This window comes from Tripterygium wilfordii, chromosome 21 (assembly GCF_013401445.1).
Source record: "Tripterygium wilfordii isolate XIE 37 chromosome 21, ASM1340144v1, whole genome shotgun sequence".
Taxonomy (NCBI): Eukaryota; Viridiplantae; Streptophyta; class Magnoliopsida; order Celastrales; family Celastraceae; genus Tripterygium; species Tripterygium wilfordii.
The window spans coordinates 15,456,722-15,517,352 of record NC_052252.1 but is presented as its reverse complement, the minus strand read 5'-3'; the positions used below and the strand labels follow the sequence as shown (position 1 = coordinate 15,517,352).

Genomic DNA, 60,631 nt, shown 5'->3' with positions numbered 1-60,631 from the left:
CTATGAAGGTTGTTTCACAGCGTTGATTGTTTTTTGGCGTGGGACTCATGCGGTCCTATACGAAAAAGCAACAAACTTTTTTTAAAAACAGATGTGGATCTCGTGTGTTTTTATTTACTATTTACATAAAGTTTATATTTTAAAACATATTTAATATAAAATTAAAGTTTGTACATCTAAAATTGTATATATTATTTATATGTAATAAATAATATATAAATTGGTTTATTTGTACTTTTAGAAAATTTAATTTAATTTCAAAAATAATTATAATTAAAAATGCAAACAATTATATTTTACATTGTATTATACATTTAAATATTGTATATTTATATTATAAGTTTAAATATAAAAATTTATATGTAATTTAAATATTCTATATAGTATAAATATATTTAAATAAAACAATTAAAAAACAAATAAAATATATTTTGCACAATTTAACTGCTAACCACAATTAACAACTTTGTCAAATACCTCAGAGCTTATTTCACATATGTAAATTCAACTTTTTTTTCACAACTTAACAGCTAGCGTTGAAAATTAATACAACCGCTCTGCCAAACACACATGTTGAACAGATCATATATATGCTTCGACTTGTATTACCATTCCATCAACCACCTCGGAACTCGCACATGTCCAATCACTTGTAAGACATTAATTCCATGCGTGCTTTCATGACGTCTTCTGACAATCGTTCCTAACACCAAGAGTAAGTGAGATCTTCCTCGATTCGTAGTTGGGGGATACCTTCTATAAAAATCAACTCCCTTTTCTCGGGAAAGGATAGGGGAGGAAAAAGAGGACATAGAGAAAATATTCTCTCTGATAGCCAAGCTCAATTTCTTTCGCCGTGCTTTCTACCGTAGTCATCTTGCATCCAATCACGTTATTTACCAAACATTCAATCGTACTATCTTAACCATCAGAGCTCTTTTGGCCGATATCCCTGGTCAAAGTACTTGTGACTCTCTTTCTTTAGAATCCACAAAAGGAGTTTTTTTCCAAAATAGCACTCATGGATATAATATTTTCCAATATAACACTGGAATGAAATTATTTCCCAATATAGCACTACACGCCATTGTGAATGGCGTGTTCTTTTTAAAATTTTGACGATCACGCCATCAGAGATGGCGTGATCAATTTTGCAGAATGAACAAAATATATTAATATGTAATTAATATATTTGTAATATATTTTGTTCATTCACGCCACTCCAACTGGTGTGAATGAACAAAATTACAAACACACACGTCTAAAAAATATCAAACCAACCTGTCACAAATACAAAACAACAATTCATATCCAGCAAAATACATACATATACTAATCCTTTGATCTAAAATAAACAAACCATCATCATAACACAGTAAAAATAAACACATAAATTGTCATATGATTCAAGTAAAGACAAATATCATATAGTCTTGTGCCTACTCCATGAGGCGGGAGTAGTGGATGGACCAACCTCATCATGCGTCAACTGGGATGGATGCATAGTAAAGTCAGTTGCATGGGGAATGTGACCACGTCGGTGTGATGGACCTCCAGGATATCTACCCTCATGGTGGGGTGTAGCTTCAACATCATGGCTTATAGCCTCTTCAAATCGATGTCCCTCACCAACCTCGTCTAGAATGTCACGGCAATTGCCCAACCAATTATTTGCAATGGCAACAGTAGAATCATTAATTGCATCACGCATTGCAGCAACAACTTTTTTTGCTCCCTCCAATGCCAAAGCAGCCTGCGTTAAGGTTTATTACATTACAATATAATTTAAGTTACATAAAAAGAAAATGAAAATGTTTGCGTATTTACCACTCGTCGTAGCCGACTCCCCCATGGCGCATACTCCAAATCTGTTTGTGGCCTATCTATAGATGGAGCACTAATAACCCGTCGGGTGATAGAGTAATACCAGTGCATATGCTCGTCAACGCTCCTGCGAGGGAATCGCTCCTGTGCGATATGAGATAGTCTATCATCCCAATATGCCAACCATGTAGCGTTCTTGACCACCCAATCAACATTATCCTTCCCTCTCCTATTCAGATCATGTAAACTTTCGTTTGTATCCACGGGAGTCGGTATATGCTGTGATATACCAAATTGTCTCATAACACGATCTGGAAATTGGAACTCCACAATCTCAAAGCAAATCAATGGCACTACAGCTCTCCATATTCTATTACCATTAATACATATTACTAGTGCATCTGCCAATCTCCCAGCTGTATAAGGCATCCACTGTACCTGATTCGGTTCTTGCTGATCCAGCTCATCTCTAGCAAATAGAAGGACTTGCCTTGGATTTCTTCTATATGTACGTCTTCCACGCCAATAGTAATTTGCAGACATTAGAAAAAAATAAATATTATTTAGTTTATAAGCATAAATATATACAAATAAATTTATGCAAATTACCTAACACCAAGTAGACGGGGTGGCTCGTCTGGACCAAATGTAGGTGGAGCCCCTGTATGCATCTGTGGCCGACATACGTGCAACCTCTCCCATGACCATAACTAAAAAAAATTTATTATAAAATTTAAAAAAAACATATATATCTTCAAACATGACAATGTAATGGTATTGTAAGCATTATAGATTTTAAGCGGTATAAAAAATATTATATTTAATGTTACCTGAAGTAATATGATACAACCACCTATCGTACGAGTAGTACTCATACATCCTCTGCACAAGTTGTGATATAAGCATGCAAGTACTGCTCCTCCCCAACTATACGAACTAGTCTCCTGAAGGTTTGATAGAAGCGGTAGAAAAATGAGTGGAATACTATCACCCCTAGTCGATGGGAAAAGAATGCTCCCCAATATTGCTAAGATATAAGCCCTGGCATACTGTTGCAGAACAACCTCAGGTGCATCCTCTGCTGGAGGATTGTGTTCACCAAAGTTCACCACCAACCAGGATAACAATAAAGAAGCCCCATCCTGTTCTTCATTCGTCGCCACTCTACCAAGTAATTGCATCATCACATCATCCCAATCATATATACTGCTACCAGTGATAGCTGGTCCATCGACCCTCAAACCCAATAAAACTGCAACATCCTCTAGTGTTATAGTCATCTCTCCAATACGGAAGTGAAAGGTATGGGTTTCACGTCTCTATCTCTCAACTAATGCAGTTAGTAATCCATTATCAAGTTTGATGTTACCTATCTGGGTGATACCATAGAAACCTGCCTGGGCCTAAATCTGAGTGGCCCTCCTGTAATCTATTGATTACATACATTTTTTAGCTTAAACTATGTAATATTTTAGAAATAAATTTTTTTATATATTGTTTACCTACCTGTCGACGCCACACGTCTTCCAAACGATGGTTTGCCTGCATGTGAAGAACAGATTGATCATCTTGTCCAGGATGAGCCTCCCTCGTAACGCGGACACCAGGTACTCTAGCATGTCTCGATGATCCTCCACCCCGTGTCCGCGCCATCCGTCAACTCCTTGAACCTACACGTATAAATATGTTCATAAGAACGAAACATAATCAATATATATGAAAGACATAAAATGTGCATTTTAACATAAATACAAAAACACTTTACTTTGTCCCCTTTTTTTGTGGAATTGTTTGTTATGTCCTCGTTGTCCACACACGCTACATTTTGTTTGTAGTATGACCTTCCCGCACATCCATATCATTCCTAAGCCTAGTTGACTTGGGACGACCTTCCCTTTTCCTTCGTTGTGCAGGATCAGCGACAACCATCGGTCCTAAATACTCAGTCCAACCTGTCTCATCAAGTATCGGATTAAAAACTGGAGCATATGTGCTCTCATATGCCCCAATCGTAAAATATGTCTCCATAAATATACTCCAATCAATTCTATTAGCTGAACAACATGATAGAAGATGGCTACATGGACGATGATAAAGAAGCCACATATTGCATGAACAATATTGTTCTTCATGTTGTTGTCCAAGACATACAACGTAAGAACGATTTGAACTTTGATTGTTTTCCGCACCACGTCTTCTCGTACTAACTTGAAATGTAGGAGGATTATGATTGTACATCCGTACGTGTTCCCGCTTAGACTTCTCCGTCTCAACACTAATATGTCCAAAAACTTGCGGTGGCCATTCCACCCCTCTCAATCTAAAATCTTCTGCTTCAATCCTCCTCTTAACAAAATATTTGTTGCACCTGTAAAATGTTAGCTGCACAAGCGCCTAATAGGCAAAAATATCCCACCCTTGAGAACACTATTGAATATTTCAGACATATTCGTTGTCATGTTACCGTATCTATGGCCATCATCGTATGCTTTACTCCACTTTTCTTTTCCGGCGGCATTTAGATACTCCCACGCAGCAAGGTTCAACTCCTTTACCCGCGACATCCAAAAGTCAAAATTTTCTTTAGTTTCTTTGTTAGCCATTGTGACAACTGCCTGCTTCAAATCTTTATCTTTAAAATGGGTGTTGAAATTACTCACAAAATGTCTTGAACAGTACCTGTGATAAGCAAATGGTTCTGGCCAACAATCACGCATTGCTGCCAAAATACCAGCATATCAATCAGACAATACACAAATGCCTCTTCGATCGGTAACATAAGAACAAATGCATGCTATGAACCATCCCCAATTATTAGCACTTTCTTCGTCCACAATCGCAAAACATAACGGGAAAAGACCATTATCTGCATCAAACCCAACTACGATCAATAATTTTCCTTTGTATTTCCCGTACAAATGAGTGCCATCAATACTTATCAAAGGACGACAATACTGAAAGCCAATTATAGAAGGCCAGAATGCCCAGAATACACGACCAAACGTAGCTCGATTGCTAACTAGTTCCTTATAGTTAAAATTCACAACCGACCCTGGATTTGAAACTTGTATAGCTTGCAACAATCTAGGGAGAACATTGTATGAAGCTTCAAATGTCCCAAATAATTTCTCAATAACTTTTTGTTTTGCCTTCCATGCTTTCTTGTACGACACCTGGTACTGCAACTGAGAACTAGCAAAGGCTTGAATAGCTGCTATATTTATCTTCAAATCTGCTCTAACCATAGGTAGCACTTCCTCTGCGATATACTCTGAATCCAACTGGCGATGACCCTGATGCAGGGACGCATTTGTGTATGTATGCCGACCTTTAATTACTGTTATCTTCCATAAATTGAGTTTTTCCTTCTTCATAGCCCTAAGATACCAATTGCAAATTGGCTCTTTCACGCATTTCAATTGTATGACATCTGTATTTGAGCGTTGTGTCTTGTACTGGTAGTTATTCTGAATGTGCCACATCTTCACAGCCCGAAGTAATTTTTTTTGTTCTCAAATACTTCATTCACTGCCATTGTATCAAATTTATCTGAGTTGTGCATATCCCAATCTCGACAAACTGCATGATCTGACTGGCTTATATCGCCAAATTCAGGTACGCGATCAGCTAAATTTAGGCACCTCTCCTCTTCCGCGATGGGTGGGTCAATATTCACCCCCACATTTCCATCAACCTCTTCGTCATCGCTATAATTGGACTCAATTTCCTGTTCTTCTTCTACCAACTCAGAATCATTATTAGCAATTGCGCCCTCGAACTGACTATCGTCTTCATTATGACACATTTCTGGGATTAGATTTAGGTTCACGTATGGTGAGAATTGTTGTATGAACTACGCACGTCTGTTTGAGTTTCATCAATCCATGGCATGGATGGATTGTAATTTGCGTCATTATCAGAATCATCCTCAAACTGAAAGTTTGCATTTCGATTCCAACGTGACGTCATTATATTCTCCAATCTACATTAGAATATAATAATTGTGTCATTTTACAAACAACCATATTATTTCCTCCAGCATTTTAACACCTACGATATCAGTTCTATATATGATAATATGAACATATCCCATCTACCAAAATTTCACATTCATAACTACAAACATATAACCAATAGGAAATCATTAAAATTATAAAAAATCAATAAAAAATTTCATAACTGTCCACATCTACCTACACCATATCATATCTCAAACAACAACATAAATATCATATATTTAACATAAATATCATATATTTTATAGAAAAAAAAAATTTAAACACATCTGTACCTCTTGATAGTAGGCCACGGGTGTGGACTTCGGCCGGCGTCGTCATGGGTTGGCGAGGCTGCAGGCGGTTGGTGGCTGCTTCACCGGTCGGAGGGTCTGTCGTGGGCCGCTGGTGGTGGTTGTATCACCAAAAGCTCTCTGGTTTTTTGGTGGGGTACGGGTGGGGACGAGAGACGGGGGAGAGGGAGAGATAAGGTGAAAACGTGTGTGGCTGGGGATTCTTGCACGAGATTTTAGATAAGATTTAGGGTAGTCACGCCGTTACTAACTGCGTGACTTAATTTTTTTAAAAAAATTTAATGGTCACGCCAACGAGGACTAGTTAAAATACAATAGTCACGCCAACTAGGTTGGCGTGACTGATCTTTTGTAACTGTTCACGCCAACCAGGTTGGCGTGATCTCTGATGGCGTGATTGTCAAAATTTTACAAAGAACACGCCATTGTGAATGGCGTGTAGTGCTATATTGGGAAATAATTTCATCCCAGTGTTATATTGGGAAATAATATATCTGTCAGTGCTATTTTGGAAAAAAACTCTCCACAAAACTGTTGGTGGCCCACTTGGCCACCTATACAAATTTTTGATTGTGAAATCGACACTGAACTTAATGATTGTTCCGAAAAGGCAAAAACTTAGAACAACTATAATGGCGTAGTTTTAATGGGGAATGGAGTGTATATATTATCTCATTTAATGGGCCATGGATAGAAAAAAAAGTCTTCCAATGGTAACATTTTGTTGTCCCAAACTTGCAAGCATGGAACATAGTTGGTCTCCATGTTGACTCCAAACATGGGTCTCACTTAAGCCACACTTACAACCACACCTAAAATAATATTGAGCCCCTACCTCTATTACACCAAAAACTAAGCAAGCAAATTTACATCATTGTACCAATACATGTAAACTGTAACATTTAATTCCTATTCCTAGCCACCTCAGCAAAACACGTCTCATTGTTTTCCCCTATTGTGTTTGCTCTTACATTGCAATTTGATGTAATGTGAGCGCGGAGAGGCAAGACGAGTTCTACCAATGGTCCATAGGCCCATAGGCAGAGTTGGAGATAGACAAAACCATAAATAAGTAGCAAACAACAAAAAGAGAAGAAGTTTATCAAAAAAAAAACAAGAAGAGAATAATAATGGGTAAATTGTATTTTTACACACTGAAAGATTGTGTTCGTTTCAATTTGCACACACCGAAGATCAAAACATTTCAATTTGGTAACGCAAAGATCAAAATGTGTCAAACAAGTCATTCAGTCAGATTTTTCAGGTTTTGGGCGGTCAACCTACCTATGTGACAACTTGACCAAACTAGGTGGAAAATAATTTTGTTTTATCAAAAACAGAAGCCAATTAGAGCCACACATGTGTAATAAGTTAAAATTTAATTTATATATTATCCACTCAAAAAAATAGAAGTATAAATTAATTAATCAATCAATATTATAAACCAAAGAATTAAAAAATTTCTTTTCACCTTTCCTAAACCAAACTCTGAAGGGCTAGGTTTATCCTTGAGAAAGATTTTGTGTGCTCCACCGTCACTGCACGGTGGATCCCAACAACGACCATCACTCCCAGCAACAGCAACCAGCTTATCCAATCGGAGTAGCTTCTTGCCCTACCATGACACGTCGACACCTCCATCGGTATAGAAATCGTGCTTCGCCATCTCCAAGGGCTTTGATTTGGGTTTCCTTTAGAGAGTTGATGTTGCTTCGGTTTTGGGTTTCTTTGATTTTGGGTTTCCTTGAGAGATTATGTTGCTTCGATTTGGGTTTCTTGAGAGAGATTCTATGTGATTACGGCTAGTAGGAACTGGACTTCCTCTTGCCCAACTTTGGTGAAATTGAACTTGCTGTCATCAAAGGGATGAAGGACCTCAGCTCATTCGGTCCTCTTGCCCAAGATTGCCTACGCTTGTGTCATTGGGTTTCATCCTTTGTTTGAATTCTTGGATTCTTGAGTTTGATTATTGACTGGGTTTGATTCAAGTAGTTCACATATTTCTCTTATCTGTGTTTGATTTTGCATAGGAAAAGGAAATCGGGGAATAGATTAAAGAGCAAGATAGATGAAACAACATGTCTGCGCGTGTGTTTTTTTTAAAGAAAAATTCATTATTTCCACATGGAAAATCATTATTAACGTGAAATGCCACATACGCAGGTTGGTTGCTCAAGACTTGAAAAATATGATCGAGTCACTTATTTGACACATTTTATTCTTTTAATTACCAAAATAAAACGTTTTGATCTTTTATGTGCAAATTGAAACAAACATCATCTTTTAGTATGTAAAAGTGCAATTTACCCCAATAATAATAGCAGGGCTCTCTATGCTACATTGCTACCCTTAAGACACTATAACCCATTTTTCTTATATTATTTAAAATTTTGAATGGTTAACCTTTTTTTTTTTTTTTTGTACGTTACTATGTTAGATTTTGGTTGCCCCATATTTAGAGAGTATTTTAATAACAATAAAGATATCTAGCCATCTAGGATTCGGCCCTTTCTCGCATATATTCTTGTCTGATTAACTACACTAACCCAAGCATACTCTTCCTTGGGATGATCCTGGGGCCTGGAGATATATATACTTAAAAGTCTTAAACTTCCATTTTCAGTTGCATTATGTGCCGTTTTAGGGGTTCAAAAATTATTTAGAAGTGAATATATTAAACAATTATGGACCCAAGAAGACAAATTTTCCACGTACAACAAAGAAAGAATGAAGGGAAAGAACCGACCCTGCTTCTTGACATTTTCACACAAACACCTGTCATTACTACTCCTTTTCCTGACTTGCTTCGCTTCCTCCCACTCATTTTTTAGTTTTCTATCCAATAATTCGAGGAAACCCCAATTATTCCTTTCCTCCTACACTCACTACTATTCCTCGGATGCAGAGTGCAGACAACACGTTTTACATAAAGAACCCAATAACGCCTGCCTCCAACAAACACTTCCAAAACAAAGCCGACTCCGACCGGATGGGGTTCTCCGCTTTGATATGAGCTCTGTTTTCTTTCTTTCTTGAGTTGCTCACGCTCTCATTGTTTCACCATCTCAAGCGTTTTTGTTCCTCATTGATCTCCGCCATCTCTGACCCTCACCGCGTCATGCCTGCCTTTCTTTTCTCAAACACACAAATTTTGAGGGGAAGAGTAGTCTGTTAAATTCAATTCAAAACAAAACCCAGAAGTCGATTGTAAAAATACCCTGTTCTGGTTGTGCTACAATGAATTATATATACATTTGTTTGTTTACAATTGGTGGGTTGTGTTGTTTCATATTTTTTGAGAAACAAAAGAGAAAATTATCATCCTCGTTATGTCAAAACCTTTGATTCAAAGGAAAATTGAATCGGAAAACAAAGGTGGGCATAGAACCGGTGAAGGGCAGAGATGGTAGAGATCAATGAGGAATTGAAATGCAGTAGAGATGATGAAGAGAAAATACAATCAGAGCCTGAGCAACTCAAAAAGGAAACAGAGCTTGTATCAACGCAGAGTGCCACCACCCACTTAAGTGCGTCTAAATCTGAATGCTCAGAATCTTAAAAGGAAGAGCTGAAAGCAATTCTGATTCCGTGATTCAACTTGTAGAGTCTCTCTGGTTAGTTTCATCTCCCTCTCCTTTTACTCTTCTTTCACATACTTTGACTGGTTCTGTGTGCAGATATTATGTTGTTGAATGTTTTGGTGGCGAAGAGAATTTTTTGATTCAGGGTTCCACCAGTTTCTGTCGCATTGGAAGACTATCAATTCCTCGCTCAAACCAGCATCAGATCCGGCAACCCAATTCGACGAAACCAGTGGCGGCTGCAGCGTTGACTTGGCGGGCTGAAGTCGTGGGGGAGACACACTTGGGCTGCAATTTGAGTTGGTTTTTCTGTCTGTTTTGCTGTGTTCTTTCTCTGTGTCTCTCACAATCAAAGACCGATTCTCTGCATCAATTCACTGATCCATTCAAGTCTTTCTCTTAATCAAAACTTCCTATCCTTCAATTCTTCAGAGAAAAAAATTTAGAAAACTTTTGTAGTATCTTTGATTATAATTGTTTTTCTGATTATTAGTTTCAAGATTTGTCGACAACGAGTTAGAATTAATGGGTTTCAAGAAATAGTACTTTCTCTTTACCAATGAATTTTTATGACAAAAATTTGTTATCTTCAATTGGTAAATGTGAATCATGGTGAAATCATTGAAATACAACTCTTCAACATTATATTCTACTTCTTTGGAAAAATGAAAATGAGTTTCAGAGACACATTCTCTACTGATTAATAGGTGTTTATTTGAGAAATGTTTTATTGTTCAATTCAACCCTATGCACAATATTGCACATTATTTTGCTCAAAGTTAGAAGTTTCATGTACTCAGATGAGGTTGTGGGTAGATTGGTTGGGAGAAGAAGTTCGAAGATTGAGAAATTGGTTAGACGGATTCCTCTGGAGGATGGTTGGATTAAGGTCAATACTGATGGTGCTGTTCGAATTACGCTGAACCGAGCCACAACTGGGGGTATAGTTCGAGACAGTTTTGGGAATTGGATAGTAGGATTTGCCATGAATATAGGTCGCTGCTCTGTCCCTTGTGCGGAGTTATGGGGAGTTCTTATTGGGTTGAAATATGCTTGGGATCTGAGGTACAAAAGGGTCATCACAGAGGTGGACTCCAAGCTGGTAAAGGATTTTCTTACTAGCTCTTCCATCCCTATGAATACATTGATGCATTTAGTGGACCGTATGTGGACTCTCATGAACAAATCAGAATGGCAGGTGATAATTAAGCATGTCTTTCGCTTCCTTCTTCCTCGTGTAATGATCTTATTATGGCTGACATTGTAGAGGTTTCCTACCCAAGAATGGTTATTGAATAAAGTTTTTCCTCCTTCTGATTAAAAAAAAATATTTGCTAAAGGAAAATAGTTTTTTATTTTTTAGCTATGGGAACAAAGAAGAAAATTCTTGTAATGCACTAATGCTAGATGTCCAAACCACACTGTCTGAGATTCAGATCAGCTGAAAATGGTGTCTTTCACAAAGGTGAAAGATGAGCACTCTGAGGCAAGTCTTTGTGCTGTTCTTCACAAATAAGTTGAATCAAGCATCCGTATCCTGTATCCTGCAGGTTTCTAATAGAAACATATTAATTGATGTGAGTTTCTAATAGATACATTTGGAGAGATTTGAAACTTCAAACAATGGAATGAGCAACAGAAGATTTTAGGCAGGCAGAGAGTGAAAATCACTGCAGTGCATTCACAAAGTTCACTTCAACAACATCAGAAGAAAGAAAAGCCATTAAGATGTTATGCATTATTGTCCATAATAGTCAAATTATGTGACATCGTGTGAAATGAACCTCTGGATTCTCGGATACAACCAAAAAAATGTGTTAATTCCGGCTTAGATTCTCTTTCAAAAATCTTGTTAAATCATGAATTTTTTTTTGAAAATGACATATTAGAATTTAGAAGTTCGAAATTAGTGTTTAGGGTTAAAGCTTAGGATTTAGGGTTTAGGGTTTAGAATTTAGTATTTAGAATTTTTTTGTCAAAATTTATTATATTCTGACATTATGACTATCAAAATACTTAATTATACATTTTAATTCATTATTTAACATAGTTTTGAAGGAGAATTTGAGCCGAAATTAGAACCCAAAATTGGAGCCCCCAATCCCTATAAGTAGAGCATGATATCTAGAAATCATTAACTCACCATCCTTCGGGTGTGTTAAACTCCCAAAATTATATTTTATGAGTTTTTCCAATAGAAAATATATTAATTTATGTATTTTGCCCCCTCTGAAATTTTTAAATGCACCCTTAATATAAATTTGTTCCCTCTAAACGTAGCCTCTAAAACAATCATTGGGTGTGTACCGGCTAAATCCATCAGTCTCGCACAGTACCCTTGGACCATGTTTGGCACACGAGTTTAAATAGGACTAGACAATAACGAACAGGATTGGATTGTATTCAAAAGGATTAGATTAGACATATACGATTATAAAGTGTAGTTTTTTCACTTAAGAAATTTTTTTTAATTAATATGAAGTTTTTTACAAAGTCTAAGAAAAATTTTTAAAAAGAAAAAAAAACACAGTGGGAATTGGGACTGCACATTTCCCATTCAAAAAGGAGACATTATTTTTGCATTAAAATGGGAGAAGGGATATTGTTAGGGACTAATTATATTCCATTTTTAAAATGTGCCAAACATTGAATTGGACTATTTGTATTTTTTAGTACCATGTAGTTCGGATCGGGGATAGGTCTAATGTTTTTCAATACTAGAAACCAGTGACATTAGTTCGGATCGGAGTAAGTCTAGCGTTTTTCAAAACTAGAAAGTAGAAACCAGTGACATTACTGAAAATAACTTCTTTTTTAATCTTCTTCTTTATCAAGATATGAGATTTCAAAATAACTCTTAGACTTTACCCATGGATTCTCCTTCTTCTGCGTTTGATGTTTAGGCTCTTCTGCTTCATCGCCGATGTTATCTTCCTCATTCAGGGGAAGCAGAGGCACAGATATTGAGGTGTGCAGACACGATACTGACCTCCTTGAAGAGGATGACCACTTTGTTTGCCATCTAAATCCTCCTACTCTTGTTGAAGGGATTCTCATGCTTCCACTTGTTTGATCTTGTTTGCCGTTGATGGACTCTTGTTGATGCTGATCTCCTTGAAGAGGACGACCTCGATTTCCTGAATAGTTAATCGATAAGCCTTTCTTGCAATTCATGATCAAACACACAGTCCATTTGTTAATTCCTCTAATTGATCAAAAGATAAAACCAATTTCAGTCAAAATCAATTATCTTTAGAGTTTACACAGTTAATCGAAGAGAGAAAAACTTAATTGGGAGAGACTCTTCGAGTGAAGTAAGGATTCCAAGGCATTCTCAAATGAAACAACGTCGTCATTGTCCTCTTCGTAAAAAAAGGAGTTATTTTACTTTGCCGTCAGATCAATCTAACAGCTAAATAATGACACTGATTGGGTCCAATGTTTTTCAACACTAAACCTACCCCCGATCCATGTTGTTCTAATCTTCTTACTTGTTCGGTTTACTAACACTAACTTTCAGGTGTATTCTTGATCTTATGTTTTTTTTTGAGTTTAATAAATTAAAAATATACAAGCGAACATGTGACACATGTTCAATTCATGAAAGTAGTCTCCCCATGTAATACTCCACAGATTAATGTGGAGGCAAGGTTTACGTATGTTATGTTTATCCTTGACCCTGTCAATAGTTTGTAGTATAAACTAGAGTAAGCAATTTGAAAGGTAACCATTGCAATGAAAGTGCTCATGTCAAAAGTTTTTTAGTGATCACAACAATTACATTATGCATTTTATCACAAGTTCAATAGGTTATAGGAAAACAGAGAAAATTACATTCTCAAGCTTCTTTAAATACGGACTCATAATTAAAAGAGAAATAAACACAATTATATAAGTAGGATAGAGCGGAGTTCTCTTTATTTCAATCTCACTTGATGCCACACATAAGCTCTCTGTTCCTTTTAAACAGATACAAGCCCAGACAAGCCCAGACAAGCAGAGTTCTTCATTGGATTTGGACAGTCTACTTAGCTACTAAATCACTGGAAACAAAATAGAAACAAAAAGGTTGTTAATTTGTGTAATAGCTGATATTTTTAATTTGTTGATCGTACAGACATAATATACATACATACATACACACACATATATAAACCAATAAGTGATTAATTAGAGAGGGAAATCAAACCTACCGAAGAGAGTTAGTGAGTTGAGCAACCAAAGGTGTGTCATTCTGAGCTCTTGCTTTTACTAATTGGAACATGATATTTAGTTTCAATTGGATTTCCGCACTCTGGGTCGCTATCAACTCTGTTTCTTTCCACAGTTGCTTGCGCTCTGCTGCTATCTCTTCATATTTTGTCCTCACTTGTCTCTGCCCCTCTTTTATACATTTTTGTTCCTCACCGATTTCTGCCATCTCCGCTCTTAGCTTCTTAATACCAGCCTTTATTTTCCCATTTAATCTTCTCTTCTGCCCAAATGGCAACGTTAAAGTTAAACATTAGAAAATATGTAAATAATTACTGCATTTCTGCTCTAATGAGCACTACCTACCAATATTGCTTACGATGAAAAGCAACATCACATGCATACAGATCCAATGAAAACCTACAACATATATAGTCTAGGTATGTCATTTCATTGACTCGTTAGGGTGCCTCAGTTATTACCGAGTTGGAACCTCAATTAGGGTCTGTTAGTTTTCATTATGTGTCTCGTAAATACAATTAGGTAGCCCATACTCTTGCTAGAAGGTCTCGAGAGGTTGCGGATGATTTTCGAATTTGGTTGGAGGATTTCCCTTTATTTCTTACCGCCCTCATTACTAAGGAGGTTAACCCCTTCTGTGGTTTCTTTTTAATGGAATGTTGTTGTCCTTATCAAAAAAAAAAAGAGAAAAAGGTATGTCATTTCATTGACTTGTTGTGTTATTCAGGGACATAGCTAATATTTGTAATGAGGGTACCGTGAGGGAAGAAAAAGAAAATACAAAATAAATGAATAAAAAAAATCAAGAACAGTAAATGAAGTGATAAAATAGAAAAAATAAATAAAATAGAAAAATTAAAAATTAAAAATAGATGACAAAACAGAAAAAAATTTAAATTTAAAAAAAAACGCAAAATAAATAAAATAGACAAATTTAAAAAAAGAAAAATAAATGAAATTAGGAAAATAAAATAAAAAGTGGCATGCTGTCAGCGAGAATAGAACTCAGGGTGGTGCATGATTTACAAAATTAGTAACCGCTAGAGCATTCAGCTGGAACTCATTTCAACTGTAAACTTAAGTATATAAATAATAAATACTTCTTCAGAATCCCGGGGCACCTGCCACCCAGGCACTATGTAATGAGTTAGCTATCATCCTTATTAAGGCATTTCTTCAAACAGTTTATGGTCACTACTTGGAATGTCTTGGATTCTCTTTTCAGAACCCACAAAGAGTGTAATTCTATCATGAACGGCATTGATAAAAAGGTCTGTCAAAATACCCGAATTCGCCTGCTCGATTTTCTAATTCGTGGGCTTCTTCTGCTTACAAATTGTGGAGTTGTCTCTTGGCATGGAAGAAGCTGCAGAGTCCTCTGTTCTTTAGTGTGATTACCTCCTCCTCTATCAGATGTTTTGGCAATTGCACCTGCAAACCAAAGTAGATACCAGAAAGAAAGCATCATTCTTTTACCTCTAATCCTCTTTCTTTGTTTACGTCACTCTGTTCTAGCGAGGTTGAGGATTGGCAGCTGCGAATTGATGAAGTAAAATCGTGTGGTTATTATAGAGACCGACGTTAGGTAAAAAGACAATCAGCATGTGATGTTGATTTCTGTGGAAGTAAAGAAAAAGAGGGCCAAGTAGGCATATAGTAATTCAAAATAGTTATGGAAGTCACGCTCAAAAGTCATTGATATTGGTGTATCGCGCGATACTTGTCCAGAGCGCGCGATACATCATGCAGGCGTGGACTCCACCTTGGTTTACGGCAAGATCGATGAATCATAATGATGATGACAAGAAATAGTAAAAATTATGATTAAAAATGGCTCTTTCAAACCAGTAGTGCATAGCAGCACCAGAGGGGCATGTTTATTTTATTTTATTTTTTTGTATATAGAAAAACACCGTCCAGATCCAAACCATTATTGTTTGAATTTGTCTCCAGATTGGTAAAAAAATTGAAAATTTTAATGTATGCTGGTACAGCATCTCAGTACTTTTCCGGGTGAAAATGCCGGCCCTTTATGTAGAATTAGGGTTACAGGGATAAAAGAAATCAGAGCAACTGGACCAATTGTTGACAGCAAATGCTAGAAGCATGGCTACTATAGAAGTTGAAAAGAATTAGAATGCCTACAACCAATCTTTTTGGCAAGGTTTCCAGGAAATCTTCTTCAGCATACTGCGATGTAAGGATGGACAAAAACTTTAGCATGGATGTCACCGAACAGAATAATCCACTCATCTCATCGGAGGAATACATGACAATGGCGACATTTTCTCTCTCGTCGGCACTGCCACTCTCTTTCTCCAACAACAAAGAGCCCTTCATCTCTCTACAAACTCATTGTGTTATATCAGTTTCGTATTAAGCTTGTCAAGAGTTGATTATCATCCTTATTAAGGCATTTCTTCAAACAGTTCACGGTCACTACTTGGATATTCTCTTTTCAGAACCCAAAAAAGGGTGTCATTCTACCATGAACAGCATTGATAAAGGTCTGTCAAAATACCTGATTTCTCCTGCTCGATGTTCTAATTCGGGGGCTTCTTCTGCTTACCGAGTTGTTTCTTGGCATGGAAGCTGCGGATAGGTGGGTTAGTCCTTATAAAGAAGCAATAATCCACACATCTTTTCGATGTGGGATAATGCATTCTTTTTTTCTTCTTATCCTCTTTTTTTGTTCATGTTACTCTTTCTTGCAAGGGTGAGGTTGGCTTCTGCGAATTGATGAAGTAAATAACTGGTAATTATACAGAAACGCTAGGCAAAAGACAATCAGCATGTGACGTTATTTTTTTTTGTAGGAAGTAAAGAAAAAGATGCACAAGTAGGCAGACAGTAATTCAAAATAATTATGCAGGTCACTCTCACAAGTCGTTGATATCGATGTATCGCGCGATAATCGTTCGGCGCGCGCGATTTCCAGCAAGATAGATAGATAATGAAGGCGTGGACTCCACCCACCTCGGGTTCACACATGATTTCGTTCTCTTCTGTTTCTTTTATTGACAAAGTCTTTGCCTTTACTCCATGCCTGTCCCCCCACAAGAAAAAGTAGTCTCATCATCATCCCAATGATACTAATTTGTTGTTCAAAATATGCTTTTCATTCACGAATAAATTGAACCCTTTTGCTTGTTGAGCTCAATCCACTATAGATATTGTTCACGCTATGATTTAAGGCCTATGTGATTTTATTCTTTAAAAAGAATCTTAAATATTTGAGATTGGGCTTACACTTACAAATCACATCATTGGTTTTACACTAAACCGATGTGAGATATTTTACAAGTCTTAACAATTTCAACTCCAATCAATTTACTTCCTAAACCTTGTATTTGTTCTATTTTTAAAGACTCCTCAAATTTTCAAGTTATACTATTAATATTGTGAATGCGTATTTTAGTATCTGAGTATTGTCTGTTCCGAGGTACGGCGCGGGCTTTTTTACCATCCTCTCACGTTTTTTTTAAAGAATATTTTTATTTCCCCACCTCCCCACCCTAGAACCCATATTCTCTTTGGTTATGGAGAGTGAGTACTCATATCATTTTAGGACCTCATAGATATATATATATATATATATATATATATATATATATACTTTATACACAAAACCAAGCCTAGCTAATTAATTAAAATGTACCAATCAAACCTAATTCCAAACTGGAGATGGAAAATATTCAATAGAAAATCTACTGTTTTACTTCTATTTCTATACGACTATATAGAATCAACTTAACTAGTGGGTTGTGCTTGCTGGAGGCGATATATATCGTTGGAACTCGAGGAGGAAGATTTGCTGTTGTTGCAAGCTGAAGGCTGAAGCACACTGCTTTGCTGCTGATCTTCTACACAGAATATCAGTTCAGCACATACTGATGATGGTGTTGCTCTTCACACTTGTGGGTGGCGCTCTTGCTGTTGGTTAATTTACAAGATCTGTTTTCTTTGTGTTCTTGGTCATTTTGGTGATCGCGATTGATTCTCAGAATACCTCTTTGGTGTTCCTCTCTTGTGATGGTGTTCATGGATTTGCGGCGATGAAGAAGAGCTATGAGTTGCTGAAGGGAAAGATTCGTATGGCGGTACGCAACCATATGTGCGTAAAACATCGACTTAGACAAACTCGATAATATATATATATATATTTTGTGGCTTGCTGAAAATAGCTCCATGGCATTTGTTATGTCTATGGACATTTTGTACAAATTGATTAGTCTCTCTTCGTGTTGCGTAACTTGTTACAGGTATTTGAATCGCTCTATTCTCTCATATCATATTGGTAACTCAAAAGGTGTAAATGTGAAAAGTTTGAACTTTCGTAAATTTTCTACTAATATTTTGATTATGGTATCTTACTCAATTTTCTCGATCCGTAAGTAGTCGCAAGGCGTCGATGTATATAGTTGAAATTGAGTAGCAATCTATAAGGTTGCATGTACAACGGTGAGATTTCTATAATTATTTTGAATTATTGCTGTCTCTATATATTACACGATCATTAAATCAATTCGCAGAAGCCAAGCCTCGTCTCCTAAGAACGAGTAACAGACAAAAAAAAAGAAGGAATATACAAAAATGAATCTTCATCTCTGGTTAAAAACTATGACTTGTCCGAAACAAAGCTATGACTTGTCCGGCTTACCATACATAATCCTCTGTTTCTTTCCACAGTTGTTTGCGCTCTACTTCAATAATCTCTACATATCTTTTCCTTGCTTGTCTCTGTTTCCCTTTTATGCATCTTTGTTCGTCACTGATTTCTGCCATCTCTGCTCTTAGCCTCTTAATACAAGCCTTTGTTTTCCCATTTAATCTTCTCTTTTGCCAAAACTGCAATGTTAAACAACACAAAATATATTAGTAACTAATAAGAATAATTACCGCATTTCTGCTCTAATTAATACTACCTAGTTATATTAATTGCGACGAATAGAAACAACACGTGTATGCAGAACCAATGAAAGCCTACAACATTGATATCATTGAATCATTGTTTTACATCATTTTCGTGTTAAGCTTGTCATGAGTTAATTATCATCCTTATTAAAGCATCTCTTCAAACAGATAATGGTCACTACTTGGATTCTCTTTTCAGAACCCAAAAAGGGTGTATTTCTATCATTAACAGCATTGATAAAGGTCTGTCAAAATACCTGATTTCGCCTGCTCGATGTTCTTTTTCAGGGACTTGTTCTGCTTACAAATCGTGGACTTGTTTCTTGATATGGAAGCTGCAGAGTCCTCTATTCTTTACTGACCATTCAATTGACTCTGTCTTCGTTAATTGGTTGGTCATCTTTGACCAATCAGTATTTGACTGCTCCATATTATTTTTAGCTGAAAATCTTGAAATTCTTTAAAGCAAAATCAATAGTGTAATACAAAGCTAAAATTCTTGAAGAATCAGCGGCCAGAAACAAAACGCATTGACCGTTCATTGACGCTTATGAGGGGACGGAGAGAGTTGGTGGGTGGTGAATTCAGTGGAAATGGAGGGGTAGGAACTAGGAAGGGAGGGAAGGATTTTCATGGGTAAGATGGTGGTGTTGATTATCCGCGGAGGAGACGAAGATGTTGCGACAAGATCTATTGGGTTTTGTAGATCTAGTTCGACAATATCTATTGGGCTTGTGATCTCAAGCAGATTTGAGAAAATCATGAAAGATGGGTGGTGTTAATTAGAGCAGAAATGCAGTAATTATTATTCCTAGTTACATGATTTGTGTTGTTGGACGTTCTTGAAGTTTGGGCAGAATAGAAGAGTAAATGGGAAAAATATTAAGAGACTAAGAGTAGAGGATGGCAGAGATCAGTGAGGAACAAAAATGCTTTAAAGAGGGATGGAGACAAGTGAGGAAAAAATATGAAGAGATTGAAGGAGAGCGCAAGCTAAGTTTGCAAAGAAACAGAGGATTACTTATGGTAAGCCGGACAAGCTAGAGGACTTGTTTCTTGGAGCGAAGCTGAAGAGTCCTCCGTTCTTTATGTTCACTGCCTCCTCCTCCTCTATCACAGATGTTTTGGTACTTACACCTGCAAGACAAATTTTTAAAGAGAAATAAAATTTCATTTTTGTTGTCTTTTTTTTGGTGTGGACTATTTGCATTCTCCATTTCCCCATTCACATCCCCTTTTCCCAACCACCAAAGACGTCCTTAACAAATCCATTCACACCCCAAATCTCTCTCCTCTCACGCTCACCAATATCGGCCACCGTTTCCGGTCATTGACATACCGAAAAGCTTCTCTCAACCCTCACGAGCATAATCCAACCAACCTCGCCTCAAACTGTCGCCCGTAGCCTCCGGAATCGTCCTTGGAAGCTCCCGGCCGTAGTGAAGAAAAAGCTCCGATTCCGACCACCATTTCCGGCCACTGACATGCCGAAAAGCTTCTCTCGACCCTTACGGGCATAACCCAATCAACCTTGCCTCAAACCATCGCTTGTAGCCTCCGGGATCGTCCTTTGAAGCTCGCGGCCGTAGTGAAGAAAAAGCTTTGATCCGGTTGAATCCGGTGACGAAACGGTGAATCACCACCACCAACGAGTTCATCGGCCAAATACGAACCAGACCAAACTCTTGATCGACTGAAACTGACACCGAGATGCCCGACTGGAGTTCATCGCCCAAAAACTCGGGATGGCTAAGGAGCGTATTTGGTGGTTGGGGAAGAGAGGTGTGAATGGAAAAATGAGGAGTGCAAATAGTCCCCACCTTCTTTTTTTGGGCTTCTGCTTGCGAATTGATGAAGAAGATCATGTGATTATATATACATTTCAGGGAAAAAGACAATCAGCATGTGACAATGATTTTCTAGGAAGGATAGCAATTATTCAATTTGTTAGGAAATAAAAGACCATGAAATGCATGACATTGATTGTCGAGGAAGGTGTGCCAACAATTTTTCAGGAAGTAAATAACGCAATTTTTTAGGAAGTGGGGATAGAAGAACAAGAAGCCCCTTTCCCACACCATTGGTGAACTTTAAGCCCCTCTACAATAAAATATAAACCTTGAGCCCTTCAAAGCATGATTGACGGAACTTTAATGAAAATTATAAGAAGGGTTTAAAGTTCATATTTTATTTTATATTAACCGAGCATCCACATCATATTATTTAAACTTGAGTTTGTCTATAAAATAGGGAACAAAAATAGAAAATTAGTCAAAAAAACACTTTTGCATCATATTACCTAAACTTAACCTATTTTAAAGATTTATTATAGATTGCTACAGTGATTCTCTACATCTAAAAAATCATTATAACATTACCTAAGAATAAAATATTGATATATATCCATTCTCTCTCAACCCTTTTATCTCTAGCTTTCTCTTTCCATCATATGTCTCTCATGTCAATGAAGGGAGACCAATATCGGTATTCTTGGTCGAAGAAATCTCCGACCACCAGTTCTCCGCCGCCGCAATCACCAGATGCTATGCTTTTATTGAATCACGCCACAATCGAGATCATTTCTTTGTGGTTCTTCACGTGGTTTGTTGGGGACTTTGGTGATGTTGGTATAAATTGGTTGTCATTGATGAAATTGATGGGCTTTGGTTGTTATTGATGAAATTGTGAGGGTGCCACCTGAGGCAATTGCACGGACGCCAGAGAGGGCTGCACAGGGCTTTTCATTCGAGATGTGGGTTTTGTTGAAGAGGTGGATACAAGGAGAGGCTTGGTGGTTGTCGGTGGTGGAAAGAATATGAATTAATTTTGTGTTCTTGGAGAAGATGTGTGGAATCGGACGGGAAGAGACAAGGAGAGGGAAGTGTGGGATCGGACGGGAAGTGGATAGTGGGTGCGGCGGCCATGGAACCAGAGAGGGGAAAAAAAGATTTCAATCAAATTAATTATATTAATAGAATAATAAAAGAAAAAAAATTATTTTAATGAGATAGGGAATATGATAGATAATCTGATATAATATTAATTATTTAAGGAATCTGTAAAATAGATAAAAGTGATATTTTATTTGTATTTTAAATCTACTAAAGAAACTTATGCGAATGCTCTTAAACTTCATGGGTGTTGTAGTAGAGGGGCTTCTAATTGCTTCATCCCTAAGAAATAAAGAAAAAGATGCCCAAGCAGACATGCAATAGCTAGGAGTAATTCAAGAGAATTAAGATAGAGAATCCAGGCGTGGACTCCGCCTCGGATTTACAAATGATTTGTAGTCTTCTGTTTCTTTATTCAACAAATTCTTTAGCCTTTACGCCATCGTCTGTCCCCCATAACCACAAGAAATTTAACCCGTAAAAATTCTTCAAATTATGGGTCTCACTCACACAACTACATCGAAATTTCATACAACGTAGAATATGATAGAGACTACTACCAATAGAGTATGAATTGATTCCTACAAAAATCTTTATCTTTGGTTAGGACTTAGGAGTTATGAATCATAATAATGACGACAAATAATAATAAAAATAGAATATCTAATGCCTCTTCAAGCCAGTAGGGCATAGCAGCACTAGAGGGGCTTCTTTTTTTTTTTGTTTTTTTCTATATAGAATACACCGTCCATAATGTATGATTACCTCACACGAATTACAGGCACCATAATATTGTCATGAGTTGCTATTTTCATAATGTATGATTCCCCTTCATGAGGATTTCTCCTCCATTATTTATTCCTTAATCTTCTTACATTTTAAAAAATTATATTCTTCATCTTTATAATCATCATAAATTGTATATAATAATTTTTCGTCTTATTCATCATCGAACTCTACGAAGGGTTTGCTTAAACCCACCACTTCATCAAAGACAGGTGTTAATAATCCATCAAAACTTTCCTCTTCCTCCACAACATTAACTTGATCTAGGAATTATTCAGCACCCAATCCTCCCTCAATTCTCGGATATCAATCTTTAATTGCTCTCCCACTTTCTTAAATCATGATGAAATAAACTTTTTACTTAAATCTACTGATACGGCCCGCGAATATCATACTTAAGGATTCAATACTTTTATTAGATTCTGAAAGAATACCAAAGTTGTTGGAAACAAAAGATGGCCTACCTATGCAATTTTATTCTACTAAAAAAAGCTCTTAGAGGTTACAATACTTAAATAGACTCGTCACTATTCAGCTTGATTTCTGGTGGTTCTTGTTTGTTGAGTTGGTTTGCCTTTTATTTCTCTGGATTTGAATTATTTATTTCTTTTTGAGCTTGCGCTCTTACTTTGATGGTTGTTATTGATCACTAAACTACTAGTATCTTTGGTTATGAATATTAATGGTTGGATCTAGCTTTGACGTGCTCTCTCTATGTGTGTCTTGATAAGTGCCAAAATAGACACAAAAGATATTGATAAATTGAGGGCACTTGTGAATAAATAAGGTTTAAAGTGAGATTTTTTGCTCAATTACTTGGCAAATGATATTTGAAGGTCACTTTGTTATTTCATGTATTTTCAGGCCCAAAAAGACCATGCCATGATATCCAGCCCAAATTCTCAAACTCTTGTGAAGCCCATGTCAGTCAAGTGTTAAACTGCTATGCTTTATTAATAATTTAATCTTGATGCTTAATTACCATCTAGATTTGATTAGTGTGATGTAAATTGTGGCAAATGTCCATGCTCAATTTGAGACCAATTTCTTGGAATTTAACACTAGAGTTACCTAGACATAGATGTCATATGCTAGGGTTTTTGTGATCGCTACACAATTTACAATTGATTCTAATACGTCCTTGTTTGTCCTAACCAGTCTAGATACCCATGGATGGTTGCAAATTAAGATACACGTAGTAAGTTAGATGCCCATTACTATTACATGAACTAGGAGACTTGATCTTGAACATGCATAATGAATTGGTAGTTGTCGGTTAAATGATTTGAATACAATAGAGTTGGTGAAATCGGAATCTTAATGCTAGTTTATTTCTGTTAATCACTATTTTATATTCTTATATTTGTCTATCTATATTCAAATCACAAAAACAATTTGCTTTCTATAATCAGTGATAATTGAGAAAATTTTGACTAGCAACACTTCTAAGAAGCCGTAACACATACGGCTCTGTTATTTGATTGTATAATATTCTTGTTCGAAACAGTAACATTGTTATTGTTTTGAAATAGTAACATTATAATTGTATCATTGCATGTGGATATAATGCTAATGGTTTTTATTTTATTTTAGTTGACATTGTATGAGACAAGTAAATGTTTGTCTAATGTTACTTTTTTTAAAAAATAACATGATAATTGTGTCATTGTATGTGGCTATGTGAGTATAATGCTAATTTTTTTTTATTTTTTTTATTGACATTGTTAACAATTTCAATCAAAGTGCTTATGTCCACTAAAATTTTCAATACACATTTAGATATGAAAATTTAATCTAGAAGAAGGGAAGGTGAATAAGTGTGTAATTACAGTTTTACAATGCAAGACTAGAAATTGACCACATGTAGGTCATTGTCATTATCATATCATCAAGTCTTTATCTCAAATGTTTTGGATTAATGCTCGTGAAGTCAAAAGAGTTTACATTGACAGTCATTTATCCAGGCTTGGGATAATTAGGTGTGCTCAAATCTAAGAGCACTTGCAATGGTGTTATTTTGTCTAGGCCAATAAATATGTATGGGGTTTTGTGTTTTGCTGATGTAGTTATATTGGGAGATGTGTTTTGTTGATGTAGTTGTATTGAGAGACGTGTTTGCCTTCACTTTTTATGTAATAGAAGTGGGACCCAATATAGATTTTTGCTGGGCTAGCAAATTAACACTACTGCAGTTGCTCTTACCGGGCATGGTTCATTGGTCACATGATTTTAGATTAATAAAATGTAACCTAGTTTCATTTCCAAAACAACCATAGTAGAGAGGACCTAGAGATTTGTGTACACGTCTCTTGCTTCACTAGCAGAATGAAAGTAATTTTCTAAAATTAGAAGCTCTACGATGATGAATGCATATGTACACCACGACATATATTATATAGATAGACTCCCAAAGACCATGACGTTCTCAAACACCTTCCTTAGAACTCACCGGTATAAGGAGGGTAGAAAATGCAGTGGCTCGCACCATTGTATCCACATACAATTGCATAATCGACCTGAACACCCTAATATACTAAACCAATAGGAAGCAAACATTCCTTATTTGTAACTTAGCTTCTACTCTTTATAGAAAGAGACACGGATAATAATCAAATAATGGAACCCGATCGATGATTATCCAGTTGCATGTTCAATATTATCAAATTTGGTATCAGCTTCGAATCTCCTATCATGGATGGGTAGAACTGATTTTAAGTAACCATAAAACCGAGACCACCATTCCATCTCATTATTCCCATGTCTGCGTATGATATATCAATGTGTTCCATAATATTCGACATGATTGTCCCATACTTGAGTATGAGGAACTAATTATGTCTGAGCATAAACATAACTAAGAAATTATATAACGATTTCGATACAATTTCAACAGTGTTATATCTTCAAATGCGCGTCAAAGATGTGGTAGTGGTATATGTATATTTCTTTCTGTCTTTCTTTTACTTCACCACCAGAAGACCTCTAAAATCATGGTGAGTGCAAACTAATAATATTTACTGATCACACAGATCAGTGGTGCTACTGCAGAATGCAAGCCAAAGTGCACCTTGTGCAGCATGAAATTAGCATAAGTATAGACTTCCAGCTTTAATGCAAATGCAGAGATTTTGCCAATACAAGTCTACAATGTAAAACATGGTTCATTGATTATACTCCTCCATCTTTTCCTTATTTCATCCTTAATCAACATACAGAACAACCTTTCTCTTTTCTTTCCCCAACAGCAGCACTATCAGCATATTCACAATCAACTAAGGAAATAGGAAATCGCATGCCAAAATTACATACACATAATTTATACTCTTCCATCTTCCTTATTTATCCCCCAATCAACATAAGGACAACCTTCGCCTTCCTTCCCCCCACAATGCTATCAGCTAATTCAGAATTAAAATAGGAAACGGGCATGCGAATAATACACATACGGATAGTCAGCTTCCAGCGTCTCCTCCGCGCAAGAAGGCAAACAGTATGTAGTCGAGCGCGAGTTGGAGGTCGACGTTCTGCTCAATCGCCAGCTGATACTCCTCCCTCATTCTGGCGCATTCCCATTCCACGTCCTCCAGTTTCGCCATCATATCGTTTATCCCGTTCTTCATCCGCTTAATCTTTTCTTTCTTCTTAGCTAACTTCGCACTCAGCTTATCCACCGTCGCCTTCTGTTTCTGATAAAAAAAAAAAGAAATTGTTAAAAGTGACGAAAAAGATAGATCTGAACGTATTTCATACAAACCTCAAGGAAGCAGCTTCTCTTTGTCATACGACGTCGTTTAAGGCCGTGTGCGATTTCCGGTTTCTTCGTTGACATTACGGATCCCCTCACTTGACTAGCTGCTGCAATAAAAAAAGAGAGAATTTTAGAGATTTGTTGAAACCGAAGTCGAATCAGATTCAAAAATGTAATTAGGCATTCAAATTCCTTAATTGAGAAACTTTTGCGATTCATTCAGATTCAGTTACATTTACACAGAGATTATACCTCGCAAACAAAGGACGTGCAAGGAACAGAACAGAACAAAGCCCGTACCACTTTGCTTGGAGGAGAATTAATTAAGATAATGTTATTTATAAAGCAAAACATAAGATAGTGTGCGAGTATAGGGGTGGTTCTGAATTTCTTTGAAATTTTCAGCTGATCGAACGGCAATGGTAGTGGGAAAGCGCGACTCTCAACTGTCTCGCGCGGTTCAAAAGTCATCTACTTGACTTGGGTTATCTACATTTGACACGTCTCTTTATTATTTTTATAAATAAATTACGTTATTGACTTATCCTTAACAACAATTTACTCGTGTATAATTAACAACTATTCTTCGTCCAAATTCCAAGTATGTTAAGACATAACACGTCCGAAAACCACATCAATCCCAAGCGGTACGTTAGGCCTAAATTGAACAATACCTTCGATGAATTTGGCCAAACCTCTCTGTCCTCATCGATCATTTCATTAGTGATATTATAAAAGAGAAATTTTTTTAAAAAAGAGAGAGGATATTTTCATTAGGCATCAAAATATCTAAGTGTGTTTGGATGGTTAGTTTCAATGAACCAAAATCAAAACTAAAGTTTGTTGACCAAAGTATATTCTATTGAATATCTCTTCTTTTTTTCTTAGAATATTCACGGAGGTTTTTTTATTATTATTATTAATAAGGTTTTAAGGTTTGCATAATACGACCAGTACTCAATAATTGTTCTTTTGTTTTCAATCATGTCAGTTTGTGTTGGTGTTACAAAATTTATTTTATATCATACACAATATAAGAAAGGGCGTGGATGGAACCGACAAAAATCAAATAATTGAATATTCAAAAATTTGATACCTTTCCGAGTCGTGCATGAAAACTCTTTGGTAAAATACTAATTAAATTGTTGATTCAAGAACCATACCAATCGAGAATCACGAGTAACTCAGATGACAATCTTGTGTGTAGTATCTCATAGAGGTCTCCAATTTGAATTTCCTCCATCCCTTCTCCTGTAATGAAAAAAACAACACCAGCCTCACCTTCTTCATCATCCCCTTCGGCACCTTTAGATCTTTTTGAACTGTTTGCTCTCATAGACTCATAGTGTGTTAATATTGTGTAGATTGGGAATTTGAGATACAAGTTCATTCATGTTGTGTGTTTATTTTGAACGGGAAATACCCTAAAAATAAAGAAAAATAAAAACTGCGGCGCGCGCACATGATTATAAATAAAAGAAGGGAAAAAAAAAACTGCTGGCGCACATTGTTTTTGTAGGATGAGAGCGAAATGTCCTTAGTGTTGAAAATTAAGAACAAATTTTGTAGGTGGATATTGTTTTTATTTATTTTATATTGATTTTGTTTATTTGTAATTCTTTTTGCTTTGTAGAAGAAAAAAAAAGAAGAAGAAAGAGATGCAATATTGATTTATTAATGATCATAGGCACGATAGCTTTGACAGAGGAGTTTTAGGTTTTGTTTGGTGGAGTTTATTTTAAGCTATCTAAAATAAATCATATTATAAGGTATAATATAATTTATTTGGTGGAGTTTATTTGGGTTTTCCTGCTATGATTGGTAAGTCAAAATGTGAGGTTTTCGGCTATATTCAAGACAGGGTTACGAAACACATTAATGGTTGGAATGAAAGATTTTTATCTCAGGGAAGGAAGGAAGTTATGCTAAAGTCTGTGATGCAAGCAATTCCCTCATATGCTATGTCTTATTTTAAGCTTCCTCGATCCATTTCACAATGGATTATGAAGCGTATGATTGGGTTTTGGTGGGGTTCTAAAAAAGGAAGTCAAAAATTCATTGGACTAGGTGGGACCAATTAACAAAATCCAAGCAAATGGCTAAGAGACTTGGAATGCTTTAATAATGCTCTACGTGGGAAAAACATTTAGCAAATGCTGAAATGTCCACAATCGTTAGTGGCAAGAATTTTTAAAGAAAGATATTTCCCTACGTGTTCTGTTCTTGAGGCACAGCTTGGTACAAACCCGTCTTTCACATGGCGCAGCTTGTGGCAATCCATTGGTCTGACTAGTCGTGGGTCGAAATGGAGGGTTGGGAGTGGAATGGGGCTTCGAATTGGTATGGATCCTTGGCTGCCTAACCCTCATTCTTTTAAATCTGTGTCACCTTTGGATGCTAATATTGCTGAGTCTAGTGTAAGCACTCTGATTGATGATCAGAATAGATCCTGGATTTCCAGCCGTGTTTGAGAAAATTTTCTCCCTTTTGAAGCTGAAACTATTTTGTCCATTCCTTTACCTCGGGAGAAAACCATGGATTCTATTATTTGGCATTGGGAGTCTAATGGGAAATATTCGGTTAAGAGTGCTTGCCATCAAGCTATGAATTGGAAGCTTCAATTGGACCCTTCTTCTTCTTCCTCGAATGCTGCGATGGATTTTCCTTGGTCTAAAATGTGGGTTTGTGCCCGTTCCGGTGAAGATTTGCCACCTACTGTTGGAAACTTTGATGGGTGTTTGCTGTGTGGGGGTGCGTTTGAGGATGTTGAACACATTTTTAGGAGATGCCCAATAGCGGATAGATTATGGTGTGATCTTGACTTTGGTTTAATTTATGCTCTAGGCCGTGGGCTACAGTTCATGGATTGGGTGAGTGCAGTTCTTCAATTGGGTTCGACTGAGGATCAATTAAATTTGCTTCGTCTGGTTTGTGGTCTCTTTGGACTACAAAAGTTGAATGTTGAAGGCCCCTGATGTTGGTTACCTAAAGTTGAATGTTGATTGGGCTGTATTTGCTGCTACGAACGACATAGGGGATGGGGCTATACTGCGTGACCATATGGGGTCTGCTTTGATCTGCTTGTCTGAAGGATTTGTGGTAGAGTTGATCCCACCTATGCTGAACTCCTTGCTGCTCTTTGTTCATTACGGTGTCTTCAGGATACAGGTTATCGGGATTTTATGCTTGAGGTTGATTCCATTAATGTTGTCCATGCTTTGGTTGGAGATGAGTATCTTGATTCTAGAATGAGTCACTTTGTAAGAGAGGCAAAAGCTCTCATGTCTTCTCTCGGTGTTACTCAATGTCGATATGTCCCTCTCGATGGCAATGTTGCTGCTCATTCCTTGGCAAGAATGGCAAAACATGTTGTTGGGAGGACTATTTGGTCGGCTTCTTTTCCGTCAGAGATCGTTTCTCTTGTGAGGAGGGATAACTCTGGCTTTTGTAGTTTGTCTTTTGGCTTAATGTAACTTTCTTTCTCAATAAAAAAACTGTTAAATGTTTTTAAACTAGCTAATTATAAGCCACTATATATTAATTGGAATGAGTTAGTATAAGCCTTCGAGTTGATTATTTAGGTGTTTAGTTGTGCATATGTGTTGGAGTGTAAGCGTCACCAAATGAAGCATAATAACTATGTATTCCCCATGCCCCATTTTCTTTAATTAGTTAATAAATTAAAAAATGAGCTCTTTTTTTCTTGGTTATAGAACTCTATATATGTATAGATATTTATATAAATATGAATGTAAAGGTAATAGAGTTATAGAACTCTCTCTATCCACTACAAGAAAACATGTATTTTGCAATGGATTTTTTTGTCACAAAATAAGGAAATTCCGTCGCATAACAAGTCTGCGACTACAGAAAAAAGCTAAACAGCTCTTCACAAATATTTTGCGACAGAATTTGCGTTGGATTTGAGATAGAAAATTAATAGCGGAACTGGTTTGCGACGGACTTTCTGTCGCTAAATAATCAATAAAAAACAATTTGTGATGGAATTTCCATCTTTATTAAATAATTATCAACTATTTATTATTTAGTTATAATTATAGTTTAGCTGTGGAATTTATTGTTCATCGCTAATTAGCGACGGAATATTTCTTCGTCACTAATTTCCATCACTAAATCATTGTTAATTTTGGCAGAAATTATTGCCAAAATCAATGATGGAATTTGTGGCGGAAAGCGTTTGTGACGGAGATGTTCCGTGGCAAAAAAGTTCTGAAATTTCAAACTCTTTTGCAATGAAAATTTATTATATTTCCATCGTAAATTATGGGGTTTGCGATGGAATATATTTTGTGGCAAAAAATCCATTTTTTAATAGTTATTGGTCTCATAATAATGATGTGCCATTAAAAGTGCTGTAGAGTTTTTTTTTCCAAATCTGCAAATGCCACGAAATTTACAACGCTATATTTGTAGAGATTTTTCTCAATTTTTGTTGGTTGTAAAAGATTTGTGCTATTTGCTTATAATGAAACACAATCTTAAATACAAATATAATTAGCCTCTACATAATTACATAACTTTTTTTTACATTATGCAAAACATAGCAGTCTGTAGAAACCTTCACGTAGGCCTTATTTCTTGGTTCCATATGGATTCATCAACACTTCCTCTAGTTCTTATTTTGGATTTGGCTTGGCTATCATCAAGTCCCTGGCAATCAAAGCAAGAATTGTATTATTCAAACAACTTAAATATCATGTTCATGTTACGGTTTCGCTTTTGGAAGAGTATACTAACCTAAGAGAGCGAGTGAGTTGAGCGACCTTAGCAGAATCGCTCTCGACTCTTGCTTTCAAAATTTGGAATATTAAATTTAAACGTTCACGGATGTCATTATTCTGCTGCGAAAGGAGCTTTGTCTCCTTCCGCAGCTGCTCGCTTTCCCTCTGAATCTCCTCGGTCTTCTTCAGCACTTGTTTTTGTCCCTCCACGATGCTCTTTTGCTCCACACTAGTCTCCGCCATCTCTGACCTCAGCCGCGCTATGCGTTCCTTTATTTTCTCCTTTAGTACATCTCTCTTATTCTACGTAGGCAACTAATGTTAGAAACCATTAAAAAAAAACATCAAATTAAGAGATTAAGTACGTTGGATTGTATGATACCGATTGCCTTCTACTATTGAGTAATCTTTTGGGCTTTTTACGGACAATATTACTGGAACTTGTTTTGCATACCCAATTTCGTCCACTCTTAACTCTAGCCAGCCCGGGGCGTGAAGTAGATAGCGCACAACGATTCAATACTAAGAACATCATTTATTTATTTTTTGCTCTGGAAATGAACTATCAAAGGGCTTTGAACTTCAAAGGGGGGCACGTATTTATAGCGTTGCAGGGTAAGCAGCAAGTTAAGAAAAATCAACGAAGTATTGTACGATAAAGTCAAGGAAAGTTGTTTTCCTCAGAAACTTAATAAAGAAAAAGCTAGGGGAAGTTTGTTTGGTGGCGGAACTTGGAAGGAGCTCGTGATTTCTTAAATTAAGACCGGGCGATGTCGCGCGAGCTCGCAAGTGAATCGCGCGCGTTGCTAGTGGACAAGTTATCGAATTTCTTGGTCGTCTCGTTATGACTTTATTTTACCAATTCCAACGTCTTTATCACCCCCACCGAATATCACACTCATTTTATTTTATAGAGAGGATAAATATCATATTGACAGAATAAATAAGTACTTTTTTTTTTGTATGTGTGGATTAAAATACGATACTAGCTAATTTTGTCAAAAATTCATACCCCAAACAATCAATTACATTATCCGATTTGAGGTTTCGATTTCCGTAAATACATCGGATTACCTCTCAGGTTTGTTCCTCATGTGCTCAGCAATTGAGTTTTAGCCCAAATCACTAAGTTCATGAAAAGACCTAGTTAATTGTTAAAGGTGTGGTTGTCCTTATAAAGAATGAAGAATCCTCACATCTTTCTGATGGGGGATATTTAATATATCTGGAGCCCAGCAATTCCTTTAAAATTTTAGAGTATATAATCTGAATCCAATGATTTGGGAGGTGTGTCACATCACACCACATTTTTATTTTTCTATTTGAAAATTTTGTCTAATTTTATCTCCACCATTAGATGTAAATTGTAGACCCTAGATAGATGTGAATTGTAGATTTTAAAGAATTGCGGAGCCTCAAATACAACACTAACCCCATCAAAAGGATAATCCTAGTCAAATTGATTTGTGGCATTAACATCTTACAGTTTGCGAGGACTGTGAAATGTTCTTTCATATTAATGACAAGGGACGGTAAAGTTGGAAGGGGTCATGTCTAGTTCATGTCTTTTAAATTGGTCTGGGTTTTCTAAGGGGATAGGAAAGCATACTGTTTTGAATTCTCCTTTACCATTCAAGTTGAATTCTCCGTTTAATATCCTAATAAAATTATCCGACTTATCAAAAAAAAAAAACTAGATTTTACTGGGAACAAATAAAGCTTCGGAAAAGAAAATCAATTTTTCATGTTTAATATTTTGTTTAGTTGTCAACTTTTATCTTAACATTTATATGAACATGAAAATTTTCATGTACCTACCTACCACGCACACGTGATTAGCAAACTATTGTCTGTATTTATATAAATATATAAATATATAAATCTGTATATAGGTGCAGGTTATGGAGTTCTAGAACTCTATCTGTTATTGGTCTCATAATGATGTGCCATTAATTATTTTTTTTTCAAATCTGTAATGCCATGAAGATTTGCAACGCTATATGTAAAGTAATTTTTTTTTTTCTCAATTTTTGTAGGTTGTAAAAGATTTGTGCTATTTACATAGAATAAAATACAATCTTAAGTACAAACATAATTAGCCTCTACATAATTTATGTTTTTACATTATGCAAAACATAGCACTCTGCAGAAACCTTCACATAGACCGGATTAACAAAAAAAAAAAAAGTAAACCTTCACAGAGGCCTTATTTCTTAGTTCTATCTGGATTCATCAACACTCATTTTGTTCTTCTTTTGGCTTGGCTATCATCAAGTCCCTGGCAATCAAAGCTAGAATTGTATTATTAACCAAACAACTTAAATATGCTCGTCTTCTGGTTTTGGTTTTGGAAGAGTATACTGACCCGAGAGAGCGAGTGAGTTGAGTGACTATAGTAGAATAGCTCTCGATTGTTGCTATCAAAATTTGGAACATTAAACTTAGACGGACACGGATGCCATGACTCTGTTGAGAAATGAGCTTTGTTTTCTTCCGCAGCTGCTCGCGTACACTCTGAATCTCCTCGTACTTGTTCCGCACTTGTTTCAGTCCCTCCGTGATGCTTTTTTGCTCCACATGTTGAATTTTTGGCTCATTGTGGTGTTTTTGGTGGATAAGTGTCTGGACACCTAATGGGTGCCATCCGGATAGTTAGCCCAGTTTTTGGAGACATGCTGTTTTTTTTATTGAACCGTCTGGACACTTGACAGAATTCTGTAGTTTCGGAACATACTTGTATAAATGGAACCTTTAGGGTTTTATTTTAGTTTGAGGGTTGGCTTGGCCGCCTCTTAGAGAGAAAAACAGAGAGAGATATCACTTATAAAGGGGAACACTTGAGAGAGAGCATATGTATCCAAGAGAGCGACTTTTGGGGTTCCAATTGCCTTGTGGATAAGTGGGCTTATTTTCTTTGTTGGTTTCTCCATTGGTTTGCTTGTTGAGAGAGTTTGTAGGAACAATATAACATCTAGGGTGGGCTTGCTCTACAAGTATTTGATAGTCTCTCTTGATTTGTGAATTCGCCATATAGTGAAATTGGTTCTTTGTTGTCCGAGGACGTACGCAAGTTGTGCCGAACCTCGTATATCTCTTGTCTTGTCTCTTTACCGTTTTGATTTGCTCAGATATTGTTTATTGTTAATTGGTTTAGTCAATTGATTTGATGCTATTGACTTGTGGGTATTGATGATTTTAGCACAACACCATACTACTCTCCGTCATCTCCGACTTCAGCCATGGTATGTCTTCCTTTATTTTCTCATTCAGTACTACTCTCTTGTTCTTTGTACAGAACTAACGTTAGAAAACTAAAAAAAAAGGATGGAGCACGTACATATAGCGGTGCGGGGTAAGCAACAAGTTACCAAATAACAATGAAGTAATGTAAGAGACAGTCAGTGAAAGTTGTTTTCTTAGAAACTTAATTAAAGAAAAAGCCAATTTAGATCATATAAATGATGAGGGAAGTTTGTTTGTTGGTGGAACTTAATTGGACGAAGCTAGTAATTTCTTAAATTAAGACCGGGCGGAATCGCGCGAGCTCGCAAGTGAATCGCGCGTTGCTTGCGTGGGAACAAATTGTTGGAAATCTTAGAATAAACCATGTGTGAAACTGTGAATGGCTCCTAAACCCAAAAAGACAAGTGTGTGTGCAAAAGTCTCATCGTGAAAACTTCAATGTGAATGTTAATTTATAAGTGGGAGTGTTGGACTTATTATTTAAGCCCAAGGGCATCAAAAGTTTTGTGATGTAGAGATTATTCACACCATGAGTCATTTGACCAAACCACCACACGTGCCGCCGTCTGTCCATGCGGTTCGGGTCAAAGTCTGAGATAATAAAAATAATATCATATTTTTTGATCAAAATTTTACTAGAGTCCTAATTCAATTTGGTTGGGTGATTAAATTCTAATGGGATAAATTTTTCTCTGATTAAATTCTAATCTCTTCCCATAATTTGTTACATAATTATATTATTTTACGTATTAAGTATGTCGTAATTAGAATTTTCTTTAATAATTATGTCGCAATTAGGGTTCTGAATTATTATTTAAGGCATTGTAACCTCTTTGAAGAGGTATCTTGAAAATAAAATAAACACACCGTTTCATAGTATTCTTTGAGTTTACTTGTAATTTAAGATATTGATGAAGTTCGTGCCTTTATCAGTTTTCGTTCTGCATTAGTAAGGTGGATCGCTCGTCCATCACGTACACTGCAGTGATATAGGATTTATGTATGATTAATTTGTTCTTCAATCCGCAGGTCGTGCATCACGGGTTTACATTTGGTCTTCTCAGAAAACCAGATTTCATTACACAACACCATCTCAAGCATTAATCAATTTTAAATGACAATTTATTATTTTAAATAGCATTTATTATGAGGCACCATCTCAAGCAAACCCAGATGCAGTACTAATTTTAAATAGCATTAATTTATATTAATAAAATAATAAAAGATAAGGAAAGAATTATTATTTTATTGAAGTACATAATATGATAGGTAATAAGACAAAAATATTAGACATTATTAACAAAGAACAGCAAGTGAGCAGTTGGTTGAATGACAATCACGTTGCATGTAAGGGATCACCCACCCATCAGGACGTGGATTCGAATCCTATCCACACCCCAAATGTAAGAAATCACCCATCCATCAAGATGTGAGTTCGAATCCTACCCACACCCCAAACCCCTGTTAAAAAAAAAAAAAAGAACAAAGAATAAGCTGGACATAGTCCATCACTATATGACTCCAACAACCTCCTACTAACTCTCAACTGGGTGAGAGATAGCCGTCATTATTGACAGATGAGAAATACTAGGCATCATTAACAATCACTACAACTCACAACTTTGACATAATCAAAGAATAACGTGGACTATATATAGTCTACCACTATGACTCATCCGCGCAACAAGGTAAACAGCATGTAGTCGAGGAAGAATTGGAGGTCGTCGTTCCGCTCAATCGCCAGCTTGTGCTCGTTCCTTATCGTGGCGCATTCGGATTCTGTCTCGTCCAGTGTGGCCATCATATCGTCCACCTCCTTCTTCATCCGCTGAATGTTTTCTTTCTTCTTAACGAATTTCACACTCAACTTCTCCACCGTCGCCTTCCGTTTCTGATAAGAAATTAACAGAATTGTTAAAAGTGAGAGAGAGAGAGATCTGAAATTCTGAACGTATTTTCTTTCATGCATACCTCGAGGCAGCTTCTCTTTGTCTTACGACGTCGTTCAAGGCCGTTGAGTTTTCCCGGTTTCTTCTTTGACATTATTGATCTCCTCACGTGCCTAGTTTTCGAAATGAAAAAACAGAATTAGTGATTTGTCGATCAAGAACTTTTTGCAATATATGGCGTCTTCAGTTTAATTTACACACATACCACCTCGCAAACAAAAGGAACATAACAGAACCCGTACGACACAGAGGAGGAGAAATGATGTAAGGTATGTAATGATTGAACAATGTTGTCCTAACGGGTATAAATAGTGTGTAAGTATAGTGTTCTAGAACTTTCGAAATTTATAGTCCGAAAGCTTGGCTCTCGCGCGTCACTTGACTATCTCGCGCGCTTCAGAGAGTAGACCATTCTCATGCATTTACATCATCATTTTCAAATTATTTTAAATTGACATGTGACATTTTGTCTTTTACAAAATAAAATTAAAAAATGAAGTCATTATACATTGAAAGTTTCATTAAAAACAATCTCATTTTTTAAAAAATCTATAAATAAAATGTGATTCATTGTATCTTAGATCTTTAATTATAAATATTTTTTTTGTAAAAGAAAACTCAATTTTTTAAATCTATAAATAACTAAAAGAAAACGTGATTCATTGTATCACAATCTCATTTTTAGAGCTTTTTCATGCATTCACATCATCATCTTTAAATTATTATAAATTGACTTATGACATTTTTTTACAACACAAAATTTTTAAAAGGTGAATTCATTGTACATTGAATGTTTCATTAAAAAGAATCTCCTTTGTTTTGTAAAACTCTATAAAATAAATTCAAAGAAAATGTGATTCATTGTATCTTAAATTTTTAATTAAAATATTTTATCTTTTGTAAAAATAAAATCTCATTTTTTAAATATATAAATAATTAAAAGAAAATATGATTTATTTTATCAATCTATAAATAATTAAAAGAAAATGTGATTCTTTGTATCTTAATGCCACGTGGAACCACTTTGTGACAGACGCGCCGTTGCAAAATAAAAAAAAATTATCCAATTTTTGATAGAATTTCCGTCGCTATTAGGTAAACTTCAACTATTTATTATTTAATTAAAATATTATGATTATAGTTTAGCGACATAAAATATTGTTCGTTCTTAAATTAGCGACGGAGAAATATTTCCTCGCGATGGAAAAACATTATCATTGCTAATTTTAATCGCTAAATCGTCGCTATTTTTTATAGGAATTCACGCCAATATCTATGATGGAATTTGCGGCGAAAAGGGTTTGTGACGAAAGTGTTTTTCCATCGTAAAAAGTTATAAAATTTCAAACTCTTGCAAAGGAAATTTGTTATATTTCTGTCGTAAATTACGGAGTTTGTGATGGAATTTATTTCATCGCAAAAAAACTGTTTTTTTAGTGGTTATTGATCTCATACTGATGTGCCAATAAAAGTGCTGTAGAGTTGTTTTTTTTTTTTTTTTTCCAAATCTGCAAATGCCATGAAATTTACAACGCTACATTTGTAGAGATTTTTCTCAATTTTTGTTGGTTGTAAAAGATTTGTGCGATTTGCTTATAATGAAACACAATCTTAAATACAAATATAATTAGCCTCTACATAATTACATAATTTTTTTTTTTACATTATGCAAAACATAGCACTCTGTAGAAACCTTCACATAGGCCTTATTTATTAGTTCCATATGGATTCATCAACACGTCCTCTTGTTCTTATTTTGGATTTGGCTTCGCTATCATCAAGTCCCTGGCAATCAAAGCAAGAATTGTATTAGCCAAACAACTTAAATATCATGTTCATATTCATGTTATGGTTTTGGTATTGGAAGAGTATACTAACCTGAGAGAGCGAGTGAGTTGAGCGACCTTAGCAGAATCGCTCTCGACTCTTGCCTTCAAAATTTGGAACATTAAATTTAAACGTTCACGGATGCCCTTACTCTGCTGCGCAATGAGCTCTGTTTCCTTCCACAGCAGCTCGCGTTCCCTCTGAATCTCCTCGGTCTTCTTCCGCACTTGTTTTTGTCCCTCCGCAATGCTCTTTTGCTCCGCACTAATCTCTGCCATCTCCAACCTCAGGCGAGCTATGCGTTCCTTTATTTTCCCATTCAGTACCTCTCTCTTATTCTACGTAGACAACTAATGTTAGAAACCAATTTGAACATAAAAAAAAAAAAAAATCAAATTAAGAGACTAAGTAAGTTGATGGTTTGTTACCGATTGCCTTCTGTTGAGTAATCTTCTGGGCTTTTTACGGACAATATTGCTGGAACTTGTTTTGCATACCCAATTTCGTCCACCCTTAACTCTAGCAAGCCCCGGGCATGAAGAAGAGAGCGCACGACGATTCGATAGCAAGAACTTCATTTATTATTTTTTTGGCTCTGGAAAAGAACTATCAAAGAGCTTTGAACTTCAAAGATGGAGCACCTATTTATAGCGCAAGATAAGCAGCAAGTTAAGAAAATTCAACGAAGTAATCTACGAGAAAGTCAAGGAAAGTTGTTGTTCTCAGAAACTTAATCAAAGAAAAAAGCTAATTTGGGTCATATAATATAAATGATGAGGGGAAGCTTGTTTGTAGATAGAACTTGGAAGGAGCTCGCGATTTCTTAAATTAAGACGGGCGGTGTCGCGCGAGCTCGCAAGTGAATCGCGCGATTCCTACTTTCCTAGTGGACGAGTTATCGAATTTCTTGGTCGTCTCTTTATTTTACTATTTGTGGACGAATATTCAATATTGGACAGCAGTTGCTTCGTAGGGAGGATACATGCCAATTAGGATCCAATTCCAACGTCTTTATCACTCCACCGAATATCACGCTCATTTAATTTAATTTAATTTTATAGATAGGATAAATATCATATTGAGAGAATAAATAAATAATTTTGTATATGCGTGGATTAAAATAAGACCCTAACAAATCTTATAAAAAAATCGACACCACAAACAATCAATTATATTATCCGCTCTGTGATTCTTGTTTCCGTGGATATACCGGATTAGAGTGATGAATGATAATGCGATCTCAAAATTCACTATAAAAACTACTATCAATCACGACACTTATGGCCTGCGCTTTTTAAAAAGTGTCGACGCTCGAAACACATTCATGGCGCTTATCCACTAAAGCGTTGTAAAAGTAGTTAGCAGTAACGATGTTTTAATAAAACCGTCGTGAATATGCTATATTTTCGACGCTTTCTAAAGAGGGTCGTAATTAAAAAAAAAAAAAAAACTTGTGCGAAATCGTTGGCTCATAGTATATTGCAACGCTTATAAATAGAGCGCCGTTGATTAACGACACTTACTCAGTAAGTGCCGTCCGATAAAACGCGACACTTTATAGAAGTGTCGTTAATTAAAAACACAAATAGCGCTTCTCCAAAAGCATCGTAAAATGTCAAATACTACAACACTTAATCAAAAAATCCCGTGATTTATACTTAATTAAAAATTTTAATTTTAAGGCTACAAAGTTTTATAGTGATTTTTTTCAATTTTTGTTGGTTTAAAAAGATTTGTGCTATTTGCTTTTAAAGTTAATGAAACACAATCTTAAATACAAATATAATTAGCCTCTACATAATTAATATTTTTTCACATTATGCAAAACATAGCACTCTATCGAAACCTTCACACAGGCCTGATAAAAAAAAGAAAAAAAAAACACCTTCACAGAGGCCTTATTTCTTAGTTCTATATGGATTCATCAACACTCCTTTTGTTCTTCTTTTGGCTTGGCTATCAAGTCCCTGGCAATCAAAGCCAGAATTGTATTAGCCAAACAACTTAAATATGCTCATGTTCTGGTTCTGGTTCTGGTTTTGGAAATACTGAGCTGAGAGAGCGAGTGAGTTGAGCGAGCATAGTAGAATAGCTCTCGACTCTTACTTTTAGAATTTGGGAACATTAAACTTTGACGGACACGGATGCCATTACCCTGCTGTGAAATGATATTGTTTCCTTCCACAGCTGTTCGCGTTCCCTCTGAATCTCCTCGAACTTCTTCCGCACTTGTTTCTGTCCCTCCGCGATGCTTTTTGGGTACCGGTCCACACTACTCTCCACTATCTCAGACTTCAGCCGTGCTATGCCTTGCTTTATTTTCCTTTTTTGCTCCACTCTAATCTCCGCCATCTCCGACTTCAGCCGTGCCATGACTTCCTTTATTTTGGCACTCAGTACTACTCTCTTGTTGTTCTGCGTAGAGAACTAATGTTAGAAACTAAAAAAAAAGATGGAGCAGGTATATATAGCGGTGCGGGGTAACCAGCAAGTTGCCAAAATTAAAGAAAAAGCTAATTTAGGTCATGTAAACGATGAGGGAAGTTTGTTTGTAGGTGGAACTTGGACGAAGCTGGTGAATTCTTAAATTAAGACCGGGCGGTGTCGCGCGAGGTCGCAAGTGAATCGCGCGTTGCTAGCTTGGGAACAAATAACGCTTTGACCAATTTAGCAGCTCATTTAATATTTATGGACAAGAAATATGGGCTTTTTATTAATAGGCCTTGTTTTTAACATGGGTCTAAAGAAATATGGGCCTGGTTTGATATAAAAGTAACAGAAGTCCAAATAAAAACGACGTTGTCTTTGTCTAGTTCTCCCTTTGTTCTTCCTATCGGCGGTCGATCGCAGGTAAAACGAATAACCTCTTCTCTCTCTCAGATTTCGTCCATTTTTGTGCCTCTTACGCAGTTACACTAACTACTAAAATTATTTTGCAAATCTTGAATGCTTTATACTCTACTGCAATTTGTTTGATTTTCGTGTTACTGCGGGTGTCTGTCTGGTCCTCAAAAGTTTTTGTTCTCCAACTGTTTGTAGAAATGTCAGAATAAACCCTATGTGCGCAGTGTTTTTTGTTTAAATGAAGTACGTAAAGCCCTTAAACTTGTTCCGGGAATTGCTGAAGACTAAAGGATTAGAGCGAGGACGGTTGCTGGGTCTAGATGTGGGTGATAAGTATGTTGGGCTAGCTGTTTCGGATCCTCATAACAAAATTGCTTCACCTTTAAGGTATGTGCTAGTTCTCCCTATATTGTATTGCGGCTCGAAAGTGTCTTTCAAAGAACATAATTATTAATTTATTATGTTCTGCATCAATTTTTTTCTACTTTCATTGCTGTGTTCTCAAAATTAAATGAATTTTTTTGATTCTTAATATCGAAACTCCTCCGTGCTATTGCTGAGCTGGCTGATATTTGAAGTACCATTTATCCCCATCTAATGGCAAGCACTTATTTAGAGGAATAATATAATCACGATCATCTTCAGAAATTTTGATAAAGCTATCAACTTTAAATGGTAAAATTGGGTTCTTACTCAGAAAATTCAATGTTTATCTACTTTGCAGTGTTCTGCTTAGGAAGAAATCAACTATTGATTTGACAGTTTGTGATTTTCAAAATCTGGTAAGGTTCTTTTTTTCTTCTGCACATAATTTCCTTAGATTTTGAAGATAACTTGCTGTGGGAATGATTGTTGGGTGTATGATTATAATTTTTTAACGATTATCCTCTGGACAAATAAACTGAGTGATCATGCTTCTATGGGCAATATATAGATATCAAATCAGGATATTTGTATTGCTAGTATTTTGTTCCTCTCATTGACCTTACAAGGACAGACATATCGAACTGCAAGAAAATTTTCAGTGTTAAGGGCGTAACCCTCAAGGTGTTACATTCATGGCGTAGTGAGGTCCTTCATACATTTTCTATTTAGCGTAGGAAATATTTATGTTATCTTCAAGCATGGGGATTGAGGGTGTGAGGGAGGTGAGGAGTTCTCATGTTACTAATAAAGTTTTTGCAACTTTCTAAGTCTTTGGGAAACCATCTTGCCAGAGTTTCATTTTAAGTTTCCACCACCTAGTGCGATTGTTGATTTTGTATATGGACTAAATATAACATGGCTAGTTCATTTCGTTTCTTTCCCCTCTGCTTTATCATTAGTTTTTATCTTCTCTCCCCATATTAAGTGCTTCCCCATTTCCGACTTGAATGCATTTTCCTCTGGTCTTGCAAATAAATTTTGTAAATCATTGATATATCCTAGCATATCAATTATATTTGCAAGAAGGTCTTGCTTCATGTTTAATTTATTGTGCATCACTTTTAACATTTATTTTGATATTATACCATAGAATTCATCAATACATGGTGTGGTCAAATTTGAATGTAGGACTGTTAATGAACTTTTGGTGGCCCATATTACAACCTTCTGTCTTTCTCCAGATTTCTGAGCTTTCTTTAGAGGGGTTTGTCGTTGGCTTTCCTTTTGATAGGCAAAGGATCCCTCGAGATGTGAGTTCTCATTCCGTGAGTCATCAATGTACTCTTTAATTCGCTTCCCACTCACTGTTATTGTCTGTACTCTGTAGGCTGTTCAAATAAAGCTTTTCATCGATGACATTTGCAAAACTGGAGAACTTGAAGGCGTAAAATATACGTATTGGGACGAGTGCTTCACATCAAAGGTGGGTTCAAGTAGCTATTTTTGAGCAAGATTGTAGGAAGTCCAATTTGAAATCAAAGTAAAATTTCTAGACGATAACAGCTCTAGATGCTGCAACCATTTTGAGTGTTTTGAGTGCTTAGTGAATGGATGGCATGACTGGTTCGAAGATACTTTTAATCTGTTTTTCGTCCTGAATCATTTAGCAAGTTGTAGGGTTTTTCCTGTTTTCAAGAAGCTTCTAGAAACACAGCTTGCGAAGGAGAACCTTGTGAAACGAACCTTCCCCTCCCCCTCTTCCCCCAACAAAGCGTGAAGGAACCTTTATTACTTTGTGGAATGGATGTAAGTTCTCATATTTTACAGTGATTGCAGAATGTGGAATTACTGTTGAAGCCTTTGCATTTGCATCCTGTTCAGTCAAAAACAATAGTTGACAAATTTGCAGCTGTGGGGATACTCCAGGTATCTGTCTCTATTTTCTTCCTTTCCAATTTACTTACCTCTTAGTATTTTACCATGGTTATGTAAATTGCAAACAAGTTTCCTGACACCAAACCCGTATACTCATCTATTTGTTATGTCAAATTTGTGGTTCTCTGTGTGAGGTAAAACAGTTTTATGAATCAACGTTTGGAAGTTATGTTCTAAAGTATATTTCACCTTTACCTAGCGAGAAGACAGAGAAAGGGGTTCCAATTATCTAAGGATTGTGGATATTCTAATTTCTTGATCTTTCTAATGGACAATATCAAAGAGTACAGACCGTTATGATTTGGATTGACACATGCTTATATTTAAAACTTTCTGTTTGATTCTTGGAATTATGGCCATGATATATTGATTTTTTTACAGGGTTACTTGGATTTTGTTAACGGGAAGATCACGTCGAACGCAGCAGACTAGCATATTTCTAAGTTGTATTCAATTGGAAAGTGGAAGTTGTGTGGATTTTCTTAATATCTGGCGAGGCGATGATGATGAAAGCTGGCGAGGCGATGATGATGAAAGCCTATGTACCTTCCCCCCAAGTTTTTGTCATTATTGTTGAATTATTCAGTTTGCTTGAGCGGTTGAACTGAGTTAGTTGTAAGAATTTTTTTGCATCTCTCAAGCTTTACTTCCATTGTCTTCGAAAACACAGGGAAATGAAAAATCAAGCAAACCATCCCTGCCTTTGCTGGTTTAGCTCAGTAGATTAAGACAACAGATCACCTTTGCTGGTTTAACTTGGTAGATTAAGCGAACCACCCCTATTCCATCCCCCACGGTTTAGCCTTAACTATGCCCATTTAGCAAAAAGGGACATACAACCGGAACCCAAAAGAAGTGAAATGCAGGCTCCAAGAAGCAACTTCAAATTGGATTGCAATCTAGGGTTCATGAAATCTGCTGCAAGCAGATCAACGAGTGCCATGTAAATCAAAATCCCTGCAGAAGCAGAATTGAATGTCCCCTCCACAATCAATGCTGCAGGGCTATTTTCATTGTATGTCTTTGATACTCCTATTCCAATTCCTATGCCAATTGGGGTTGTGACAGAGAAAAACAATACCATTATTGCAATGGCTCTTGACTTGAATTTGGCCTGCCCAGATAATTAAAACAAAAGAATTTAACATATTTGGACAGAAATCAAACAATTAATAAGCAAACACAATCAATGTGATGTATGTATGTATGTACCTGCGCAATACAGCCACCAAGACCCATCCCTTCAAAAAATTGATGGAAGGTCAATGCTGCTACAAGTGCTTTGATTGTTTTTGCACTACCAGAAGCACCCAATGAGATCCCAATAATTACTGAGTGAATAACTATTCCCAATTCCAAAACCTGTAAATAAACATTTAATCAAAAACCATTAAATCACAAGAAAATGACACTCAATTTAGATTAGTTCAATAGAAGAAACTCAAATGCAATCAAAAGAGAATAGGCCACTAACATAATAGGTTAAATGAGTAGAAAAACAGAGAAACTAAAAAAAAAACAGAGGACACAAAACTGAGAGATGGCCAACTTCTAAAAGAAAACATTATAAAAAAACAAAACAGATGTACCTGAGAAATAACTCGATGCCTTAGATGATCAACAGCCTCGGAATTCTCTGATACCAAAGCAGAACCATGGGAATGACCATGCGTGGCATGTGTGTGGACATGCACATTCCCATCATGCTCTCCTTGCATCTCCTCATCTCCATTAACCTTTCCATTAAAATGCAATCTTTTATAATAGCTTGTCGCAAACGCGTCGATCATCATCGTTGCCATTGCAGAAACCATGGCGATGAAGCCACTGAGAGGGAAGTCTCCCCAGGGAGCTTGACCAATACAAGGGTTTGTGAAGGCATCTACAGCATCTGGTTGTATGTGAACAAACCCAGTTGAGAGAATCACTCCAGCAGCGAAAGCCTTAATTAGGAAGAATATATCGTTCGCGGGATGTAAGATCTTGATTTTCTTTGCCAAGATTGGGAGAGAAATCCCAACTGCACTTGCTATCAAGATCGATGAAATTGCTGCTAGTTTGTACTTGAGTGCTTTGTGAGTGTCATTAAATTTGGTTTCTTGCTCACAATCCGAAGACACAATCAGAGGGAAACAGAGGAAACAGAGTAGATAAAACATGATATTAAGCATAATCATGGCTTCAAAGATAGACTCAGAAAGGGGAAAACGCTAAAGAGAGTTAAAGAAAGTGTTTAATTTTGTTGCTCTACAGGTTATGAGGTGTGTTTGGATGACCATATTTATATATGGGTGTATGTATAGAAGTTTAAAAAAGGTGAGAAATGGCGACATGAAACGCCATGCAGAGTACATGAGTTTGGCTAGGTAATGAGAATTGTGCGGCGATTAAACTAAAATGACAACATTATGAGTTAATACATAAAGTTCAAGTGAAAGATTAATACTTTAATCAAGCTAATACCTTTTTTTGTAGACTACCACTTGTGATTTGGAGAAAGCAATACTGCAATAGTCAAGTGAGTAGTGAGTACTATACTATCAAGTGGGTCCCAATGTAATGTAAAGCTATAGCCTATATATGTTTAATCATTGGATTTAGTACTTAGTACTCTGAAGTGGATCCCAAATGGGTGCCAAATGATAGAGATTTCAATAGTTGGAATCTCAATTATCTCAATTGTTGAGTTAGATTTACAGATCTAAATGAATTCGTGAGTTCCACATGTCACATGATGCACATAAATTCCTGCATATAATTCAATATTTAAGATAATTGACATACTAGTTGTTCGGATCCCTATCCTATCATTAGTATGAGACTTTGTTTTAGTCAAGTTTACCTAGGAACTTTCACCAATTATTTAGTCCCAATTATGATGTAATGGAAGAAAAGACAGAACAATATTGTTGGTTCTAAACCAGCACGCCGTCCAGGCTCCACCCAGTTTGGTCAACAACGTTATGAATTAAGTAGTACATATGGAGGTCCTTCATGGAGGGTGTAGATTTGTTGATGCTGTTATTCTCTAGTGCTTTTCGCTCTCACCACACGAGGTGATACTGCAATTTATCTCGGTGGATTGGACAAATAGCAAGACCCTATCATGCACCTTTTTTGCATTGAGCATATAATGCCTACAATGTTTATGGCAACTGTGGATGCGATTTTTGCACTCAAGAGGTTGTCCGTTCTGGATATCTCTACGAGCATTTCTATCCTCCATCACAGATTTATTTAAAGAAACTATCCCGTCTCCCCACTTAAATTCATAATCTCTTTAGTTTGGAAAATGAATACCCGGATATTAGCATCTAAACTTGGGTACTGAACTTTGACGAATTTGATGTGCATATAAAGATTTTAGTACTCCATTTGAAAAGATTTCCCAGAGACTTTACTACTCCATTTGAAGAGATTTCCCATTCTTGTCAGTCACCTCATATATGCAGTGGAGTCGGGCCAATCGCTCATGGTCTTTTCTTGTGATTCAAATATGGTGTCTGTCTTTGAATTTGAGTTTGGTGGATACGAACAGTACTTTCTTACAGTCTTCTTCGATAATTCATATCTTTATGTCTAACTAACAACAAATCAACAAAAAAAGAAAGAAAACAGTATGTGCGATAGAGCAGAAGAAGAGGTGGTTAGTGTAAAAATGGTCTCATCACCATCATTTTGGGTTTTATTAAATTGGGATGTTATTTACAGTACAACAATCCTAAGCAAAATCGTCTGATTTACATTTGGGACTCTAGAAATTCCACAATTGCCAGACCAGCAGCGAAAATATCGTCATCCAATACATGTTCGGCAGGGGAGTGGCTTACGCCTCCACGACAGCGGACAAATAGCATTCCAACCTGTTTAAGAGATCTCATGCACTAACATTACCACACTGCAGGGGTTATCAACTCTTAACACTTGTAAATGAAGGGAAAAAGGTAACCTTGGTGAGATGAGAAATGGCCATTGCATCATGCCCTGCTCCGCTCATTAATATGGGAACCTCATCTTGCGTCTCCCCGGTCAATCTCTCTAGTGCAGCATTAGCTGAGTCCTTCAGCCGTAACATTAATTCGGAATCACAATTTACAGCATTTGCATCATGCTGAAACAGTACAGAGCAGAAAACATCAGCCGATGTGTAGCAGAGGAGATGAATAGAGAGAGATCAGCACCAGTCCCTCACCATACGCTCAATAATGCAAGATACAGAACGCTTCTCGCAAATTTGATACATTTGATTTGATAGTTCATAAATAATAGCCTCACGTCCAATGTCTTCCATTGCACGTATGTCAACAGTAAATGTTACCTGCAACCATGAACCAAATATCTTTTACAATCGATAATTGAAGGATAAACCAACCAACGGAATGTGATTTATCCTGCAAAGGCATTGATATCAGTGTAGCAGCTGTCACAGAAGATTCCTTGCCTGGCCCGGAATGACATTACTTGCACTTGGCCATGTCGATATCTCTCCGACAGTGCAAACAAGGGATTTGGAAAGTGATTCCACTACGATATCATTGCAATGATGATCATAAGAAAGAAATTCCTCAGGATGTTTACAGAGACTCTCCAAGAGTAGAATTAATTCAGCAGCAGCAGCCATTGGATCCTGACGCAAGGACATTGGTACTGTTCCAGCATGCCCTTGTGAACCCTTCACTATGACCTGCCAAAAATGTGTCATGTAGAACAGGTCAACGGAAAGTTAACATTCATCTCTCAGGCACATCCAAGTGTTAAGTTTACTGGTGGAACATACTGGGAAATGAGATTTCCTTCCAGTGACAGAGGAACAAGTCATAAGTGACAGAATCTGGATAAATTAATGATCCAACCACCATGAGCTTTGCTAAATTCAGCCATGTTATTCCTCACACATGTAACTATGAACTGTGCCAAATTCAGCCATGTTATTCCTTAAACATTTATAAAACATAGCTAAAAAAAGAACGAGTTTAAACAGAGGAGTTGAGTAGACATTTAAGGTATTCATATTTGCTATCCTTTGACTTCTCTTTAACTAAAACGTTTTAATAAATTTGTTCAAGGTAACTAGCATTGAGCCCTCTTCAAGCATCAGTGCTTTATCAATGTCGTTTTTTGGATCCAAAAAAGAGTTCATAAAGTTCAACAAACAAGAACATTTTTTTTTTCTTCACAAAGTTCATTATTCTAGCAAGAAGAAATTTGATACGCACACTACAATCAGGTTATGTACCTTTAGTCGACTCTGTCCAGCTATGCCTTTAACCACACCCAGCGGATAACCAGCCCACTCTAGGACAGGTCCTTGTTCGATGTGAACCTGCAGCAATATAAGGTATATCAAAATAGTACATAAGTTGAACAACGAAAACAAAAAAAAAATTTGGGGATCAGACTTTCATAGGTTTAGCTTGTTCTCAAAATAACTACCCTTAGCTATATACCTCGATGTACCCCCAAACAGACAGTGGCTCATATTTGAGTTCTACTAACTTCTCTTCCGTAATTTTGATGTCATTCTCCTTTAGAACGTCTTGAAGTGTTAAACCCCTGGAAAAGAGAAAAAACATTAGTAAGACCATAATAAACAGTGTTCCCAATGGGTATAAAATGGATCAGTCAAGAAACCTTTTATCAGATATATTCAAAGCCGAAACTGGCAAACTCCCTGCTATAGCAGCACTGCCTAAGAAAGTAGACTGAAACCTCACTCCCTCCTCATCACTAAAAGCAATAACCTACATATGTGAAGTATAAATAGCATCATCTCAAGTGAAATAGTTGCATATAGAATTGCAATAGATTTGCAGTCTCGTTTCACGTTTGTTGAAAAGAGAAAACAATTCTTAGGAACAAAAGCATTTCCCACTTCACATACAAGCATGCTTGTTTTAGGTTACTTTTCGGAAGAGGTCAACTTCCAACAAGTTCTCTCACAGAAACATCCAATCACAAAAGACAGAAAATCTAACTGGCATGTCCAAGGCATATGGTGACATCGCCTATAAAAAGTAATTAATGCCATCTGCTGTGAGAATTTTAGAAAATTCTTGATGAAAACACATGAAATGTCAGAAACTGATATTTCACTGACCTCAACTGGCCGTTGTAGTTTTCCTAATTGTCCGTCTCTTTTCAAAAACTTCAATGCAGATATTGCAGAGATTATACCTAATGATCCATCATATATCCCAGCATCAACAACAGTGTCCTACATTAAATAATAATAATAAATAAATGTCAACCATCAGTACATAAGACATGAAAAAAATAGTCTTTTCAACGCTGTAAAAAAATCAAGTAGACTAAAGATATATGGAAAATGAAAAGCATCACCAAATGGGAACCAATTAGCAGAGCCTCAGCCGTTTTATTCATCCCCTCAACTCGGCCATGTACATTACCCATATAATCCACCCACCTGAAGCCAGTAAATGGGTTAGTTGAGAGTTTATAGAAACCAAGACTAAAATGTCAAAAGGAAGATAGCTCACGTTCTCAAACCGGCATCCTCCATCCACTCACGAATAAGATTTCCTGCCCTCACAGAAGCTGGGCTCAAGAATGTCCTCTCAAGATAGTCATCAGCATCACTAACCTGTCAATTACACAACTACTTGAATCAATTAATTAATCACAGACTTACACTTTCACATGTACCTCACTCATTGAAGCCTTCCAAAAGAAAATTGGCGTCAGGGTATCGCCACTAGCAGGAAAAATTTTGTTTTTCAGGAGATACGCGGCCAAATAGTATCAGAGATTGATTCTCTCCCCCCATAAATAAAGAATCTTATGGCATACGCACTAGGCAAACTGGGTTTGGAAATCATGCTTCTGTGATTGCAAAGTATCCATTTACACCACCAGAGCCTCAAAGGCCAATGTGTGTCCACATCAATTGAGCAAACAAGTTGGAAACCTTCAAACATATTGATTATTTTAATCCATTCATATATCTAAGGCAATCCAACTAAAACCAAAATATTTGATTTAACTTTAGCTTTTCTCAACCACTAAAGTTCAAAGTCGAAGCATTTTTCTTTCAATCACATCCAAACTTTAGGTTGCAATGGTGGTATATGCATATGGTATAAGCTAAATCCAGGATTTCATGGCAGCACAATGTCATGATAGAAAATGACAAAACTTGATAATAACAAATCTCACTTATGATAACACAAAAGGAGGAGTTGGGTTTCATGATTTGTACCTTTCCAAGTTCATATAGTCTTGCCACAGCCTCAGACTTCAAGACTTCCTCATACAAATCGCTGCTTATCCCTTCTGCATCTTCCGCATAGACTACAGCACTCGATATTATCAGATAGAGCGATAAACAGTAGAAGAGTCTCCATGAACTGAAGTTTTGGTTGAGGGAGAAACGTGGTATTGGGTCAGTAATCGCCATGTCTAAAGGCGATTAAGAACAAACAAAGACGGCCACGCCACTCAATGCAGTGATGGGTTGCTAAAACCACTTTTATTGTGGCAGCCGAGTAAGCCCATAATGTGGGTCCCTTTGCAGCTTCAATATCATATGGCCAAGGTTAATCAACACCAGATTCCGTGAATCTAATGGGCACGCAAACCAGATAAAAATTGTGTCGAGAGGTGGGTCCCGGTCAAAGTTTCAAACATGGTTCGCGAAGAACCTCTCCCAATTTGAACCCACGCCTTCTCAGTTCTCACGAAGTCCAGAACTTGAGTCTGGCGCACGAAACCAGTCGGCCGTCCTGAACTACTTGTTTCTTTGATCTCAGTCTGGCGCAACACACGTTCCTGCACATTACGAGTGAGTTTCTCATTTATACAACTTAGATTGCAGCACTCTTTTTTATTGCTCTCTCCAATTTTCTCGTTTCCGTCTAAGGTGGATAAATTTGAATGAACGCCGATTCCTATTGCGGGATTATAAACTGGTAGATATATTTGTCTATTTCAGTGGATATTACTTGATTGAACATTAACGAGTTCATATGCCATGTTAGAATGTTCCAATTTTCATATTTGAAATCTTGTTCGTGATTTGGTGCGGGGTTTATCGGAATCAGTACACTCAAATCAACAAATATTATCACTTTTTGGATTTTTCCTGTTCAAAACGAAGGAAGCGAGTGACTTGGGTATATTCACTGTTTCTCTGTTTGTCGTCTCACTCAACGATAGAGTGCCCAGCAAAGGCTTTTTTTTTATCGCAAGTAGTGCTTTTCTTATAAGCCACATTAATTTTTGAACTTTTGAGTAAGGAAACATAATTACATGCGTCTATGGGCTTTTCCTTTGAGCATTGTTCGCTTGCTGTCTGTTTGTGAAAATGTCACATGGCTTTATATTCTTTTTGTGTAGTAACTGTAGTTTAACACAAACAGGGTTCTCTTGGCGAAGAAGTAATAATGGAAGGGATTTCTTCTGCTTGCGACATGGAGTGGAGCATTGAGCAGGCCCTTCGCTCCAGCAAACCTGGTCAGAACAACCTCAATCTTATTGTTTATGCATTTCTATTATCTTTTTCATGGGGAATTCTGATATAAATTCTTCAACATTTCCCTGCAATAATTTGGTGCTACGTGTTCGAATTGATTCCTTTTGCTGGATTTTCTTTTTTTGATTCGATTCGTTTACTAAGTGCTTGTCGTTATGCAAGCCTATCAGTTGAAACTATATTTAAGATGGGACCAAGACTTGTGCAGTGGAGAACCAGAGCCCACAATGGCAGTATATGATATGCTTGGTTTACTTCCTGGGGAGGATAGGCTCTTTGCCAACACTATCCTCATAGACTCTCTGCTTTCAAGTACTTCAGTGATAGAATTATATGTGGGATGACAGAAATTCTCACTTCTCATCTCCAGCCACGTGATAGCTGGAGTGATATGGAATGATTCTAATGATTGTCTGATGATTTGTGAAGTTAATAATGAAAAATGTAAATTTTTTTATTATAGAAAACACGACTTATTCAAGTATTCATAGGTACATGTGGTGGTACTTTATAAATCAGTGTTCCTGTTTTGCATTACTATCAATCAGACACAGACATTTGTAGTATATGATTTAGCTACGGTAGCAGAGTGAATGCTGTGGCATTCGGAGATTCATTTTCATTGAGTTCTTTTATATGTATTATGTGCATGCAATATGATTACATTGGTTTGGATATTACGTTTCATCAACGAGATTAACTTTCTGTTGTGAAACTTGATACTCATCCAGAATTCCAGGCACATGAAACAACAGGTTGCCTTCTAGTGATGTTGAAAGTGGGAATGTAAATGCATTGGCAAGGATTCTCAAGTTGCCTATTCGATACTTCTCATTTTCCTTTGGGTTCTTATAGTCAAATGGCATAGCTGTTGTATTTATAAGCAAGGTCGCTAGTACAGCCTACAGGAGCCTCTTTCTTTTGAATGGGGGACCTGCCCTTGAAGTGCGAAACCCGGTTTTTGGTTAAGTTATATATTTCTTTGAGCAGAGAATGATCCCTGCTGAGTTTACTATATCTTCTGATTGGCTTTGTATACTTTTTCTTCAGAGAATGATCCCTGTTGAGTTTCTTATATCTTCTGATGGGCTTTGTATACTTTTCTTGTTTCTGTTTTCTTTTAAAACATGAAAGGAAGCATTAGAAGAGTAGATCAACCAAGAAAAGCTGTAGAGTTCTTCGAATTCAACTTGAGCCTGCTTGAATCGATGATTGCATTTGCAGACACGCAATTGACATGAATTTCCTCGTGTAACAGACACCAATGAGATTTTTCTCCTAGATTTGCCAAGACCAACAGACAAAAGAGCAAGGAAGAGGCGACTCTGTCAGGTTCATGCAGATGGTACATGGAAACACAAACAATGTGAGTCTCACCAACTTTTGATGGACTACGTAATGGCTAACCTCTGTGTTAAAGATTCCCTACCGTATTAGTCAGCTCTTGGTACAGACACAAAGAAGAAATCGTGCTAGCTGAAATTGCTGTGCATTTTGTTGAAATTCACAGTTTAAACACATCAATAATATTGTTTGTTTTTGGTTTGTTAGTTTACTTTGAATACATCGAACCGGCTTTGTTCTTCTGGGTTTGTTGCGGCTTTGTTCTTCTGGGTTTGTTGATGTGTGAAGAGTTGGGTTTCGCTAATAAATCCCTCGGTTGAATTATACTAGACGGACGTAAGATTTAAGTATTGACATGTTTGATTGTCTTGGTACCCTTAGATCAACTTGCACAGATTCTAGGGTGTCAAAAATGCTGGGGTGCACGTGGTTATGTGATTCTTTCGCCAGATAAGAATGCTTTGTGATAATTAGGCCATGTATCTGGTGAGCCGAGTTGGTTGGTACCCACTACCCAAAAGGGGGAAAGGGGAAAGAAAAGTTTGGGCCATTAGAGTTGGCAACAACACTTCAAAAGCAGCTTTTATTGGGCCTCTCCCCATATCTGCAATTAAATTGAACCTTCACGTGCATTGTTTTGTACAATAAAACCAATTTTAGACCCAATCTAGTGTTTATACCATGATTAGCATTTTAATGGTTTAGGTGAGCGCATTATAGCCATAGGTGGGGGGGTTCTTTGAGCTACAAGCGAACAATAATTCTTTGTCTGTTTCATTAATTTCTTCCAGACGAAGCAAATTTTGTAAGCAACCTGGTTAGTAGCATCATTTATGAAGGGATCCTTATGTAATCAATTACTCCACTCCAACATCCAACATGTTATTTTTCTGGTATAGGTTATGGTAAAGTTAAGCATTAAAATGTGGTAACCTTTGGCTCTAATTGTAGCTCACAAAGCATATCCTTTTGGAGAAATAATTGCTTGGCTTACATTGTTTACTTCACTTTGCACTTTGATTTGGCAGCAAGTAATTGAATGTTGGGTTCCTAATTGATATTGCTTAGGGTATCTGCAATTACCAAAATCTCATTCGCCAGAAAATGTTGTTTTCTTCATCCATCCATCGTCGTATACATAAATGATAAAACCTATGTATATTGTCAAATTGCAGACCATAAAACATTGTTTTCATATTAGGGGGGGTGTAAAACTCAATGAAATGGTGAAGAATTCAAACTGAAAGGAAAAAAGCCTAAGAAAAACCTGTCGATACATATGGGGATCAAGAAGTCTTCATTTTTTAGTCATTCCCATCATCACCCTCTGATCATTCAACCAAAAGCCACTGTAGATGTCATGACCCATCTAAGACTGGAACTCATTACAGTGTATAGTTTTTTTTTTTTTTTTTTTTCTCTAAATATGACCTAATTTGGTTGAGCAGAAAAACTTTTTTTACACAATGTCAAACGTGAAGTAAGAAGTTGGTAACTGCTTACTTTTCTGTCACAGAAGAAAATTTCAACATGACTATAAAATGCAACAAATGTGGGTGCTTTGTGTATGATTCTATTTGAAAACTCTTCCCATCATTTTCTTGGGAAATCTTAGTTAGCCCCTTCTCTTTCCATGCTCTCTTAATCTTTTCTCTCTCTCTCACACACACACATATATATACATATATATTTATATTCTTCAATGGGTTTCCAGCCAACAACTGCTACCATCTAACATTTATATATATAGATATATTGAAGAGGCAGAGGCAGAGGCAGAGGAGGAGACAAGCTCTTAAAAGCAACCATGGAAAGAAATCCTCTTGTATTTCTTATGATTGTAGGATTCGCTAATTTGATATTTATTCATGTTTATGGAGAGGATTCTCAAGAGGGTCTTCTTCTGGATGGTCGTTATAGAGAACAAATACGAAAAATGCAAGCTTTTAAGGCCTCATTTGTGCGACATGATTCGGTTCCCTCAACCTCTCCTTCCCCAAACCTAGCCCCAGCACCAGCACCTCGGGTAATCTTGGTTCGAGTTTCACAATTTGGATTTTCTTAAGCTCTTTTAGTACATACATGTTTTTGATGGTTGTAAAATCATATCATGGTTGTGATGACGATGATGCAGAGTGCGATTAGGCCACATGAATATCGTGTGACATCATATGGAGCAGATCCTACAGGAGAAACAGACAGCACTGAAGCACTTATGAAGGCAGTAGCAGACGCATTTGGTGGTCCAAAAGTTGGGTTCTTGATGGAAGGCATCAGTAATCTTGGAGGTGCACGGATCAATCTTGAAGGTGGCAATTACATGATTAGACGGCCCCTCCGAATGCCAGAGGCCGGAACTGGGAATTTTGTGGTATGTATGATCACAATTGAATTGCTCAAGAAACAGCTTTAGACAATTTTTTTTTCAAAAGCAGAGATGTAGTGTCTTAAAAGCAACAAAACTGGTCTTCAAATGCCATAAAAAGCAGGGCACACGTAGCTTTAACAATATTTTTCCTAAATATTTCATGTTAGCTTCTTTTGATTTTTGATCTTTATGAGCAGATTCATGGAGGGACAATACGAGCATCGGATGATTTTCCAACAGATGGGTATTTGATTGATTTGTCAGCTTCCTCAGGTAGCCAAAATGAAGAAAGTAAAGCTAGCAATAACACTGATGCACAACTTTCCTCCTCTTCCCCGTATAACTACGAGTACGTAACCCTCAAAGACCTCATGTTGGACTGCAACCACAGAGGTGGAGGCATTAGTATCATAAACTCACTTAGGACTAGCATAGACAACTGTTACATTGCCCATTTCACTTCCAATGGAATTTTAGTCCAAGGAGGTCATGAAGCCTACATCAGAAACTCCTTCCTAGGCCAACAAATCACCGCTGGCGGTGATAAAGGCGAAAGAAACTTCTCTGGTACCGCAATTAACTTAATGGGAAACGACAATGCTGTCACGGATGTGGTGATATTTTCTGCTGCTGTAGGTGTGATGATTTCAGGGCAGGCTAACACACTTTCTGGTGTACATTGCTATAATAAAGCTACTGGGTTTGGTGGTACTGGTATTTATCTGAAGCTGCCTGGTTTGACACAAACCCGGATTGTGAATTGTTACATGGACTACACTGGTATTGTTGCGGAAGACCCGGTTCAGCTTCATATCTCTAGCAGCTTTTTCCTTGGGGATGCATTCATCCTCTTGAAATCAATAAATGGGGTTGCGAAAGGTGTCAATATTGTTGATAACATGTTTTGTGGCTACAATAAGGGGATTGAAATTGTTCAATTGGATGAATCCAAAGGGCCTTTCAAGCAAATTGATCAAGTTGTGATTGATAGGAACAATGTGAGGGGGATGAACATGAAATCAACTGCAGCCAGGGGTTCACTACAAGCAAATGGGAGCTCATGGACCATTGATTTTAGTCCTATCCTATTATTCCCCAACCTCATTAACCATGTCCAGTACACATTTAGCTCAAATGGCAGCGGTTTATTCCCTAACCACGCCTTGAGGAATGTGTCTCAAAATCGGGTTCTGATCGAGTCGGATGTTGCAGTACCTGCAACTGTCTTTGTTACTGTTGATCAAGGGGTAGCAAGCTGAGGATCTGTAATTGTGAATAGAGTTGAGCAGTGTGAACTCTACTAACGATCGAGTCCTTCATTGAATCATTGTTCATTGTTATACGCTATGGCAGATGCCATTCGTTGAATCATTGTTCATTGTTATACGCTATGGCAGATGCCATTTTTGGAAGATATTTTGTAACATGGAAAATTCAATACAAATAAGTAAAATATACACATGATTTTCATGGTTGTGGCCTTTTTTTGAATTGTATTTGTTAAGTATGATTAGACCAGACTGGACTTTCGCTACAACATTCAGTCCATCAAACTGGTCAATAGAGAGAACTTGACATTCAGAACTTGATTCTTGTGTTATATACCTGAGAAAAGTAACAGATCAGGAATACTTAAGCGTCTGTTTGGTAGGATGGATATGAATATTACTGAGAAATACAGACCTAGAAGGTCTTGACTTGGGACCATGACCTTATTGAATTGGTTGAACTAGATGGGCTCCTATGTTGATACTTTATGCAGACCGTTAGTTCCTCAACCTAACTTGCTAGTTTTCTGGTGGATGTGGACATATAATTAATAGAAAATGACATATTAATACCACTTTCAAAACTGTTGGACATCTAGATTCACTCCAAAAAACTTTATCCCTTATAAGTCCATTTTTTATTTTTTATAATATTTAAATCATTTAAATTTTATCTTATTCCCTTTTTGTCCATTTTCAAAGAGGATTAGATTTAATATGATTCTCTCTTCTTATATGCTACATCTCTTTTATCTCACTAGATCTTCTCTCTACTGCATCTCTCTCTTATCATAATAACTTTCTCTCTCCTACTGCATCTATTTCTCATCACAATAATTTTCTCTCTCCTGTTGAATCTCTCTCTCTACTACATCTCTCTTTACTACGTCTTTCTCTCTCTCTCTCATCTCTTTTTATGGCTGTCGTTTTGGTCCAAATATGACTGGGCATTATGTGTCTCTATGAGGGGAGTCTATTGGTGATGGTGGTATTGTAAATTGTCGTCGAAATCGACCGGATCTGAAGTTTTTTTTTCCAAATTATAACATTGGCCGACCGATGTTACTGTTTTGAAATAGTAACAGTGACCGACCAATGTTACTATTTTAAAACGACCATATCCGGTAGTCGTTTTGGGTCGTACCTGACTGAGCATTGTGCGTCTCAGTGAGGGGATTCTAATGGTAGTGGTGGTATGGCGAACCACCGCTAAAATCGATTGGATCTGAAGTTTTTTTCAAATAGTAACACTGGCCGATCAATGTTACTGTTTTGAAATGGTAACATTGGTAACACTGGCAGACCAATGTTACTATTTGAAATAGTAACAATAACCAATGTTACTGTTTTAAAACGGCCATATCCGGTAGTCGTTTTGGGCCGTACCTGACTGGGCATTGTGTGCTTCAATGAGGGGAGTCCAACTGTGATGGTGGTATGACGAACTGCCACCGAAATCGATCGGATCTGAAGTTTTTTTTAAATAATAACACTGGTCGACCAATGTTACTGTTTTGAAACAATAACATTGACCGAGATGGATTTGAGGAAGAGAGATGAAGTTTTTCTTCATCATCTTTAGGAACCACGGGAGGGGCGGTTCTGATAACATGTGGCCATGGAGACAAGAGGAGAAGAAGATCGAGCGCATCAAGGACAGGGTCGAGATCCCCAGGTCCACCCCTTGGCCTCTTCCTTTCAAGCTTATCTTATTTTACCTTCGCTCTCAAATCTCAATGTTCTAGTTCTAGTAATGCTGCCAGTAGTGTTGGTTTTGCAGTTAGTATTCGATTCTACTTGGTTATTGGTTATGACATTAGATTGTGCACATTTATATTGATTCTCACTAGTGTTGCAGGTAGGGTTCGATGCTACTTGGTTATGATAGTAGATTGTGCACATATCTATTGATTCTCAATGAATCTGTGTTTTAAGTTTTCTTGTTTCAATATATTTTCATTCAATTGATTTTGATTGGTATATCTTTATGAGGGTTCATTGATTTGACTGAGCTTGATTTTTCAATTTCCCTTTGGAAAATAAGATAGAAGTGTAGGTTTTGTGGGAGGAAGAAGATAAGGGTAAAAAAGTAATTAGCATATTAGTGGTACCTTAGAGGGATGAAGTTTTTTGGACTGGACTTAAGTGTCCAAAAGTTTCATAAGTGGTACCGGCCTGGAATTTTCCCTATAATTAACACCTAATGGGCGTATACACATTTCATCATGGGATGTTGAAGTTTAAACTTCAAGAAACAAATATTCGCCTATTCTGAGTATTATACTCTCTACTACTTGTTGGGCATTGGGTATCCTTCATTTGGTTAGGGAGTTGGTAGTCATACATAGGGGTGTTCATCGGGTTTAAAAACCCGGACCGACCCGGTGACCCGGCCCGACCCGGGGCCTATCGGGTAGACCCGATACTTTTCTTATCGGTCCGGGCAAAACCCTGCCCGAAAACTCTTAAACCGGGCCGGGTCTCGGGTTAGTAATTTTATATTTTTCGGGTTATCGGGTCACCCGATAACCCGATTAGAAAATTATTAAAATAAAATATATTTTTACTTGATGGCCTCTTTGTGGTTTTAAAGCAAATTCCCTTTTGCTTCTCTCTGTAAATACGATGTGGGATAGATGGAGACTAGGCAAATACAAGAAAACCAAGAGTAAAACCCAATACTTCAATAACGAGAGTGGAAGACTGATGGAAGGCTGAATCAACGGATCTTGACACATCACACCTCCATCGATTGCTGCCTACGACAAGTCGACAACCCCAAACTATATTGCCCTTTCCTTCTCTCTGTGCCAAACCTTATTCAGCTTCACTATTCTGCCACCATAATAGCTGTAATTGAAGAGACATTGCTTTCTAATTTGAGGTAATACCATGTTTGTGGATCTGAAATTGCTCCATTTCTTTAGATCTGCTAGTGTGGGTAATGAAATTCCTCCATTTCTTTAGATCTGCTAGTGTGGGTTTGGATCTACTAGTGTTACCGTGTGGGCATGTGGTTGCCAAAGTGTTTCATAGTTTTCCAATAAAGTAAACAATGCAAGGCTTCTATCATTTTTGATTGATCTGGACTGTATAATTCTTGTCCATCTAGAACGGGTTTGCATTTTTTTTCTTCATGGCAAGCAAACGAGCGAGGGCGACTCGAGAACGAATATGATTTTTCAACCATTGTTCTGTGTAAGGTTTTACCGGGTAACCCGAAACCCGAACCCGGTAACCCGATAACCCAGAAACCCGAAACCCGTTTACCCGATAATTTTTAAAATGGTTATCGGACCGGGTCTTCATCTCTAAAAAAAAATCGGGTCGGGTCAAACCCGGACCGATAACCCGGAACCCGGCCCGATATTCACCCCTAGTCATACACTCCGACTCCCATTAAAATTGGAACTTCAATGTACAGAGGAGGCCCAAAAGGCCCGGACCGCCTCTATTGCAGGCTAGGACACTCTTACAATGCCTTTGGGCCGGCTTGGGCTTAAATATAGGCCCAAATTTTGTTTATTGGCCGGTCCAACTCCCATAGTGGGCCTCATCTACAAAGAAAAATATTATTTCTCACAATCCCATTTAGAACTTATGTTTGAAAAAAGGGTTAAGCATTGACAATGGCCCCTAAACTTTCGTGAATGAATCAATTTAGTCCCAGAATTTCATTTAGAATCAATTTAGCTCCTGAACTTTCAAAACTATATTCCGTTACAATTTCCATCTATTTAGCTGATGTGGTAACAAGTCTGAAAGCCACATGTCATGTTAGTAATGGAAAACAATTGTCACATCAACAAAATTTGACGGAAAATGGGTGCAGGGGCTAACGAACTACATTATTGAAAGTTGAGGGGCTAAATTGACCCTAAATGAAATTCAGAGACCAAAATGATCATTTCATTAAAGTACATAGGCCATTTAAAAACTTGTCTCTTTAAAAAATAAATTAATTTATAAGTTGTCGTTGAAGGAACTTATAA

General features: G+C 36.9%; 10 protein-coding genes, 2 long non-coding RNA genes and 1 other non-coding gene across 19 annotated transcripts; 4 read left to right on the top strand and 9 right to left on the bottom strand.

Annotated features, from left to right (window-relative positions):
* Positions 1–1,304: 1,304 nt before the first annotated feature.
* LOC119987652 (serine/threonine-protein phosphatase 7 long form homolog) lies at positions 1,305–3,232 on the bottom strand. Its single transcript, XM_038832567.1, has 4 exons — positions 2,655–3,232; positions 2,434–2,534; positions 1,828–2,338; positions 1,305–1,753 (listed from the first exon to the last, which is right to left on the bottom strand). The coding sequence occupies exons 1-4, from the start codon at positions 3,102–3,104 to the stop codon at positions 1,424–1,426; spliced, it is 1,392 nt and encodes a 463-aa protein (XP_038688495.1). The 5' UTR covers positions 3,105–3,232; the 3' UTR covers positions 1,305–1,423.
* Positions 3,233–12,507: 9,275 nt separating this feature from the next.
* LOC119988839 lies at positions 12,508–15,501 on the bottom strand. 2 transcript variants are annotated; one of them, XM_038834041.1, is made up of 3 exons: positions 15,212–15,501; positions 13,908–14,188; positions 12,508–12,851 (listed from the first exon to the last, which is right to left on the bottom strand). In XM_038834041.1, exons 1-3 carry the CDS (start codon positions 15,392–15,394, stop codon positions 12,737–12,739), a joined length of 579 nt encoding a protein of 192 aa, XP_038689969.1. In that variant the 5' UTR covers positions 15,395–15,501; the 3' UTR covers positions 12,508–12,736. The 2 variants fall into 2 exon arrangements, with proteins under 2 accessions (XP_038689969.1, XP_038689970.1); XM_038834042.1 differs by lacking the exon at positions 12,508–12,851 and adding an exon at positions 13,445–13,757 and having other exon boundaries at positions 15,212–15,487.
* A 141-nt stretch (positions 15,502–15,642) lies between these two features.
* On the top strand, positions 15,643–18,503 carry LOC119988840. Its single transcript, XR_005465676.1, has 2 exons — positions 15,643–16,681; positions 16,799–18,503. It is a non-coding gene; the product is annotated as an uncharacterized LOC119988840 (long non-coding RNA).
* A 1,460-nt stretch (positions 18,504–19,963) lies between these two features.
* On the bottom strand, positions 19,964–20,011 carry LOC119990249. Its single transcript, XR_005465984.1, has one exon. It is a non-coding gene; the product is annotated as a U7 small nuclear RNA (small nuclear RNA).
* A 5,632-nt stretch (positions 20,012–25,643) lies between these two features.
* Positions 25,644–26,673, bottom strand: LOC119989468. 2 transcript variants are annotated; one of them, XM_038835004.1, is made up of 3 exons: positions 26,518–26,673; positions 26,272–26,372; positions 25,644–26,203 (listed from the first exon to the last, which is right to left on the bottom strand). In XM_038835004.1, exons 2-3 carry the CDS (start codon positions 26,344–26,346, stop codon positions 25,970–25,972), a joined length of 309 nt encoding a protein of 102 aa, XP_038690932.1. In that variant the 5' UTR covers positions 26,347–26,372; positions 26,518–26,673; the 3' UTR covers positions 25,644–25,969. The 2 variants fall into 2 exon arrangements, with proteins under 2 accessions (XP_038690932.1, XP_038690933.1); XM_038835005.1 differs by having other exon boundaries at positions 26,272–26,369; positions 26,518–26,645.
* A 3,976-nt stretch (positions 26,674–30,649) lies between these two features.
* On the bottom strand, positions 30,650–31,650 carry LOC119990049. 2 transcript variants are annotated; one of them, XM_038835868.1, is made up of 3 exons: positions 31,462–31,650; positions 31,024–31,310; positions 30,650–30,936 (listed from the first exon to the last, which is right to left on the bottom strand). In XM_038835868.1, the coding sequence occupies exons 1-3, from the start codon at positions 31,540–31,542 to the stop codon at positions 30,903–30,905; spliced, it is 402 nt and encodes a 133-aa protein (XP_038691796.1). In that variant the 5' UTR covers positions 31,543–31,650; the 3' UTR covers positions 30,650–30,902. The 2 variants fall into 2 exon arrangements, with proteins under 2 accessions (XP_038691796.1, XP_038691795.1); XM_038835867.1 differs by having other exon boundaries at positions 30,657–30,936; positions 31,390–31,635.
* Positions 31,651–35,735: 4,085 nt separating this feature from the next.
* On the bottom strand, positions 35,736–36,594 carry LOC119989693. Of its 2 annotated transcripts, none has more exons than XM_038835357.1 (3): positions 36,405–36,594; positions 36,222–36,312; positions 35,736–36,141 (listed from the first exon to the last, which is right to left on the bottom strand). In XM_038835357.1, the coding sequence occupies exons 1-3, from the start codon at positions 36,425–36,427 to the stop codon at positions 35,923–35,925; spliced, it is 333 nt and encodes a 110-aa protein (XP_038691285.1). In that variant the 5' UTR covers positions 36,428–36,594; the 3' UTR covers positions 35,736–35,922. The 2 variants fall into 2 exon arrangements, with proteins under 2 accessions (XP_038691285.1, XP_038691286.1); XM_038835358.1 differs by having other exon boundaries at positions 36,408–36,594.
* A 1,164-nt stretch (positions 36,595–37,758) lies between these two features.
* On the bottom strand, positions 37,759–38,795 carry LOC119988465. Its single transcript, XM_038833512.1, has 3 exons — positions 38,455–38,795; positions 38,078–38,364; positions 37,759–37,984 (listed from the first exon to the last, which is right to left on the bottom strand). Exons 1-3 carry the CDS (start codon positions 38,602–38,604, stop codon positions 37,951–37,953), a joined length of 471 nt encoding a protein of 156 aa, XP_038689440.1. The 5' UTR covers positions 38,605–38,795; the 3' UTR covers positions 37,759–37,950.
* A 1,962-nt stretch (positions 38,796–40,757) lies between these two features.
* Positions 40,758–43,810, top strand: LOC119987635 (putative pre-16S rRNA nuclease). Of its 2 annotated transcripts, none has more exons than XM_038832547.1 (7): positions 40,758–40,876; positions 41,066–41,257; positions 41,595–41,652; positions 42,478–42,546; positions 42,624–42,719; positions 43,073–43,162; positions 43,553–43,810. In XM_038832547.1, the coding sequence occupies exons 2-7, from the start codon at positions 41,109–41,111 to the stop codon at positions 43,601–43,603; spliced, it is 513 nt and encodes a 170-aa protein (XP_038688475.1). In that variant the 5' UTR covers positions 40,758–40,876; positions 41,066–41,108; the 3' UTR covers positions 43,604–43,810. The 2 variants fall into 2 exon arrangements, with proteins under 2 accessions (XP_038688475.1, XP_038688476.1); XM_038832548.1 differs by having other exon boundaries at positions 40,782–40,876; positions 41,095–41,257.
* Positions 43,811–43,895: 85 nt separating this feature from the next.
* Positions 43,896–45,430, bottom strand: LOC119987634 (zinc transporter 1-like). The gene is made up of 3 exons (XM_038832546.1): positions 44,761–45,430; positions 44,384–44,533; positions 43,896–44,285 (listed from the first exon to the last, which is right to left on the bottom strand). Exons 1-3 carry the CDS (start codon positions 45,346–45,348, stop codon positions 43,980–43,982), a joined length of 1,044 nt encoding a protein of 347 aa, XP_038688474.1. The 5' UTR covers positions 45,349–45,430; the 3' UTR covers positions 43,896–43,979.
* A 1,388-nt stretch (positions 45,431–46,818) lies between these two features.
* Positions 46,819–50,616, bottom strand: LOC119988211 (allantoate deiminase 2-like). The gene is made up of 11 exons (XM_038833174.1): positions 50,388–50,616; positions 49,669–49,772; positions 49,511–49,595; positions 49,269–49,385; positions 48,803–48,912; positions 48,619–48,724; positions 48,408–48,494; positions 47,613–47,855; positions 47,364–47,489; positions 47,121–47,282; positions 46,819–47,034 (listed from the first exon to the last, which is right to left on the bottom strand). The coding sequence occupies exons 1-11, from the start codon at positions 50,583–50,585 to the stop codon at positions 46,912–46,914; spliced, it is 1,461 nt and encodes a 486-aa protein (XP_038689102.1). The 5' UTR covers positions 50,586–50,616; the 3' UTR covers positions 46,819–46,911.
* Positions 50,617–50,833: 217 nt separating this feature from the next.
* On the top strand, positions 50,834–53,214 carry LOC119988212. Its single transcript, XR_005465570.1, has 3 exons — positions 50,834–50,969; positions 51,547–51,640; positions 52,794–53,214. It is a non-coding gene; the product is annotated as an uncharacterized LOC119988212 (long non-coding RNA).
* Positions 53,215–54,574: 1,360 nt separating this feature from the next.
* Positions 54,575–56,841, top strand: LOC119988210 (polygalacturonase QRT3). Of its 2 annotated transcripts, XR_005465569.1 has the most exons (4): positions 54,575–55,029; positions 55,138–55,374; positions 55,569–56,724; positions 56,769–56,841. XR_005465569.1 is itself a non-coding variant. In XM_038833173.1 (3 exons), the coding sequence occupies exons 1-3, from the start codon at positions 54,811–54,813 to the stop codon at positions 56,628–56,630; spliced, it is 1,518 nt and encodes a 505-aa protein (XP_038689101.1). In that variant the 5' UTR covers positions 54,575–54,810; the 3' UTR covers positions 56,631–56,841. The 2 variants fall into 2 exon arrangements, 1 of the variants encoding a protein (XP_038689101.1); XM_038833173.1 differs by having other exon boundaries at positions 55,569–56,841.
* Positions 56,842–60,631: the final 3,790 nt, after the last annotated feature.

Bases quoted from the DNA above. Each gene is read 5' to 3' on its own strand.
- LOC119987652 (XM_038832567.1), bottom strand. From the start codon at position 3,104: ATGACTATAACACTAGAGGATGTTGCAGTTTTATTGGGTTTGAGGGTC. The intron at 2,535-2,654 runs GTAACATTAAAT...AATTTTTTTTAG, and splicing joins GTTGTATCATATTACTTCAG to TTATGGTCATGGGAGAGGTT. The intron at 1,754-1,827 runs GTAAATACGCAA...ACCTTAACGCAG, and splicing joins GGAGTCGGCTACGACGAGTG to GCTGCTTTGGCATTGGAGGG.
- LOC119988839 (XM_038834041.1), bottom strand. From the start codon at position 15,394: ATGATGCTTTCTTTCTGGTATCTACTTTGGTTTGCAGGTGCAATTGCC. The intron at 14,189-15,211 runs GTATTTTGACAG...CCATTTGGGCAG, and splicing joins AATCGAGCAGGCGAATTCGG to AAGAGAAGATTAAATGGGAA. The intron at 12,852-13,907 runs GTAGGTTTGATT...TTAACTATTCAG, and splicing joins CAACTCACTAACTCTCTTCG to GAAATCGAGGTCGTCCTCTT.
- LOC119989468 (XM_038835004.1), bottom strand. From the start codon at position 26,346: ATGTCAACGAAGAAACCGGAAATCGCACACGGCCTTAAACGACGTCGT. The intron at 26,204-26,271 runs GTTTGTATGAAA...TTTTTTTATCAG, and splicing joins AGAGAAGCTGCTTCCTTGAG to AAACAGAAGGCGACGGTGGA.
- LOC119990049 (XM_038835867.1), bottom strand. From the start codon at position 31,542: ATGATGTTCTTAGTATTGAATCGTTGTGCGCTATCTACTTCACGCCCC. The intron at 31,311-31,389 runs GTATCATACAAT...TTGCCTACGTAG, and splicing joins TCAATAGTAGAAGGCAATCG to AATAAGAGAGATGTACTAAA. The intron at 30,937-31,023 runs GTTAGTATACTC...TTTGATTGCCAG, and splicing joins CAACTCACTCGCTCTCTTAG to GGACTTGATGATAGCCAAGC.
- LOC119989693 (XM_038835357.1), bottom strand. From the start codon at position 36,427: ATGTTCCTTTTGTTTGCGAGGTG. The intron at 36,313-36,404 runs GTATGTGTGTAA...TTCGAAAACTAG, and splicing joins TTCCTTTTGTTTGCGAGGTG to GCACGTGAGGAGATCAATAA. The intron at 36,142-36,221 runs GTATGCATGAAA...ATTTCTTATCAG, and splicing joins CAAAGAGAAGCTGCCTCGAG to AAACGGAAGGCGACGGTGGA.
- LOC119988465 (XM_038833512.1), bottom strand. From the start codon at position 38,604: ATGAAGTTCTTGCTATCGAATCGTCGTGCGCTCTCTTCTTCATGCCCG. The intron at 38,365-38,454 runs GTAACAAACCAT...TTGTCTACGTAG, and splicing joins TACTCAACAGAAGGCAATCG to AATAAGAGAGAGGTACTGAA. The intron at 37,985-38,077 runs GTTAGTATACTC...TTTGATTGCCAG, and splicing joins CAACTCACTCGCTCTCTCAG to GGACTTGATGATAGCGAAGC.
- LOC119987635 (XM_038832547.1), top strand. From the start codon at position 41,109: ATGAAGTACGTAAAGCCCTTAAACTTGTTCCGGGAATTGCTGAAGACT. The intron at 41,653-42,477 runs GTAAGGTTCTTT...GTCTTTCTCCAG, and splicing joins TTTGTGATTTTCAAAATCTG to ATTTCTGAGCTTTCTTTAGA. The intron at 43,163-43,552 runs GTATCTGTCTCT...ATTTTTTTACAG, and splicing joins CAGCTGTGGGGATACTCCAG to GGTTACTTGGATTTTGTTAA.
- LOC119987634 (XM_038832546.1), bottom strand. From the start codon at position 45,348: ATGATTATGCTTAATATCATGTTTTATCTACTCTGTTTCCTCTGTTTC. The intron at 44,534-44,760 runs GTACATCTGTTT...GTTTATTTACAG, and splicing joins GGCATCGAGTTATTTCTCAG to GTTTTGGAATTGGGAATAGT. The intron at 44,286-44,383 runs GTACATACATAC...TTATCTGGGCAG, and splicing joins TTGGTGGCTGTATTGCGCAG to GCCAAATTCAAGTCAAGAGC.
- LOC119988211 (XM_038833174.1), bottom strand. From the start codon at position 50,585: ATGGCGATTACTGACCCAATACCACGTTTCTCCCTCAACCAAAACTTC. The intron at 47,856-48,407 runs GTACATAACCTG...CATTTTTGGCAG, and splicing joins CTGGACAGAGTCGACTAAAG to GTCATAGTGAAGGGTTCACA. The intron at 47,283-47,363 runs GTGAGGGACTGG...GTACTGTTTCAG, and splicing joins CTTGCATTATTGAGCGTATG to CATGATGCAAATGCTGTAAA.
- LOC119988210 (XM_038833173.1), top strand. From the start codon at position 54,811: ATGGAAAGAAATCCTCTTGTATTTCTTATGATTGTAGGATTCGCTAAT. The intron at 55,030-55,137 runs GTAATCTTGGTT...ACGATGATGCAG, and splicing joins CCCCAGCACCAGCACCTCGG to AGTGCGATTAGGCCACATGA. The intron at 55,375-55,568 runs GTATGTATGATC...CTTTATGAGCAG, and splicing joins CCGGAACTGGGAATTTTGTG to ATTCATGGAGGGACAATACG.